The 72,089-nt window shown below is 31.5% G+C and overlaps 6 protein-coding genes and 4 long non-coding RNA genes across 13 annotated transcripts in view; 3 read left to right on the forward strand and 7 right to left on the reverse strand.

The window, feature by feature from the left end:
* Nucleotides 1-18,781: 18,781 nt before the first annotated feature.
* LOC122610746 (receptor-like protein kinase At3g21340) lies at nucleotides 18,782-20,303 on the reverse strand. The gene is made up of 5 exons (XM_043783707.1): nucleotides 20,192-20,303; nucleotides 19,901-20,119; nucleotides 19,448-19,563; nucleotides 19,101-19,361; nucleotides 18,782-19,006 (listed from the first exon to the last, which is right to left on the reverse strand). The coding sequence occupies exons 1-5, from the start codon at nucleotides 20,301-20,303 to the stop codon at nucleotides 18,782-18,784; spliced, it is 933 nt and encodes a 310-aa protein (XP_043639642.1).
* Nucleotides 20,304-20,825: 522 nt separating this feature from the next.
* LOC122609899 lies at nucleotides 20,826-21,236 on the reverse strand. Its single transcript, XR_006325415.1, has 3 exons — nucleotides 21,200-21,236; nucleotides 20,947-20,988; nucleotides 20,826-20,847 (listed from the first exon to the last, which is right to left on the reverse strand). It is a non-coding gene; the product is annotated as an uncharacterized LOC122609899 (long non-coding RNA).
* A 6,855-nt stretch (nucleotides 21,237-28,091) lies between these two features.
* Nucleotides 28,092-32,101, forward strand: LOC122578630 (peptidyl-prolyl cis-trans isomerase CYP38, chloroplastic). The gene is made up of 7 exons (XM_043750628.1): nucleotides 28,092-28,405; nucleotides 28,810-29,100; nucleotides 29,427-29,626; nucleotides 30,783-31,018; nucleotides 31,124-31,266; nucleotides 31,531-31,602; nucleotides 31,683-32,101. Exons 1-7 carry the CDS (start codon nucleotides 28,190-28,192, stop codon nucleotides 31,908-31,910), a joined length of 1,386 nt encoding a protein of 461 aa, XP_043606563.1. The 5' UTR covers nucleotides 28,092-28,189; the 3' UTR covers nucleotides 31,911-32,101.
* A 7,744-nt stretch (nucleotides 32,102-39,845) lies between these two features.
* On the reverse strand, nucleotides 39,846-41,079 carry LOC122580498. 3 transcript variants are annotated; one of them, XR_006320802.1, is made up of 5 exons: nucleotides 40,971-41,079; nucleotides 40,495-40,569; nucleotides 40,271-40,357; nucleotides 40,103-40,149; nucleotides 39,846-40,032 (listed from the first exon to the last, which is right to left on the reverse strand). It is a non-coding gene; the product is annotated as an uncharacterized LOC122580498 (long non-coding RNA). The 3 variants fall into 3 exon arrangements; XR_006320804.1 differs by having other exon boundaries at nucleotides 40,470-40,569; XR_006320803.1 differs by having other exon boundaries at nucleotides 40,132-40,357.
* A 268-nt stretch (nucleotides 41,080-41,347) lies between these two features.
* LOC122580499 lies at nucleotides 41,348-42,737 on the reverse strand. The gene is made up of 5 exons (XR_006320805.1): nucleotides 42,560-42,737; nucleotides 42,333-42,422; nucleotides 41,802-41,919; nucleotides 41,539-41,716; nucleotides 41,348-41,459 (listed from the first exon to the last, which is right to left on the reverse strand). It is a non-coding gene; the product is annotated as an uncharacterized LOC122580499 (long non-coding RNA).
* Nucleotides 42,738-42,839: 102 nt separating this feature from the next.
* Nucleotides 42,840-43,250, reverse strand: LOC122609897. Its single transcript, XR_006325414.1, has 3 exons — nucleotides 43,225-43,250; nucleotides 43,066-43,129; nucleotides 42,840-42,909 (listed from the first exon to the last, which is right to left on the reverse strand). It is a non-coding gene; the product is annotated as an uncharacterized LOC122609897 (long non-coding RNA).
* A 5,870-nt stretch (nucleotides 43,251-49,120) lies between these two features.
* On the forward strand, nucleotides 49,121-50,780 carry LOC122579420 (photosystem I assembly factor PSA3, chloroplastic). Its single transcript, XM_043751594.1, has 3 exons — nucleotides 49,121-49,577; nucleotides 49,667-49,831; nucleotides 50,299-50,780. Exons 1-3 carry the CDS (start codon nucleotides 49,200-49,202, stop codon nucleotides 50,617-50,619), a joined length of 864 nt encoding a protein of 287 aa, XP_043607529.1. The 5' UTR covers nucleotides 49,121-49,199; the 3' UTR covers nucleotides 50,620-50,780.
* On the reverse strand, nucleotides 50,716-53,459 carry LOC122579422 (protein NUCLEAR FUSION DEFECTIVE 6, mitochondrial-like). The gene is made up of 3 exons (XM_043751595.1): nucleotides 53,277-53,459; nucleotides 52,954-53,072; nucleotides 50,716-50,913 (listed from the first exon to the last, which is right to left on the reverse strand). The coding sequence occupies exons 1-3, from the start codon at nucleotides 53,408-53,410 to the stop codon at nucleotides 50,894-50,896; spliced, it is 273 nt and encodes a 90-aa protein (XP_043607530.1). The 5' UTR covers nucleotides 53,411-53,459; the 3' UTR covers nucleotides 50,716-50,893.
* A 2,024-nt stretch (nucleotides 53,460-55,483) lies between these two features.
* On the reverse strand, nucleotides 55,484-57,959 carry LOC122578504 (uncharacterized protein At4g28440-like). The gene is made up of 3 exons (XM_043750477.1): nucleotides 57,877-57,959; nucleotides 56,440-56,654; nucleotides 55,484-56,071 (listed from the first exon to the last, which is right to left on the reverse strand). The coding sequence occupies exons 2-3, from the start codon at nucleotides 56,651-56,653 to the stop codon at nucleotides 55,881-55,883; spliced, it is 405 nt and encodes a 134-aa protein (XP_043606412.1). The 5' UTR covers nucleotide 56,654; nucleotides 57,877-57,959; the 3' UTR covers nucleotides 55,484-55,880.
* A 13,045-nt stretch (nucleotides 57,960-71,004) lies between these two features.
* LOC122579259 (protein KINESIN LIGHT CHAIN-RELATED 2-like) overlaps nucleotides 71,005-72,089 on the forward strand; it is a 4,239-nt gene continuing 3,154 nt past the window's right edge. Inside the window, exon 1 of one of the 2 annotated variants that reach the window (XM_043751385.1) lies at nucleotides 71,005-71,180. The gene's annotated coding sequence lies outside the window, so the exon portion shown is untranslated. The remainder of the gene's footprint in view (nucleotides 71,181-72,089) is intronic. The other variant, XM_043751386.1, reaches the window with a different exon arrangement.

A 72,089-nucleotide genomic window follows, 5' to 3' on the forward strand; every position in this document is an offset into this window, starting at 1 on the left:
TTTTATACATGAAACGACATGCTATAGCCGGTTACACTATATTGAGCTGACGTGACAACTTAGTTGGTCATGATGTAGCAGCTTACATGTTAATTGTACGTTTTATGTTAGACATGGTTGTCCAATTTTCTTGTTTTATTTATGTGTATCACCTACAAACTTGTAAATTTTGTACATGGTTGACCAAAACCCCATGTTATAGCCGTTAAACTAATAATATGGATATTAGGTGTGCATTATACATGATTGACAAAACCTTTTTGTTATCATTTAAATTAATAATATGGATATTAGGTGTATATTATACTAATGATATGGATCCTAATAAACTAACATTTTTCACCAAATACAAACGTGGTCTCGTGTTTTTTTAAATTAAAAATCCAAAGATGAAACAGACATGGTTGGCTATTTTATCCCAATTGTGAAAGAAACAGCGGGATGAAACAGCCAAACACGTTGGTTTCATCTGATGGTTCTTGATTTAATAAAGATGAGACCACGTCTATATTTGGTGAAAAATGTTGGTTTTATTAGGATCATCAGCATAATACAGACTTAACATCCATATTAATAATGTTAATAGTAAAAAAAAAACATTTTCACCATTTCTACCTATTATAACTGGTGCTTTTGGCCAATCATGTACAGAATTTATAAGTTTGTGAGTGATACACACCAATAAAAATGTAAATTGAGCAACCATGTACACAAGAAAAAGTACATTTCATAGGTAAGTTGTCACATCATGACCAGCTAAGTTGTCACATCAGCTCAATAGAGAATAACCAGCTATAACAAGTAGTTTTGGTCAACCATATATAAAATTTACAAGTTTATGGGTAATACACATTAATATTCTAGTTTATTGGACAACCATGTAAAAAAAAAATTTACATTGATCATCAATCCCTTATGCAAAACTCAATAGCAAAAATATGTTTAATTATATAACATTAGGCTTGACCGGTGACCATCAATCTACATCCAATAACTCGATCTTCATACACTTCACCTTCTACAGAAACAAGCTTTCAAAAGAATACCACTTTCGATTAACATCTCACAATATTTTAGCTTTTTTAAAGACTAGTCGAAGTGGTCAATATTATGCTCTGTTTTTCCTATTCTTTAGTTTTTGTTAATGAAGAAAGCAAAGGAGGAGGAGAGGAACAAATCAGTCTAATTTTGAAAAGAAAAATATTGAAACAATTTACATTGTAATTTCTTTTCTTTTCTCCTCATCTCCTTTTTTTTCTACCTTTTAAAAAATCTTAAGAATGCATTTTATAAGTTTTCTCTTTCTATTCTTTTCCTTTTTTCATTAAAAAAATCTTAATAATACATAATTTCTTTTAAACGAGAAATGAAAATTATGAATAGAGAAATAAAGAATCATATTCAAATCATCCTAAATATTGAATGGTAAATTTATTCTAAAATCTATTAAATATTTTTTCAATTACTTTTTTTTTTCTTTTTACTTCTTTTCCTTATACAAAATTTCAAAAACACAAGATATTTTACTTCTTAAATGCTTTGCCTTCTATCTCAAATAAAACACAAAATTCACAAGCCCATATCACATCAAAAAAATTTACACCACCACTTTCCAATCACTAATTATACAAATTTTCATCCCAAACTTAATAAATTACAATCATTTTTATTTATATTAAGAACTGTTCGTTAGTGTAAAAAGAAAGTACTCCACTAGTCAATAATCTAGCCATTCCTACCCCTCTTCACTTTTTGATGACTAACATATAGGAAATGATATACCTTTCTAAATAATACTATTAAAAATAGTTCTAACGACAAGCTCATGACATGTCAAAAAATTAAGATATGATACTAGAGAAAATAATTAGTAGAATATATATGTCATGTTTTTGTAGTTTTAAAGAATATTTTTATATAAAAAAAAATTAGTCATTTTCCCAAACATGTATATATGAGAAATTGGATGCCACATTATAAAGAGTGCAATCATTTCACTATTTATAGATGTGAGACTCATCATCATGTTATGCAGGACATGAACCTTCCATCATCATACAAATTTAATGTCCACCTTAAAAATTCAAGGCACAAGAGGGCCACCCTATAGGTAAACCACAAGTCCACAACAAAAGAAATGATATTCGTAGTTTCGTACACATAGTTTGGTAAATGAGGCAAACATTATCTTCGTCTCTTATTTAATATAGCATAATCATAAATCATAATATCATATGGTGTCATCAACCAGTGTCTCCAATGATAAGACGTTGATTAATACACCTTTTCTCTGGGGAAAAAAATGTCACAATAGATGTTTTACATCCGATTATAGCCCATATTGTTTTGTTTCATTACATACGTGAGAAAGTACATGTGTGTTGCGTCGGTGAGATGGTGGGAGTGATAGGTCATAGAGTGTAATAAGTCATAGGAGGTGATAGACTGATAGGAGTGTGATAGCCAAATGCTTTAATCGTACGGGCTCTGCCCTTAGATTAAAAAATTCGTCGAAAAGTATATCGAATGACCTTTTTAATGAAGGGCATGAAATTTTAAAAACACCCATATAACTTTTATAATTTATCGATGTACGGTTTTTGAGATAAAAGATTTTGAATGAATTAGAGAAATAAAAGATTTATGGAGGAAAAGGAATAAAATGAGTGGTTAAGATTTGAAGAGAGATAAAAATGAATGGTTGAAGAGTTAAAAAGTTGAAAGTTTACAAGTTTACAAAAGGATATTTTGAAGGTTTTTTAAAAAAGTTTCTTCAACGACATACTTTTTTATATTATTTCACATGTGAATGAACAAAAAAAAACATGTGTTCCAATACATAATTTGAGAGTTCTCATGGTTCTTACAAAAAAAATGATTATCAAAATAAGGAATATATATATATATAGTAGAGATCCAAAGAGAAAGTTTTTAAGTAGATAAGGGAGAGAAGGTTCGTTTTTTTTTAGCTTGTTTTTTTGATTTTTTTTATTTTTTTACTTTTTTATTCTTTTTTTAATTAATTCAATCCATAGAAAAATTTTAAAAAATAAATAAAAATAAAAAATTTCTAACCCGAGTTAGTGAGTTATACATGTAAGGGTACGGTACCGGCTTCGCCCTTAAGGTTATTAATAAGGGGTAGCTGGTAGGAGTGATAGGTCATAGAGGATGATAGGTCATATGAGGTGATCTACCTAACGGGCTTCGCCCTTAGCTATTATGGCTCTACCATAAGCCAAGAGGCTTCACTTATAGCTTACGGGCTACACCCTTTGAAAAATATAAAAAAAATTTAATTTTTCAAAATTTTTATATGGAATAAGTTAATTAAAGAGAGAATGATAAAAATGAAAAAAAGGGAAAAAAGTTTGGGATTAGTTTCCGGGAATGTAAGAAACTTTGAATAAATGTCTATAGTAGGAAATAACTAAAGTTGGGTGTATTGTATGTAAGCAACTCGAAAAAATGTTTATTGTATGTAAAAATTTTGTTTCAACCAATTAAAATCTGACAAGTGGCACCTGTAGATAGTTGTCACGTATGTTTTCTTACATACAATAAACATTTTTTCAAGTTACTTACATACAATACACACAACTTTGGTTATTTCCTACTATAGACATTTGGTCAAAGATAGTTACATTTCAAGAAACTAATCCCAAAAAGTTTTTAAAAAATCAAAAACAAACCTTCTCACATTTCTCTCCTTAAGGTACATTCTCATTTGATTATATATATATATATATATATATATACACACAATGGGGAAGTACGTGAATAAATTAAGACTCTTCCACTCAAACTTACAATCGCATAAGTGGAACAACATAAACAAGTGGCACATATCAAAAAGCATGGTTGAGTAGGATATCAACTCACTTATCAAAATGGTCCACACTACTTGGCTATCAAGATATCTACTATAATTTTTTGGGTTTTTTTTTTTCCATAAAAGCATTTAAGTCTTTCTTTCTATCAAACTAATTAAAGTGATAATAAGTGTTAATCGCAGGATTTGTCCATGTGGTTTACCCATTTTCGTGGTTTGCATCTCTGTTAATATCTTTTAAACAAATCCGTTCAAACTTGTCACATTCTTTGCAAGTTACGTACATGTGGCTAATGGCGTTATTATTTGGCAATTAACTCGACGCACGTGAGTTGCACGTGAGGGGAGTTTTGTAATTTGTCACCCACACACTGCTTTGTAATTGCACGATTCGTCCCTGTGGTTTGTCAATTTTAGTGGTTTACATCCCCATTCAAGAATTTTCGTGGAGTATATCCAAAATACGCAAATTTGTTGCATATTCCATCCGTGTGGCTGATGTCGTCAATTTTTTTCCGTTAAATGGGATCACGTACCACAGGGACGAATCCTGCAATTAACACTGATAATAATATACAAGTGATTTGACTCGCTCGACGGGTGGTGTCAGTTTCTAAAATTGTCTGCTTTAATGGGCGGGCAAAAAAACAATAAACTTTTTCAAGATAACATGTATTATTTAGCTAATTCGAGATAAAACAAAAAGTTAAAACATAAGATATAAAACTTAGAAAATGTGTTTTTCTTTTTAACGACAACACTACAACCACATTATCATAATTATTTTTGCACAAAAAAGTCATTAAGAGAAAATTGATAAAAAGGAATACCGTAAAAAAATAAAAGTGTTACAAAATTCAGAAAGGTATATGTGAAACAAAAACTTTTAAAAATAGAAATGTCGTAAAAGTTCTATAAAATCAAAGATGGTAAAATTAAAAAAAAATATAATAAAATAAAAAAATACAAAGATATAAAAAAAACTAAAATTTTTATACAAGACAACAAACTGTTATAAATCCAAATACAACACATATGTCAAGTATTATAAAATAATAAAAGTTATAAAAAATCAAAATGCTAAAAAGAAGAAAACAAAACAAACAAAAACATTATTGGAAAACAAAAAGTAAAAAAAATACAAAAAAAAGTATAAAAGAAAAAATAATATATATAAAAAATCATTTAATAAAAAGCAAACCAAAAAATTTATGAAAATTTTTTTTAAACACAAAACATTTAAATCAAAACTTTATATAATATTCCAATTAAATATAAAAATAAAATTAAAACTTCAGGGTTATACAGATAAAGTTAGGACAAATCAAAATTAAAATTTAAGAATTTAAAACAAGTAAAAAAAGAAAATGTGGGGAGGTTCTAGCCTGTTTCAACTGGAGGCCTCTCCCTCTCCTTTGATAAGTAGCAAACTTTTACTGCTGATGTGTGAAAATATAGTTAAATTAAAATCTTTAAAAATACTCCGAATCGAATACCACACACAATCGGGCAGTTGACCCGTCCGTATGCATTATAGATTAAAGTAAGTAAAGGTTCGTTCCACGGAGACTACCAAGAGGTAGCGAGTTTTAAGTAGTTAAAAAGATTTTTGGTTTTTAAAGACACCACGTCATCTTGATTTTTATATTAAGAAGTTAGTTGATTGAAAGAGTTAGAAATTCCTAAGAATTTATCGAAAAGAAAATTGTCTTATATCAAATAGGATGAGAAGATCATCCACTTTCGACTCCGTGATACACTAACTTAGGTTGCATTTAAATTAAGACCCAATCCAATATGTTGACAAGATAACCTAGACTCGAACAAAGAAACTCACTTGGTGGCCGACAAGCTTATAACTCTATTCAAACCCATTAACTAACTAGTTCAATCCTAGAAAATTGGCACCACCAACGTTTAATAAGATTTACACCAAATTATTAATTTGTTTTGGTTAAGTATTAACAATCATGTCTATTTGAAATTAATGTGACACCATCAACTATTAAATCCAATTAACAAATCGTTTCCTATTATTACTATGCCGTTTACTATCACTCCATGAACTAGCACCAATTACTCATAGACAAATAATTGAAATCAAACTTATATACTTCCAACACAATCAACAAAGCATGTAAGAATCACCTACAAGCACAATAATATAGAGCAAGAATACGATTCATTAAGATCACGACATAACGTTAATAAAATCAACTTGGATTAAAAATATGCAACCATAGTCAATGTATCACTTCATCTCAGTGGATGACGAGTTATTTAGCTACTCATAATCATAAACATAGCACAAAGAGTAAAAGTATAAGAGAACATATTGTACTAATGTGTAGAAAGCAAGTAGAAGCTAAGAAAATCGATAACCGAATGCTTTGAAGCTCACGAACAACCCTTGGACCTTGATGGACGAAAAAGCTGCTGAGTATTGCCCCAAAGAACCCTAAAATCGACTAGAGGTGATTGTATATCAAATGGGAGGTTTTGGTCTTGTATTTATAGTGAAAAATCAAAAACCCTTCAGCCGACCTAATTTATGCGCCGCACAGATATGCTATGCGCCGCACAAACTCATAGTTTTCCATATTTCAGACTTTCCTTGCACGATATGCGCCGCATGACTCCTGTGTGCGCCGCACAGGCACTTTTGCCAAATTCCCTGACCAAAATTACATATTTCTGTGCGCCGCACACCACTTCTATGCGCCGCATAAGGCTCCAGAATTCACGAAACTTGTATTTTTCAACTCGTCTTCACTCGTACTCGTCCAAGAATCATCCTAATGCATCTTTTAACCTTACGAATGTTATTTCTAACCAATGTACCTGTTCTAAGCCTGCAATCACTAACAATACCATCAAAGCATCGAATATACATATAATTTACACATTATTAAGCTTAAAACGACTTATAAACGATATGGGAATATGCATATAAATGGACATATCAACTGCAACAAATCTTGAAATTTATATATTTTAAACATATTTTATATTTATATTAAAAGTGCATCTAAATACAAAAAAAGGTATCATTCATATTAATTTGCTTTAGAAAAAAAAGTATCGGCAGATTGTTTCGACTAGCTTCGGCTATTTGGCAAGTTATAGCATGTGCATCTGCTACTTTTGGCAAGTTACGTCGGCTATATATATCGGCACCTTTAGGCTGATCATTGTGAACGTTGGGAGCATGCCTTGTGACTGTTTTTTTTGTTCTTGTGCCAAAACTCTATTTACACCGGAAACCTAAAAAATAATTTGGGGGTTTTCGATTTTGAGGCTAATCCTATGGTTTTCTTGGCTTCTATTGTTAGAATTCATGCTGAAAAAACCTGTCGATACTCCTAACCTACAACACCTCCTGAGATCGGAAAACCCTTTTTGGGGTTTCTGGTGGTTGCCGGCCAGAAACGTTTACTTTTTTACGGCCAAATCGTTGTATGGATTTAGCAAGGGTATAGTTGACACATTATTGGCTCTTTGGATACTTTTAATCGTTTTTCCAGCGACTCCTATTTTGGGGTTTCTGGTCTAATCGGTTTTTTGGTGACCACTTTTATAGGTTTTTTTGTTTGATCGTGGCTGCATGTAATCCGGTGATCCCTTTTGGGGGTTTCTGGTTGTGTTGCTTCGTTTTTCTGGTGACTCTTTTTTGGGGTTTTCGGATTATACGGTTTTTTGGCGAGCCCTTTTTTTGGTTTTCCGGTTAACTGTTGCTGCTGCTTATGCGTATATATGTATATTTATCTTTTTACATTGTCGTTAATTGCATGTTTGTGATTAGCTTGGTAGTGTTAACTTAGCGGTAACGTTGTCGGGTTTTTCCTTGGTAGTGTTGCCATATTTTGTTCCATTAAAGCAATAGGTAGCCGAAAAAAGTAGTTTTAGCCGATGATGATATCGTTGAACAGTTAGGTTGCCGGTGTTATGTTAAATGGCGATAATGATGCAAAATGTTTGTAAAAATGGGACTCGGATGATCCAGGGCGTATCTTGGAAGTTGTAACATCCTAAAATTTTTAGACCAACGAAAATTAACCTTATTAATAGTTTTGACATTAAAATGATTTCCTAGTATTTTATTTTAGGATAAGGAGTTAATTTAGTTGGAACTTGAGTGGATAGCGGGTATTTTACCCACCAAAAATATTATGGGACTTGGCATATGAGGGGAATGTCAGGCAATTCATTCTTGATGATTCACAACTCAACTTCTAGCTATATTATCACCTTGTTTTCTTCTCCAAACTTGCTACCTAAATTCATCCTTCTAAATATCTTATTTGGTGTTGATTCTTCCATTATCAAACTCAAGAAATCTCCCTAATAATTATAATCTTCTTGTAATTCCAATCCAAACAAATATCTAACCTTTCAATTTAATTAAAGAATCATTCAAAAGATAATAATAACAATCAAGGGTTAATCATCTAATTTTGGAAGAAATTGTGAGTGTGGTTGTGTGTGGGTCAAAACAAGGAAGAAAAGAGAAGAGGAAAATTTGTAATTCTTCCATTCTATTTGTTATTGTTTAAAGGTATCATTTTTTATTTCTTTATCAATTTCAATTAGGGTTCTTGCAAGTAAATAAGTTGGGGTTTTGATTAAATGGGTTAATTGAATTAATTTTGTTTTAGGGTTCATGATGTATTGAATTTGGGGATTTTATTGAATTGAGTTAAATTTCTATAATACAAGTTAGGGTTCTTGTAAGTTAATCAAATTAGGGTTTTAATTGGGTTGCATGATAGATTTTGATGAATACTAGTAAGAACAGAGTTGGACAGATTCTGTCCCTGAGTTTGAAACGAGTTAAACACTCCCATGACATAATTTTCACTTGTTGAGCCCTAAAAAGAAAAGGTAGGTTATTGAGTTAGCTCAAATTTTCCGCTAGAATGGGTTAAAAATACGAAGTAGAACTCCAGATATGAGCTTTTGAATTCAGTAGCGTCATGCTGATCTTTCAGCAAAAATGATTCTGTGTCTGTTACTAAAACGGGTAAAACACATTTTTACGAGTTAATTCATGTCTTGTTCATTGAAGATAAAACGTACCTAAATGTGTTAAATTGAAGTGGCAACTGGAATGAGGTCAAAATATGTTTTGGAACTCAAGTTATAATCATTTGAAGTCGGTATGGTCAAATCTGTTTTGTCAGTAAGAACAACAACTGTTTGTGTTTTTAAAACAACCAGAAGTCACTCTTGAAGGATAATTAACATGTTGATCACTGAAGATAAAATGTACCTAAGTGTGTTAAGTAAATTTTGCCACTGGAATGAGGTCAATATATGGTGTAGAACTCAAGTTATGGTCATTTGAAGTCAGTAAGGTCAAAGTTGTTTTCAGCAACAGTGTTGGTTTTTAAAACGACCAGAAGTCATTTTTGAAAGACAATTCACATGTTGGTTACTAAAGATAAAATGTAGGTGTATGTGGCATCTAAATTTAGCCACTGGAATCGCCTAAAAAGAATAAGTAGAACTTGAGTTATGATTTTTTGAAGTCTGCTAGGTCAAATATGAAAACGATGATTTTGATACGAAAGTAACTTTTGGTCAATTGAAAATGATATAAGAGATACATGTTATGTGAACTAACCCAAGATTAATATAAGATTGTAAAAGTTGGGTTGGGCATTGAAATGCTAGTAAAGATAGTAATGTATGGCTTGATAGCCTTGTGTATGAAGTAATTGAGCTTGATGATCTTATATGTGTAAATTATGAATTATTGCTAGGTAGAAAGCAATATGATTGTTAGATGCTCATCATGGATTTGGTTGTCGCGAAGGAGGTGAGTACTCTTGCATACGGTTGTATATATATTGGATCAATTGACCACATCATGTTGAAGCCTTTTGTCCATGTGTGGTGTTGACCACATCATGTTGAAGTTTATTTATTTATCCATGTGTGGTAATTGATGCGGCATAAGCCCATGTGGGGCATTGTGATTATGAGGCCTAAGAACCTCCGGGGCCTAAGAATCCCGATAGTTGATATGATATGAGGCCTAAGAACCTCCGGGGCCTAAGAATCCCGATTGTTATGATTGTTTAGCTTATATGGATCCATATCTGTGTTGTTAGCGCAAAGGTGAGCATGCAAGAGATGGTATGACGGTACCATAGGCTACATGTGATAGTCCTTTGTATTTTTCCCTCCTTCGTATGTATAAACGTATGCAAAATTATTCACTAAGTTTTGATTACCTTTTAGTTGTTTACTTTTTTTATAGGTTATCCCGGATGTAGAAGAAAGTTAAGTAATCTAAAGATTGAAGTTAAAGTTGCTTAATGGATATGCTTGCTTTATCTAAATGCGGATAACGATATTGGTAATAGGACCCTTAATGACCCCCTCTGAACTATCGACTCTTTGTACCCTTGTTATGTCTTTTTGGGAAAATTATTATGATGTCTAGTGTTAGACCCGAGTTTTTGGGGTATTTTCAATTGGTTCGTTTTGTAGTAGTGATGTATTGATCATGATTAAATGTGTTTTGGTAAACTAATAATCCGTAAGAGGTTTAGATGATGATTTTACGAATGGGTCATGCCGAAATTTCTAACTTTTGGTGCATTGTTTTTTTTATAACTAGTTTTACTTTTGTCAAGTTTATTTCTATATTTAAAACTTGTTTGAACTAAGAAATGTCTTTTCTCCCACTGCGGCGCAGTGGGGTTTTTCTCGCGCAGGTCTGAGAATTTCCACTGCGGCGCAGTGGAGAGTGCTCAACCCCACTGCGGCGCAGTGGGGGTATAAAAAAAATTTTTCTTATTCTTCTATTAACCGAGTTGTGTCGTTTCCAGAGGGGTAAATCTTCGAGTTGGCAGCCATGGCGTCTCCGACTTCTGAAATTCCCGACCCCCAAATTCTGAGCCCAAGTATCATATTTATTAAAAACGGTCACTTTTTTATCTTTTCCGGCAACCTTTAACTTTTTCTGGCATTGGCATTTTGGCTAGTTTTGTTGCACTACACCACGTGATTTGACAAGTTTTGACTAGTTTTTGGCAAAAACACGTAGCGACTCTTGATTGGCCGAAAACTAGCCAATTTGTGGCACTACACCCTTGCCCCTAAGTTTTCAAATTATCATTGTTTTAAAATAAAACTATATTTATTTTATTTTTTATTTTCTTTATGCATTTCTTACATAATCGATGGTTCAAATTTTTGCAGCATAATAGTTAAAAGTCACCTCTCCTTTTTAACTTGTATTGATCATAGAGACTAGAGGTCGGGTATGATGTATCAATTTTTTCATCAAATAAAATGAAATATCATATAAAACAATACAAACATGATTTAGTGGTTTATGTATAAAATAGTTTGTGGCTCCACTCTGAAAATGTGTACCCTTGTCGTTAATCTATTGAAAAAACTAGATTTTTAGATCCATTTAAAATACACGAGTTTTACAATATTATATCAATATAAGAATTAGTATATGGAACAAAAAAAAATACTTATACGTTAAAATAGAAAAATATACTTAAATTGAGATATTTGAATGTAAATATTGAATGCTAATTCATATTTAAGGTTCAATGGTGTAGGCGTGTAACAGAGTTTCTTTATATTTGAGATATATCTAGATTATAATGATAATACATACATTGAATATATTCAATTGATGATGTCATTAGTTTTGTTATATATTTTATTTATATTATTATATTTTATTCAATATTCGATCTTAGTTTATTATTGTTTAAAGTTTATTTTATTATTTTAAGTAATAAATGTGAAGTCACTCGCTCGATGGTTTAACCCACAAGTGTAGAATACAACAAGTCAAGTAAGCACTAGATTGGACTAGTATAAATGCGAGAATATATATAAAGTAATACGTACTTAAGCAATATAAAGATAAGCAAGTAAAGTAAATGGTGAGACACAATGTAATTTTCAAGTGTATTTTATTTATTGATGTTAAATAAAATACAAGGTTGTTGTGGAACTAAGATATTACAAAGTAAGTATCTAAACAACCTTATGAATTACAAGTGATCTAATATTTGCTAAATAAACTCTTTTGATCGAAATACTTAAAGTTGTGAAGTATAACTGTTTAGATCGAGAGTATTTGAGCAAAGGCACCAAATTGCAAAAGTATAATTTGGACGAGGGAAGTGACTTGGTATTTATAGGCAAAAAGAATAAATATAATATTCTTTTTGCCGTACAAATATGGTTACATTCATTTAAGGAAATTACTTTAATTCCTTAAATGCGTTGATCAAAGTACAAGAATAAAGTCATTTGATAGTAACTTGTCTTCTAATTAACCAACCACCTTTACATGTGTATAAGGCTTTTAACAAAGGACAAATGGATTGTCCGGTTAAAGACATGTAAAGGCATAAAGTCAATTACTCGTAATCAGTGTTCAGACTTGTAAGGTCTCGAACACTGTCAAGGACTCCAGTCAGGAGATCTGGTAAGTCAGCCAGTGAGCTCCGCTATTTGTCAAACTTCTTTCTTCAGACTTCAGTCTTCGACTTCAGTGAGAATGTTCTTCAGTTGAGAGATCTTGACTGGAGTGAAGTCCAGTGAACAAATCTGGTGGAATCCAGATTCCTGTACAAGTAAGTTGTTTACTGGTCTTTACATAATTTTTGGACAAATCTTCAAAGGCCCCAGTAGTCACGTCTGGAGCGAGTCCAGTAAATCTGGACCTAACAATAAAAAACTGATCTATATATTAATCTTTGAGTTTTATATTAAAATACTTTTTAAAAATATGATCTTTGAAATTGTTAATTGTGACATTCTTAAAGATATTTGAATATTACAGAATCATAATATGTCCATCAAAGTTGAAGAATGTGACATTTTTAGTGATATTTAAATATTAAAATGTAAACTAATGTCAAAATTGAAAATATAAATCAACTTTAATAAATCAAGAGCTTTGATTGGTCGATAAATTAGCCATACATACCCTAAAAGATTATTCGAACAACTGTTTTTTAATATATAAAAGGACTAGATAAAGAAGATGTTATTAAGTTAATTGAATTTTTTTGTCTAATACATATATGTAAAGAAGATAATTATTAAGTTAGTTGAGTTTTTTGAAATTAATTGGGACGTATATAGGAATTTATATATTTTTGTTAACATGTTTATGTAATTAGATAAAGTCCATGTAACTATATTATTAATTATTATTATTGATTTAGAATTGAGATAGGAATGGTTTTCAGAACCGTGTATATTTAATTCGATATATTCTTATTTAGTTTAATTACTAGATTTTAGGCTCGTGTCAAATACATGAGTTTACAATTTATCAATATTAAATGTTAGTTTATTATGATTTAAAACTTAATTTATAATTTTTAGTAAAAAAAAATTGATCTATATAAAACTTTGAATTTTATAGTGAAATATTTTTTACAATATGTTCATGGAAGTTGTTTATTGTGATATATATAACGATATTTGAATATTACGAAATCAAAATATGTCCATCAAAGTTGTAAATTATGACATACTTAACGATATTTGAATATCAAAACATAATAACAGGTCACTATCATTTTATTTGATTTATTGGTACACAATGTGATATTATATTCTTATTTTGCACTTTTAAAAATTAAATTTTTATTTTTAGATGAAACATATTCTAAATATTTCACTTGAAATATGACAATGTTATATTCGTTTATGACAATTACTAAAAATATTTCAAAAAAAAGAAAAAATAGTACAATTATTTTTAAAATCTTAATATTTACATTAAGTTTTATTTATTTTTTAGTAATTAATTTTATATAATTATAAATTAAGTATTTAGTGAGGGTTCATAACTACAAATTGTGATAATTCTAAATTAAGTATTTAGTGAGGCAAAAAGTGATAATTATTGATATTTAACAAAAAAAAAATTATAAATTAATAAGATTTTTTTTCTACTATGAAGATATAATTACAGAATATTATTTGTGATTTAAAATTATTCATATTATAATTTAAGTTTGTGTTATTAACTTTTCTGGGTTGTAGTACTATTTTGCAAATATATATCGTCGGTTGTCCATAATATAAAGGGATGAAATTTAGTATTGAACACATAAATAATTATAAAAGTGAATATCGTAGGCGCATATGTTCAAATATATCTTTGTCTAATGGGATAATCAAATAATGATAACAATTATATGTTGGATATATCCTTTTCTATATTGGATTAGGATCGGGTATACATTTTTTTTAATCTTTATTAGGAATTTTAATTAATATTGATTATGACATCATTAATTTATAATTTGATGAAATTGAGCTTTTTGATTGGTCAATAAGTTATTAGGTCAGTTGTCTTTTAGTATATATAAAGATTATTTATATAAATTAACTAACATATAAAGTTATTTATGACATCATCAAATTTAAATGGAAGGCAATCAAACTCTATGATTGGTTAATAATTGGTTAGATCAGTTGTCTTTTCTCTTCTCTCTATATAACTAAGAGAGGATAAGTTTTTGATTATGTGACAATTATGAAATTATGCCATGTAGAATTTTTTCCTAGGTGTCATACTTACATTAAATTCCTAATTTTAAGCATACTTTAAAAAAATTACACTTTAGTCTAATCACCATTAAAGCACAATTTAAAAATTATACTTTAGCCTAATCATCATCATTAATTAAGTAATAATAAAAAAAGTAAAAAATAAAATAAGACGGCAAAGTGTATAAGACGGCAAAGTGTATAAAATAAAATTTCAATTTTATTTCATGTATATCTCTTAAAAGTTAATGGATGGATTTTTTTTTTCACAAAGATATACAATTTTTTATGATTTATAAATGGAAAATTCTAAATTGACAAATAAATTACAAACAAAATTATACAAACTCACTTGTTATATGAGATGCACCAATTAAATTAATTATTTTTTTTATGTTTCTCTTTCCATGTTTTATTGGTGACACCTAAGTTTGTATAGTTTTGTTTGTAATTTGTTTGTTGATGTAGTTATACTACATATTTGACGTAGTTATTACCATTTAGGTGGGGTGGTAGAGACTCTTGCCTCTTGGAGTATAGATCAAGGTTCAATCCTTGACAATGGTGTAATTTAGTAGTGTATTATGTTTGCCGTTCAAAGAAAAACATATTTGACCTATATCATATATTCATAAACTATAATTTTATTGTTTGAATCAGTCTTAATCGGACATATTTTAATATTATGAATAATAATGTAACTATCTGTAATTGTATTTTTTACTTATGTTATCAGTCAATCCCGCAAAACGTGCGGGTTTAATCTAGTAGTATATATAAAGGGTTTTCAAAACCGTGTATATTTATTTTGATATATTCTTATTTAGTTTAATTATTATTTATATTAACTAACATATAAAATTATGGAAAAATTTCATATATGCCATTAATAACTCACAAAATATCATATTTGTCTAATTAAATTTTAAAATATCATATATGTCATTCCTTATACCTTCAAATATCACATATGTCATTGTTAAGAAGTAAAAAAAATATCATTTGTGCTCAAATACATTATTAGTTATTATTTTCATCATTATTTTTGAAATTTATCATATACATGTCGTCATAAATTTATCTAACATATCTTTGAAATGTATCAAATACTTTAAATTGTCATTAAATCTTAAACTTGTATATATTTTTTTAATTCATGAGACTAATTACCATGCATTAATAAAATCATTTCTTAGTTGAGTCACTTACAAACCAAGATTGCAACACTTAGGTATATACCATGAATTGAATTGAATAACGGATTTAAGAATATCAATCAAATTAATCATGTCAGTAACATTAAATTTAATTTACGCGGTTAGGGGAAATTCATGAATTGAATTATAAAACAAAAGAAAAAACGTGTAACTGTGAATTTCAAAAAAACTTTATTGATGATTTTAAATATTTTTATGTATTAGTTTTTACTAAATTAATTTAAATTGGCATATTGGATATTTTTCAATGACATATTCGATGTATTTTAAAGTTAACAATGGAATATATGATTTTAAAATTTTATTTTGAGATATTTAATTTTATTACTTAATAATATCATATTGATATTTGATATATTGGTACGTAGAGTAAGAATGACATATATGATACTTTATAATTAAACAATGACATATTTGATATATTGATAACTTAGAAATGGTATATATGATATATATTTCAAAATTTAATTAGGCAAATATGATATTTTGTAACTTATTAATGACATATATGAAATTTTTCTTAAAATTATTTATGACATCATCAAGTTTAAATCGAAGGAAATCAAACTCTATGATTGTTAATAATTTGTTAAATCAGTTGTCTTTTAGTATATATAAAGATAATGAAATACGAACTATTAAAAATCAACACATATGGAGCGACATAAATTTCTGAAAGAAAAAAAAATCAAAGTTTCAATTCAAATTAAGCATAATCTAACCACTTATATAAGTAAAAGTTAGACAAAAAAAATTGTAGTGTTAAAAAATATACACAAACATTTGAAGGAAAACATGTGACACAACATATCGTGTAAGCTAACAAGACGTGGTTCGTTTCTATCAACATAAAACTACTTATGATTTGATTATCTTTTGTCTAAAATTTTAAGTTTTAACATTTAGTTTCTTAAAATGTTTTTCCTATTTAAATAAGTATGGGGTTATTTCTCATCTAAGCTTAGATGGGGATCCCCTCATATACAGATATTTTAATATTTGTTTGAATTTTAAATAAATACATGGCCCTCATGATTTTTATGATTGTAAAAACCAAATGTGAGGGGTTCCCGATCTAATCTTAGATGAAGGACAACCCCATACTCACTTTTCCCATATTATGTTATAGAGCAAATAAGGTTGCAACTTTTAACTTTCAATTTCAACAATGTACACATAATAATGCATGATGTACCATACATCAATGTCCCACAACTTTCAACTTTCAACTTTCAACTTCCATTTTCATATCACTTCTCAAATCTCAACCACTAATTTTTTTTTCTCCACCATAAATCATTTTATTCCTATAATTTATTCAAAATCTTTTATCTTAAAAACTGTACATTGATAAATTATAAAAATTATATGGGTGTTCTTAAAATTTCATTCTCTTTCATAAGAGATGTCATTCAATATAGTTTCGATGATTTTTTAAATTCGAGGACGGGACCCGTACGGTTAAGGCATTTGACTATTACACTCTATGACCAATCACCTCCTATTACCTATCACACTCTATGACCTATCCCCCACCATCTTACCGTCGCACCGTGCGGATACTTTCTCTCGTACACCTAAAATAACTATAATAACATTTCTCCCTCCTCAAATCTCAACCTCATTTTTTTTCACTCTCCTCCATAAACCATTTTATTCCTCTAATTCATTCAAAATCTTTTATCTCAAAAATCGTACATCGATAAATTATAAAAATTATCTATACTAAATTATAAAGCAAATAATGTTTCAACTTTCAATTTCAACAATGTACACATGATAATGTATGATGTACCATACATTAATGCCACACAACTTTCATTTCCATTTCTCTTCTAAAATCTCAACTAGTCAATTTTTGTTTCTCTTCTCCATAAATTATTTTAGTCCTATAATTCATTCAAAATCTTTTATCTAAAAAACCGTAAATCGATCAATTATAAAAATTATTTGGGTGTTCTTAAAATTTCATTCTTTTTCATTAGAGATTTCATTCGATATAGTTTCGACGACTTTTTAAATCCAAGCACGGAGCTCGTATGGCTAAGGCATTTGGCTATCACACTCTATGACCTATCACTCTCACCATCCCACCGCCGCACCGCGCGGGTACTTTATCTTGTACACCTAAAATAACTATAATAACATTTCTTCCTCTTCAAATCTCAATTTCATTTTTTCCCCTCCTCCATAAACCATTTTATTCTTTTAACTCATTCAAAATCTTTTATTTTAAAAATCGTACATCGATAAATTATAAAAGTTATATGAATGTTCTTAAAATTTCATGCTCTTTCATTAGAGAGGTCATTCGATATACTTTTGATAAATTTTTAAATCTGATGGCAGAACCTGTCAGGTAGATCACACCATCACTACCACCCCGTCATCACATCGATCAACTTCATCACCACCGCAATGCGCGGATACCTTTCTCTCTTTTTTATTTTAGGAAAATGCTAAAAGAGCTTCACTTAACGTGCATAAAAAAAGTTGTACGTTTCCATATTAAAAGCCCACTCTCTGATTTTTATGGTAAGTGTACAACTACTTAATGCAGCTTAACGAAAACCCTTAGGGCTTCGTTTAGGAAAAAAAAAAATTTAATGATCCAAGCGTGCATAATTCAACTCGCCACCACAATTATCGTTTTGTTTGTTTCTTCTTTAAAATGCCATCCCCTTTTCAAGATTCCACCAATATGTTTAGTTGCCAAAAAAAAGAACACAAAATATGTTCACAATCACAGTGTGAACTTGGCAAATCATCTGGTGAAATGTAGATTGACTTATATAGTTTTTGATGATGTTCTACTTTTTGAAAAAAAGACATTTAATTTTTATTTAAACATTTAAAAAATACTATTCTTTTAAGAGAATTCACAGAAAGCATAAAAAACTAGGCCAGTAGTTTGCAATGTATTTTTATTGATCTTTTTATGAACTCTAAATTGAATAAAGCCTATCGTAATGCCAGTGGTGTCACACTTGAAATTGGATGCTGACTTTTTTGTGTTTAAGAGATTCTAAACCTGACTAATTTTTTTCAAAATTTCAGGTGTAACCCGAAATTGGTGTGACAAGAATTGACTGTTGGCCATATGTATGGCACAAGTACTGAAAATCACAATGTATCTTGTATTTTTACATACAAGATGAGCTTGATGTTAAGTTAATGACTAGTCTTTTGCCTTATGAAGGTATGAAGCCTTGGCATTGACCGATATATTATGAGCCTCCTCCAATTTCTCAACAACTTGGTTCATGGATGGCCGTTCTTGCTTGTGCCCCGTGCACGAAAGAGCCAACATAAATGTAAGTTTAAATGCTTCTGCAGAGTATTCACCTTCAAGCTTTGGATCAGCAAATCCTACTATGCTTCCGCCTTTGGTGAGTGACCTTGCCTGCGTGTATGATTTCTTAATCTTTAGCGATGACCTTTATTTATATATAAAAAAAAGTAAAATTTAGATATAGTAACAATCTAAAGATGTTTACCATCCTTTCCAGTGGCATAGGTTTGCTTGCATTCATATTAATAACTCTCCTTCCTGAAAGAAGTTGTAAAAGTACTATTCCAAAGCTGTAAACGTCGCCTGCTGCATTGACTTGACGGTCACCTTGGTACTCTGGGTCAACATAACCAAATGTTCCTCTGACCTCTGAGCTTGCGTATGTTTCACCAATGTCAATAACCTTGGACAATCCAAAATCAGAAAGCTTGGCCTCATAGTTTGGCCCTAAGAGTATGTTTGTAGGCTGCAGATTTGTAGAAGACTTAAATATGTAGTACTTCATTTCACAGTAACATAAAGCTTTCTTGCTAAAAAGGATTACACCCAGACCTTAATATCACGATGAACAATGCAACCCTCAGAATATGTGTGGAGAAACCAAAGTCCTCGAGCACAATCTACTGCAATCTCAAGCCTTTGAGTCCATGATAACACACCATTCTTTCCTGATCACAAAATGAGCTCATTAGAAGTTAATCAAAAAAGGGTAAGGTACTGTAGGTGGATTTCTATTTCGGGTGACAATTTTCAAAAACTTTTCTATATTTTGAAAGTTAACCCGTTTCCAGCAGTCATATATATAAGCCAATCCAGAGATGGGTCAACATGGCAAAAGTTAATAACACCTCTGCTATCATGTGACATATGAGATTATGTCAAAAGAGTTTATAGCTAGTTTACCTTTACATTAAAACAAAGGAAGTTACTGAAATAGAAATCTCCCCCCAAAGTATTTTACCCTTCAATTCTGTTAACCAGCAAAAGAAATGTAAAAGGGACTACCAAAAAGCCATTCAGAGAGATTCCCGTTAGTACATAGTTCATAAATGAGGAAACATTCATCTCCATAGTCACAGTACCCTAATAATGTCACAAGATTCGGATGTCTGACAAGGGCAAGATTCCTAACTTCTCTCAGAAATGTTTCTACAAACCCATCATCGATGATATGCTTGATCGCAACATGTTGTTTATTTGACAGTACTCCCCTATACACCTTGCCTGTAACGCTTACATCGAATTACCATGTTGCAATGCTGCTAAATATATCGTGAGGGGATTCATTGTGCTTACCTGCAGTTCCTTCACCAATGTAGTTTGATTGATCTAAGTTGTTAGTAGCATAAAGGATTTCCTTAATGTGAACTTTTAGATATCGAGACTTCTTTGGTAGATCATGCTTCATGCCTGTAAACTTATAGACCACCTACTTTAAAATTTATACTTCATCAAAGCTTTACCTATGATTGGGCGGGTTGGGCAATGGTCTGGGTCAAAATGGGTTCAAGTTGAAACAATTTACTTGTAGTAAGGGCAGGGTCAAGTTGGGACGACCCATTAACAATATTATTGAATTTTATCTAGACATAAATACTGTAATTCATAATTGTAATACGGAGCAACTCTAAATCATTTTTAATATGATTTAGAAAATTGTTTGTGATCAAAACAGACTTTGGGATTTAGGGTGCCCTTCAACCTTTCTGAATTGCACCTCTTAGTTGAGTTTCTTGATATAACCCGTTTGAGATAAAACACAACACATATTGATGGGTTAAAGTACCTCCTATAATCGAAGTTACCAATATCTATCTATATGTATAACAGATCAGTAGATGTACCTTCTTCCCGTGATTCTGCATCCAATTTACGGCATCGTCTTGCCATGATATATGCGAACACAACTACCAAAGCTAAAATCCCGGATAGTAGTCCAATTACATAGTTGTCTGTTTTAACATAACATATGCTAACATTTTAGCAGAGTGGGTCTATTTGTTAAAGGAATCACCGAAACACAGAGTCTAGAGCCCCAGTTGAGAGCATACCTGATTCTTTTTTCTTTTTTTCTGCAGTATCCATGTTAACATCTGCAGAAGATAATGAAGAGGCTAAGTATCTCTACATAAAACTTGTAACAAGTTAAGACAGACCCATTGATTCTTTTTCTTGTATATATCTAATTAATTCAAACGTTGACATTCAAAATTGTGTACAAGTGTAAGACTTTCTTGTACAACCATTGTAATTTTTAAGTTCTTCATTCTTAACTTTCTTGTATCATAAATTCATAATCCATACCCTCATAGAAAACCTGCTGGCCAAGGCATTTTCGTATGTTGTTCATCCAAAAATGATCATCTATTCTACTACTCGTGAATGAAGTCAGCACCGCAAATCTACATAAATCAGCATCACCATCTCCATCTTTTATCCCTTTGATCTCATTCCAACTCTTTACGCAATTCCAACACGTTTGATTCCAGTAACCACCATTATCGCCTAATGAACGGCAGCCCGATTCAAAACTATCCATGTCATCTTTCAGCTCGGTAAGCACATCTTGAACAGATAAACCCGAGCAGCCTTTTTTACCATTTGTCAGCTTCTCATATCCACAAGTAAAAACATTTGTTACATTATCCTTTATTTTTTTCAAACAACTCGTTTGTTCATCCAAATCCAAGTAAATCTTGCCCGTTTGATTAGCATGTAACGCCAGAGCATCTAAGTACACATTAAACGGCTCTTTACAACATTTATCTCGTAGAAAATCATTCCACGTCCCTTCTGAACACGTCGAGTTTATAAATGAACTTGTAAGGTTCTTGAACTCAAGTGGACACTGATCACTTGGTAAATAATGCTGACAAACTATGTTCTTGATTGTATTATTATTAGACGAAAACAACACGAAGATGTAAGCAGCAACAATAATAACTAGTTTTCGAGATTCCATAGAAAATTATTGGCAAGATTATTTTGAAATGAGTTTGAGGAAATGAACAAATGTTTTGTGTGGTGTGACGAAAGATGTTATGTTTGTAAGTTTTGTTTATATGGAAAATAGCTAGAATGAAGAATGTTTGTTTTATTGGGTACAGCGTCAAACTATAATATATAGAGTGTTATATTTGTCGTGACATTCTTGTAGCCATCGTAGAGAAAATATAGTTAACGGCGGAATCACTTATGAAGGGATATCCTAAGTTTTTAATTTCATGTTTTGAATGGTGGTGCATCGTGTTGTTGTAATTGTACTTAGATAAGAGATTCAATACAAGATACTGTTTTAAGAGAGCCAATTTATCCAATATCTATCTTTATTAACGTAAAATAAAAGAATCTTTGGCCTTCTATGTTCACAAATATCTATACAAATGTTTCTTATGGTACTCAAATGTAAAACCTCTTTGTTGTTAAGTTACATGGAATACCGCTAAGATTTGGATACTCTATCCATATCTCTAATTTATTTATATTTTGTCCTAAATTTCAAATTAAATTGAAGAAAAACTGTGATCATATTCTTCATTAGATATCCAACTTAGTAATAATTATAACTAAAATAACTAAAAATATAATATATATATATATATTGACAATCAAATGAGAACCAACTTAAAATGAAAACAAATAAGAACACTTAAAAACTACATTTTGATGTATTAAAAGTCCATAAAACTGACATAGTGCATAACTAATTATCATTATTTAAGTGTTTAACAACACATAGATCCGTCAAAATCGAAAAAAATCACGTTTTTTGTTGGATGCATCATTTTGATAATATGCATCCAAGATGGATGCACAAAACAAAAAACGTAATTTTTTTGATTTTGAAGGATCAATGTGTTGTTAAACACTTAAATAATGATAATTAATTATGCACTATGTTAGTTTTATGGACTTTTAATGAATCAAAATGATGTTTTTAAGTGTTTTCACCATTCTTATTTTAAAAGTGTTCTCACCGGAGTGTTACCATATATATATATATATATATGAGAAATATAATTATGGTATAAACATTTAAAAAAGTACAAAAAGTATAAGGTTTTTCCTCCTTCCTTCCATCTCCGACCACCGCCGCCACCACCACCATGATCATCTTCGACCACCACCAGGATCCTCTGGCGACGTTGACCATATCCGACGAGACTTACACATGTGTAAGTACAACTTTTTTAGTATTTTAGGATTTAAAACTTTTAGACTTTTTCCTTTGCGAGACAACCACCATCACCCACCATCATCTCTGACCACCCTAACCACGGCGGTGCCGCCGGCAGCAAGGGCTTCGCCCGTACCGTAGCAAACCGTCACCATCTCTTGGATCGTCGTCCATCAAATCCATACAATTCCCATATACATCCTTGACGGTCAGCTTAGAACGGATGAAGGCCTCTGGCCGGTACCGTATCCACCAAAAAACGAATCTGATTCTCGACAGAAAGTTAACTTACACATGTGTAAGTCTCGCTGGAGATGGTCGCCATCGCCGAAGGATCATGGTGGTGGTCGGAGATGATCATGGTGGTGGTAGTGGTGGTCGGAGATGGAAAGGAAAAAAAAAAGAAGAATGAGGAAAAACCTTGTACTTTTTTAAATGTTTGTACTATAAATAACCCACCCTTATATAGCCACTATGTATTCAACAAGTCCCTATAACCAACTCTACTTAGGTGGGTTGGTCAGGGTATCTTCTAAATCCACAATGTGGGTCTCGGATGTGAGTTTTTCCCAAGGTCTCAGGTTTGAGTCTTGGGTTTCTCATCTCAAGGTATTTTACATGAGGAGGAGGTTGGAAGTCCAACACATCGCTAATAAATTGCCTCCAACACGTCTGAATCAAAACTAACTTTAGAAAAAAGAAAAAAAGAAAAGAAAAAGTCCCTATACTACACTACCATCCTTCGACTATAGTCCTAAGCAAGCAGTGCCACGAATCCACCATCCTTAGTTGCTTTAAACTTGAACATTATGGAAAGTTGGAAATTAGAATTGTGTGTTGCGCTTGCGCGTGTAAATTTTAGATGTCAATAGTGGCGGACGCACACTAGCCAGTAGGTAACCAAGGTCCAAGGGGTTACAGGCCCACTCTAGAAAAAGCCCAACAGCTTTTTACATTTTTACAATTAGGCCCAATTAAAAGTAAGTAAGCCCTTTTTCATTCTCAAATCAATTCACATCACTACATCACACATACATAGATTTTCTTTTCCTTCTAATCTAGTAATCTGTATTTTTCCTCTTCTCAATCAATCCAATTCACACAAAGACAAAGTTACATATTTGTTTCCAAGTCTCATATCTGATTTTCACGATTGTAGTACTACTATTTGTCTATTTCGGTGTTTTTTTCAGCTGTACTGCATGTTGTTGTTGGGATTCTTTTTATAGTTATTTTAGATGTTTGGACATGCTAATATCTCTTTTGATGTTTAAATAAATATTTTTTTTATATCTATTACGAGTATTAATCTAATAGAATTATAGAAGGATGTTGTTTTCCTTATTGAGCCCCAAATACGATAACAATTAATGTCCATTATATATTGACATGACACTTTTAGATATAACAGTATTAATATACGAGTAAATGACAATATTTAAATTAATATTTAAATTTTGCAAAGCTAACTTAAGATATGAAATTGGTTGATCATATATTCCAAGCGTCATAAACTTAAAATATTACTCACTTCCAAATGGATCAAAAGTAATCTATTCAAATGTGTGACATGTTCTTATTCTCTCAATAAAATGACCCAGTTAAAGGAAAGTAGATAAAATGATATTGTTGATCTTTTATCTAAAACATGTTCAAATATTTAGAAAATGACAAAATAAAAATAAAATAAACAATCCAAACGGCTAATTTAACAAAGTATCATCGTGCTAATTAGCAATATTATTAAACTTTTTTCATATTAAACTTTCCAACTTTTAAATTATCAAGTATGTCCCTACTCTAAGGGTATGTTTGGCAAAACTGGCTGTAAGCTGTTAGCTGGTAGCTAGAAGCTGTAGCTGGTAGCTAGAAGCTATAGCTGGTAGATTTTAGCTGAAGCTTTTTAGATATATTTAAGTGTTTGATAGAGTAGCTGAAGCTATTGATAAAAGATGTAAAATGACAATAGTAGACATGACTAAAATACATTTAAACCAATTTGTAAAATTTTTATAAATATATAAAACATAATGCACATCTTTTTGTACTTCATCAAAAACCACTTTATAAGAAGTCAAAAACCACGTGAGTGCTCTGCAAATTTGTTGAAGACCCATCAGTCATGAAAATGGATTTTTTTCTTCTAATATTTAAGGATTAAAAACTCATGGCAAGACTCCCAGGTGACGAACCGTGAACATACTATCTTTGTTTATACAAGTGAATCAATTTTAACATTGATTTTCCCACTCTCATTTTCTCCTTGTCTTCTCTGCAAAGAAACAGAACCCTCCACCAAATCAACGACGGTGACAAGATGTGAGGGAAGATGGCGTGAAGCTGTCATCCTTCCGGCCAAGTCAATGGCGACACCACAAGGACGGTCCTCAAAGGCTGAAACAATTGTTTATATATATATATATATACACTAAGGACGAGAGGCGGGAGAAAAAGGTTTTGGGAATGGGAAGGCAATTTCAGTAATTTGCATATTAAAAACTTGTAGCTTTTTGTTAAACGTTAGTGATACTAGCTTTCCAATTAGGAGCTTTTTCTTCCAAACTTAAAAGCTCGAAGCTCCTTTAACCAAACAAAGTTTTTTACCAAATAGGAGTTTTTTCTTAAAAGCTTAAAACTTAAAACTCCTAAAAGGTCCTAAAAGCTGGTTGTCAAACACACCCTAAGAAACATTATTATCCATTAATTCATTAAATGTCCAAAAATACCCTTACTTTTCTTATCCCCTAACAACCTAATCTAGCATTATCTCACACACACAAAAAATAAATAAAATACAACCATCACACACTCACCCTAATAATACCACCATTTAATTGACGTTTTTAAGAGATATCGTTGTAATGTGCAAGTTCCCTTCAAATTAGAACTAATATTTATAGTGAGGTTTGAAAAAGATTTTATCTTGAAAAGAAAGTGAAACCGGTGAGCCACGAATGGCATTGTTGAATCATGATTTATTCCACACAGATTCTTTCGAGAAAAAAAAAACTCTCACAGATAACATTTTATTATTATTGTTTGTTATAATGATTTTTTATCGTTTTGCAAAATGACAATTAGCCTGAATTCATGACAGCTTTCTATTATTGTGTTTGCATATGTTGTTGGAATTTAGACAGATAGCATTCACCACACTAGTATATTGCACGAAACAAAATCATACCAGCAGGTTGTTTAACAACTTGTTTACAAGGATACGTGTATATTCGAGCCTTATGCTTCCCATGAATTATTCAAACAACCAAGTGACAATGTTTTCTTTTTCTTTCGAAATACTAAGTACCAATGTAACAATATACATACTGTCGGTCTACCCCTTTCCTTGGTTTGGCAGAGGAACATACTTTGAATTAGTTTCATATGCATATCTATCATTTCCTTGAATCTTTCATATAAAGCGTTTAGTTACAAAAATACTTTTTGTTAAATGCAATCAAATCATAGTCTTTTAAAAAAAGTTTAAGCAAAAATGGAAATAATTGTTTTCTATCTTTTTTTTTCATACCTTTACAATGCTAAAACAGAAAGCACTTTTTATTGTTTTAAAAATTTTTCATTTTCTAAATTTTAAAAAGTATAGTTAAATTTGAGTCTCACTCCTCATATAATCAAAAAGGGGATAGTTTGGAAAGTCTTAGATTGTATCTTGAATGTTTATACAATTTAGTAATAGGTGTATGATAATTTGCCTTTAAGAATATATATAAAAAAAAAGAAGCATTATATGTTGATATGAAATTGTGACCTAAAATATCATTGATTTATTATACTTTTAGCTTTTTTTAAACTAATCCGTTCAAATTGTTATGTCAAACCAAACCAACTAAAACCAATCAAACCGGTTTGGTTTGTACGGTTAAATGGTTTATATTTTTTAAAAAAAATTAAATGTATAAAAGCATATACTAATAAGTAGCACTTAAGATTCTACACCATGACATAAAAAAATATTCATAAGTTTTATTAGACAAAACAAACATAACAAATTGTAAATGTTGCACACAAATATGATTAAAATTTTCATAAAAGTTGTATAGACTTGATAACAATATAAAGAGCAAGATGAAAACGTAAATAGAAAACTAATAGAGTAATACCTAGAATACAAAGATGATGAAAGGAACAGACAATTTTAATAAACTATAAATTAATATATATATATATATATATAAACATACCATTGTTATAAATAAATGGTCCGGTTTGGTTTTACCGGATTGTACAATTTCTAAAACTAAAACCAAACGACGGTTCAAAATTTTGATTTTAAACTGACCAATTTAACCATTTACCTCGGTTCAAATGGCTTAATCGGTTTCAACCAAACCATGCACATCCCTAATTACCATGCAATTTTTTGAGAGCAATAATTGTTAGTTTTGGCAAGTGCAAAACCTGAAACTTTCGTTTGTAGTGATAATTGAAGTTTATTTTAACATCAAATCATAATACAATGTAAACAAATTATAATTTATAACAAAATCTTATACCTAAAGTCCTAAACTGTTTGTTTGTAGTCTGGGTTAGTCACATGAGAAAATTTCAAGTATCGATATCGTGTTAAACCCCAAATGAGGTTGAGATCGGTATTAGTTTTTCAGGGTTTTTGGATTAGGATTGAGACATGTGCTGGTCTCATATCCATCCCTAACCACGTGTGAAAATGTGTGAATTGATGAACAATAGTGAAATACAAAAAAGTTATGGGTGAATATGTTTAAGTTTTTATTGCATTTAACCACAAGGTAAATCTCACTCTAGGGGGGAAAAAAAAGAGTCAAAAACTCACCATCCTCTAACAAGCAGGTGGCGGAAGAATCTCAAAATTAATTTACTCATGTGATGAGAGAGATTGGGTACTAGAACATGATGATATCTATTATCTACTAGTACTTTTTTTTTTTTTTTTTTTTCTTATCTAAACTCTGAGGCTGATTACGGTTCCTTGTTTCTCCTTGAAATTCTTATCTCTATCACACTCTTATCTATCCACACCACACCACACCACACCAAACAAACAAAAACTCTCTCACCTTCTTCTTCTTTCTTCTTAAACATTTTTTCTTTTAATTGAGAATATATAGAATCGAAGTTAAATGGCATCAGCTATTTTTTCATGTTCATCCCTTTACACCACTAGTTACAACAAAACATCATCATCGTCAACATCATTAATGTTTGGTCATGGTCGTCGTCGTTTATCACATTCTCCAAACAATGCTCTTCGGTTCACCACGCCACCTGTTTGCTCTTCTTCTAATAATAATAATAATAAACATCATCATTTTTCATCACACAATCCACAACAACAGGTATGTTTGTTGTATCTGATTTATTTGTTACGTTTTACTTATTATTATTATTATTATATACTCCACTATTTGTTTCCGGTACTACTAATTAAGTTGCCATTTGATATCTGCAAATATACATACACTTACAATATTTATGGAAACTCTGTCTAATGTCATATACATACCATGGATGATTTTGACATTATATATAAATGTGACATTTTTATTGCTAACAAAATAACCCAAATGTCACACAAGGATACCTTTTTACGAAAAAAAAACACAAACGAACTTTTAAAACAAAGCGGAAGAGAAAGTGCATTGGAAGGTGTTCCTTCGCGTAAATGTTTAGATTTTGTTTTGATGAGGGATAGCTTTTATCGATTATCAATGTAACTTTTGTTTTATTTTCTAATGAGCAGAAAGATAGGTTTTCTGGGATAAAAGAATGGGTGATATCTGTTGCTTTGGCGGCTGCCTTAACAACTGGGGCACCAACAATGGGATTCCCTAGTAATGCCAATGCAGTTGCTCCTGCATTGCCAGATTTGGCAGTGCTGATATCCGGACCTCCGATTAAGGACCCAGGAGCGTTATTGAGATATGCTTTGCCTATTGATAATAAAGCTATCAGGGAAGTGCAGAAGCCTCTTGAAGACATTACGGAGAGTCTCAAGAATTCTGGAACAAAAGCTCTTGATTCAGTCGAAAGGGTGAGCATATCAATATTCTTGTTTCTTCTTTTGCATTTGGTAGCAATGAGGACGTGTGGTTTAGAGTGACCACTGTGGTCTTCAATAAACAGAATTGGATAGTAATTTCAACAAAGTAATCAAATTTAGGGACAGTTGGGCAATGCTACATATTCTTAAAAAGTCCGTTCCTTGCCTTCTTTTTTTGTTCCTTAAAGTTAAAATACTAGAATCTGATTTGTCAAAATAATTGAAATACTTTCTGGATATCCTAACGCTCGTAAATAAGTCTTTTATAAATGATTTGGTAAATTTCTGATAAGATTGGTATTTCATTCTAATTGTAGAATTTGAAACAAGCTTCAAGAGCTCTTAAGCAGGGGAAGAGCATGATCATAGCAGGAGTAGCTGAATCAAAGAAAGACCATGCGATCGAATTGCTTGGTAAGCTAGAATTTGGAATGGAAGAGCTTCAGAAAATCGCAGAGGATAAAAAACGAGAGGCTGTAGCACCTAAACAAAAGGAGCTTTTGCAGTACGTTGGAGGGTGAGTGTCAATACTTTTCTGCTCTTATTTCCTCTGATGTAGACCATTAACATGCATGAAACATGATCATCATTGGGTATTATTATGCCTTATACTGCTTTGAATGAGCACTGAGTAACTACCAGAATAGGGGTACTTATAGGTCCAAGCTAGACTTGAGGCTTTAGGAAGTAGGAAATTTGTATCTGATGGTCTAGTATTGCTAGAAATTGACTGACTCGTCATGCATGCTTAAATTACTGTTGTAAAACTCACCGAGTCGAGCCGAGTACTCCCCGAGTGCTCATTACAAGGGAGGGCGCCGAGTCGATCCCAGTCGGCCGATTACTCCGAGTACTCCCCGCCTTGTCTGCTTTGACCCCTGAGTACTCCCCATATAGGCCCGAGTACTCTCAACTCCCTAGTCAACCGACCTGGGAGCGTTTAGCGACTTCTGCAACCTTTGTTAAAAAAGTGTCACCAACCTAGAGTTGGTATACTGGGTCAGCTTGATAACATGTCAACATGGGTAATTTTTGGTACATGTCCTAAAAGGTTGAGCTGGATTTACCTACTAATTCTTCTAGTTGTATAAAAAGGATGTTGTTTATAGAATATTCTATTTATTCTACACTTGTACTAACTTCCAACCCATTTGTCTCTTTAACTATATTTTACTCTGGCCTAGCTTAAAAATTTTATTATTTCGACCATGTTAGAGATAAAATATAACCCAGAATAGATCAACCTATGTTAAGCAAATGAATCAAATGATTCACTATCTCTACTACATGGTGACTTTAAAAGTGTGATTGTTTCAAGAAGTTTTTATCTAGACCACTATTGGGTAGACAAAGGATGAAACCGCCTTGCGACACCTTCTCTTTTTGAGGCAAATATATCAATGCATTCCCGAATTGTCCAATAAGTACGTGATACTTCCTTAGATTTGGCCCAAATATTCACATATGGTTAAAAAGAAACAACAGAAGCCAAGAAGGAAAAAAGAAATTTCTTTTATATTTTTAACCCAGATAGATATTCCTTGGGTAGACAAACAAGAAGACTGCCTTGTGACTGTCTTTCTCAACATAGGACTAGGGAAAGCCCTGTCTCATAAAGTAGGTATCTCATTTATACCCTTGTCATTGACTGCAGGGGCATTGCATTTATGCAGTGTTGAAGAGGATATGGTTGATGCATTCCCATATGACATTCCAGAAGAGTATCAAAAAATGCCTCTTTTGAAGGGGAGAGCGACTGTGGATATGAAAGTCAAAGTCAAAGACAATCCTAACCTTGAGGAATGTGTATTCAGAATTGTTCTTGACGGTTACAATGCCCCAGTAACTGCCGGAAATTTTATAGATTTGGTGGAAAGGCATTTCTATGATGGCATGGAAATCCAAAGAGGCAGGACTATTTCTTTAAATCTTAAACCTCAATTAAACATTTCATAGTTTGTTTTGAAGATGTCTGTTCTAACAACTTAATGGTTGTGTTTTGTATTTCATACAGCCGATGGCTTTGTTGTTCAAACTGGAGATCCTGAAGGGCCTGCTGAGGGTTTTATTGACCCAAGTACAGAGAAAACGCGTACGATACCTTTGGAAATCATGGTGGAAGGTGAAAAAGCACCTGTGTATGGAGTAACCTTGGAAGTAAGTTTCAGTTTTACGATGGTTCCTTTCCATCATCTTTCTTCATATCCATTGTTATTCTGCATCTCTCTAGCATATAATTATAACTCTAGGGTAGCAAACTAGACGGGTCAGGCTGGCTGGGTAACGGGGAAAAACTGGTTTGTAGTGTTTAGATCTTTTTCTGTTCAAAACGGGTAGCAAACTGGACCTGTTAGAGATAAGATGCAGTTATAGTTAATTTTCTTTTACACATTGAATTGATAGCGTATGCATATCATGCAGGACATTGGTCTGTACAAGGCTCAAACTAAGCTCCCTTTTAATGCATTTGGAACCATGGCCATGGCAAGAGAGGTAAAGATACTAACGTACCAACTCTTGTAATCTCATACAATGAACAATCATTTACTCATCAGCGCTATACGCTCTTACAGGAATTTGAAAACAACTCAGGCTCAAGCCAGGTATTTTGGCTCTTGAAAGAGAGTGAATTAACTCCAAGCAATGCCAACATTTTGGATGGACGCTATGCAGTCTTTGGATATGTGACCCAAAATGAGGACTTTTTGGCCGATTTGAAGGTTGGTGATGTTATAGACTCGATCCAAGTAGTTGATGGGCTGGATAATCTTGTTAATCCAAGCTACAAGATTGCAGGCTAATTCATCAGTTTTCATTTCTTCCCGAGAATTGGTTCGACAACTATGAGTGTAATGGATTATATTATGAGGGTATGAGGAAATATTGTAAGGCATTACATCACAGTAGTAATATTTATGCTGTTTTTTAAAGTTATGTATCGCAGCATCCCTGTACAATGATTGTTGAGATATTTAACATATTTTTTGTATTACAAGTGTGTTCTTCACTGTCTGGAAATGGACCATTGATGTAACTTAAACCGGCAAACGGAAAAGCAGCAACATAATTGGTCACAGCTGCAAATGTATTGGGGGTCTGGGGCATTGTTATACTCAATTGTTTATGCTCATTTCATACTTTGTCAAAGGTATCCAATCATCATAATTAATAATATTTTTTGGATACAAATTATTCATTATTTTGTTTTTTGTATCCATCTCATTTCCAAAGGAATAGAAGTAATTTTTATCCTAAGTTCTAAGCAAGTTGACAATATAGAATTTAAAGTATACGTATAACTCTTCAATAACGTTTGGGTGAACCTTAATCATTGTTAGATATCCAATTTGATCATATAAGTTTTACTTAACAATTGGTAATTTGGCATATCCAAGTTGCAATTACGAAATATATTATACAGTGTAAAATGAAAACTAATTGTGCTGTCATTTATGATTTCCAAAAAACTATTTTATACAAATTAAATTTTTTCGGTTGGTCACCAAATCTAATAATTAGATTATAAAGCCCTAGGAACATAGAACATTGATCCAATTTTCTTGCTTGATATACTATCCAAGGTATTATTATCAATTTTAGTGATACATCTTTGGACGTCAATTTTCACAAGCATTTTCATTTTAGCACGGCAAAAAACCGTACCTAATAGAAAGGCAGCTATGACCAATTATGGAACCATGTTAGCTGCAAATTTATTCAACTTGGTTTAAAAATATATATAAACAAGAGACCCCTATATTTGTTCTCATTTCACTAGGATGAAACCAAATAACAAAAAACATACAGTGAAAGTGCGATCAAGACCCACTCATCTACTAAAACATAATACTCATACATAGCCAATAATTATGGTAGGAACATACAGCGAAGAAAAATTGATAAGCCCCATGGAACCACAAGAAGAAAATTGTGGTCGAGAATAGGGCCCAGAAGGCAGCAATACAACAGTAGCGAAAACTATGTGAGGTGTTTATGATCAAACCTGACATGTGCAATTAAGACCTATAAATGAACACTAACAAAAACCATATATGCCGAGGATGGAAACCATGAACCCAGATTTATAACACAGAATTCAAATATAGTAGTAGAGGTTAGTCACTGCCTTGCTAGGCGAATTCAGCAAGTATAATGTGTCTAGAAATCAGCCTCCCATGCTCCGCCTTCCTATCAGGAACTGTCTAGAAAACCATAAGCCTAATAAGGACACGTCTAACAAACAAGAACATAGAACTCTGGAATACCTCGTAGCAATAACCATCCGAGAGAAAGTGAATCCAACAAAAAGTGGAAACATTATCCAAAGATATATCCACTATGTCACCAAGATGGTAAGGTAAAAATTATAAAATGAAGCCAATGAAAGCAAGACACAGAAAGTTTGTAATGAAAGAATAAGGACAACCTATTTCAGAATGTACAACCTGCCAGAAAAACGAGAAAAGAAAAATCTTACCTGTGACTGAGATAAAATCCATGTACGAAAAGACCACGTATAAACCACAGAAGTACCGGGTGGTTATATCATCATTGCAGTTTAGTTGCCAAGCAAACACTATAGAGTATAGACGCAAAGCAAATTCAAAACACAGTGCCTGTTGACTCGAAAGTCGAAAGATCCAAGTGACTTGTTACAACATAAACATTATATTGTGATAATAAGAGCTTGCAAAGAAGATCTTTAACCTCAAATAAAGCCATTCAGGGTACTGTATTACATTAAATGTAAAGGTGGTGGTAAGGAAGGTCGGCAAATAAACAAGGAGAACCATAAAAAATTATGTTATCAATTACAGAAGATTTCTAGTACGATTCAACAAAAATAATAAGCATCGTCCTTGTCCAAGTCATAGCCAACGTGTCATCAAAAGAAAAACTAGTACAGCAAGATACATGGATTTTCAATTAAAGACAACTAATCATAACGAGAACCCTAATTTTGATGAAGCTGTCTTATCATAATATCTAAATATGAAACATGACAAGCAACAAGATTTGTATGCCTCTAAAAGTATAAAACAAACCAAAAACACGGCAATATCCATAGACCTATAGAAGAGCCATGCTTAAACAAGCAAACAACAGCAAACGTTAAGTCATCCGTCGTACTGTCTAAACCTCTGAACAATAAACCAGCCATAATAGACATTACACTAGGTTAGATAAGACATCAAGTAATAGGGAATAGTGATGGGACAAAGTAGGATTTTCGTTCGCATGGCAGCAAGGACAATATTGCTCAACAACCTATCAACAAAACAAGGAACATAACCCTTCCTCATGCCCACCTTTTAACAGAAACTAGTTGTAATATCATACTATAACAGAAACAAAAAGCATGTAACTATTTATGATCGAATCGTAATATACAATAAGGACCTACAAATAAAAAAGAAACATACCAGCCTCAAAAAATAAACCAAGAAATCAAAATGATAATTCGCCAAGCTGGAATTTAGCGAGCAAGCCAATCTCCACCACTTGGAGAGTGCCACAAGAATATCCGATCTAGCAAGTACCCAAGCTCCCTTGATCCGCCCCCTAAAAAGACCAATATAATAACCATAAACCTAGCAAAGGCCTACAAATTGTTATATACAATCATGACCTGCAAATGAGAACCTATATACTAACCATGAACCTAGCAGAGGCCTACAAATTGTTATATACAATCATGACCTGCAAATGAGAACCAATATAATAACCCAAATTTAGCAACAAGCTAGTCACCCCCCACTCGGAGAGTGCCGCAAGAACATCCTATCTAGAAAGTACTCGAGCAGTTGAACTCCCTTGGTCTGCCCAATAACCATTAACCTAAGAGAGGCCTACGAACGCAATGATATCTTACAAAAAAGAACACTGAAGTACTAGAATACCTCACAATGATGACATCTATCTATCTAATAACAACATATCAGTTAGGCCCCCCAACTTCTAAGGATACACAGAGAGAGAACACACAATCATTGGTTTTAATAGTGATCAACATCAGGTATAAAAAACCGGTCATGAGCTATTTTGGCAACAATTTCTGATGATAATGTATCAAACATAAACATTGATTTACAATTAGCCATAATGCATAGTGTTATAAAGTGATATGATCCCACCACATCAACTAAGTATGGGATTGGTTGGCGATTTATAAGCCTAGGTGTCTCCTGCTCCTTTGAGCTACCTTTTGGGAGTGAGTGCTACACCTATGGCATGATACGAGCCTATTATGGGATGGGTTCGTATCAATTGGTATCAGAGCAAGCCATACCTTTCGAGGTTCCAACACTCGGATTGGTGGCCTATGGAGTGGGGGCTTGGACCCAAGGAAAAGGGTGTCAACCGTGACCAACATAGCCGTGACCAACGAGGAAGTTAGCTCTTCAAAGGGTGGGGTATTGATATGATCCCACATCGGCCAAGTATGGAATTGGTTGGTGGGTAATAAGCCTAGGTGTCCCCTCCTCCTTTGAGCTAGCTTTTGGGAGTGAGTTCTACACCTATGGCATGATACGAGCCTATTATGGGATGGGTCCGTATCATAAAGCTGCCTGTAAAATGATCTAGTCAAAATATTGCAATATATTAAATATAATAACTATAATTGGTTATCATGAACTTCTTGGATAACAACTTGTTATCCAATAACCTAATCAAGCTCTAACAAATAGCTGCAAATCGCTATTTCTAATATATAAAGATAAATAAAGCAAGTAGAACAAAGATGCCGTAGAAAAACCCTGAAATACACGTGACAGGAATTGATGGCCAGTGATCCTTCTTAACCAACAAAAACCTGTATTGTAGTGATATGATAGATTACAAAAAACAGTAGCTAAAGAGAGTAACTATTAGTAAAATCTTACTCCACCCTATGAGAATGACCTCTGGTTTCATATGATTATAAAGAACAAGCCATAAATTAAGATGTAAGCAACCCTCATGAAACTTTTTACCAATGATTAGTCAGATGACATTCCAATTGTTGTATGATATATGACCCCTCGCTTATATTAAAGTGACCCAATGCCCTTCCGTCTCTCAATAACCATCAAAACCTAAAAGCACACAAGATATGATCTAATTGCTCTTGCTTGTAATCCAATAAAATGAATATAATGAGAGAAAATGGCTATCGAGTAAATCTTACTACAATCTGTGAAAAAGGGCAAGGACCCCCGGCCCTGGTATGAGTTGCTAGTAATAAACTGCTTAGCATATATGCAATGATGTCAGAATGTACCTTACTACCTAACAAAAAATATTATGAGTTAACCATGGTAAAGCAAGAATCCAACCACATGCCCGATTCAACCACATACCCTTCCTAGGAGATTATGGAATAAATGGTTGGCATTCCATAACCAGCAAAACGCAACAAACATATAAGAGTTAATAATCCAACCGATTGTCATTACAATAAAATAAACAAATTGGATGAATAACAACAAAAAAAGACATTAAACTAAATCTTCCTTGGCTGTAAGAAAATGTGCTTTTCTCAAAATAAGGCAAGAAATGGATTGGCCCTTCAGATGATATTGACTTTCAAACCTAAAATCTAACCTTCATTAAACACTACTAGATTATAGTCATATCTAGAGACAAAATGAACTTATTACTTGACGAATATACCACATGAGAAAGCAACCAGAACAATTCATCATGGACTCATTGCATAATAATAATACCAAACCCTTTACCTTTTTCTGAAGCAAATAAGACACTCATCTCATTGGTAGGAATTGCGTGAAAGAAGCCATAAATATCATGACAACCAACAGCCCTACAAAATGATATAAAAAATTATCGAAATGTAACGGTAAGTAAAGAGAGCAACAGTCGGCTAAATCTTACTCATCAGTCTCATCGCATGTAAAAGAAAATCATGAACCACTTTCACCCAATCTACCATATACACAAGCACCTTCTCATGACAACAATAAAATAGTGATGCATAAAAAACAATCAATAACCAGCAGTTGTCCAACTGATTTCTTGAACATGGACAACCTTGACCCAACCACTCTGCCATTTTAGTTCAAATGCAATGCCTGCTACAAGAATAGCCGAGATATACATGATCAACCCTAAGTTCTCTTTACTTTGAAAATTGATATCTAGTAAGGAGTTCCGAAAGCAGGGAAAATCAAATGCGAATGCAATGCCCGCTACAAAAATAGACGAAATACACATGATCAACCCTCAAGTACAAGCTTCAAAGTACAAGAAGTTAAAACATGTGTTCAGGTGTGCTGATTTGGGATACAAAAGCAAATTGAAATATTTAATAACATATGTAACCCCATTATTAAAAAAGCCAAAAACACAAAGTAGAAGAAGTAAAAGCTAGCAAAATTCGTGCCATGACCACCACCTAGATATAAATGATCAAACCTCAAGTACAAGCCTCAAAGTACAAGAGAAGCTGAAACATGTGATCTGATGTAATAGTAAAGTTGATAACATAAAAGCAATCGAAACATTTAAGAACATATGTAACCCCATAATTAAAAACATCAAAAACACATAAAGTTGGAGAAATTAAAAGCTAAAGCAATTGCCGCTAAAACAACCTAAATACACACAATTAAACACTCGTACAAGCCTCAAAGTACCAGAGCATTTAAAATGGGCGATTAGGTGTTATAGTATTTGGAAAATACAAAAGCAATTAAAATTTCAACATAAGTAACCCCATTACTTACAAAGTAGGGGACTTCAAAAGCTAAAGCAATCCCTGCTACACCAACAACCTAGATACACACAATCATACTCTCACATACAAGCCTCAGGGTACAAGAGAAGTTGAAATGAGTGATTAACTGTTGTCATAGGTGGGAAATAGAAAAGCAGATGAAAACTAGAACATATGTAACCCCGTCAAAAACCACAAAAAGAAGAGAACTCAAAAGCTAAAGCAATCCCCACTACAACAGCATAAATACACATTATCAAACCCTCAATTACAAGCCTCAAAGTACAAGAGAAGCTGAAACATGTGGTCGGGTGTCATAGTAGAATTGATAATTAAAAGCAATTGAATATTTTAGAAACATATGTAACCCCATTATTAAAAACATCAAAACCACATAAAGTTGGAGAAGTCAAAAGCTAAAGCAATCCTCGTTACACAAAACACTAAAATACACATGATCAAACCCTTAAGTACAAAAAAAAGTTAAAACGGGTGATTATGTGTTATTTTAATTGGGATATACAACAGTAATTGAATATTTGACATGTAACCCCATTATTAAAACGTCAAAACCAGGAAAACTAAGGGACTTTAAAGATAAAGCATTATCCCCCAAAAACAACCTAAATACACACAATCAATCACAGTACAAGCCTCAAAGTACAAGAGCATTTAAAAAAGGTGATTAGGTGTTATAGTAGTTAAAAAATACATAAGCATTTGAAAATTTTAACATATGTAACCCCATAAAAACCACAAAAAGAAGGGAACTCGAAAGCTAAAGCAATCCCCACTACAACAGTCTAAATACACATTATCAAACCCTCAAGTACAAGCCTCAAATTACAAGAGAAGCTGAAACATGTGATCAGGTGTGATAGTAGAGTTGATAATACAATAGCAATTGAAAATTTTAAAAACATATGTAACCCTGTTATTAAAAACATCAAAACCACAAAGTTGGGGAAGTCAAACAACCTAGATACACACGATCATACTCTCGTGTGCAAGCCTCAAAGCACAAGGGATGTTGAAATGAGTAATTAAATGTTCTAATAGTTAGGAAATAAAAAAAGCAGATGAAAATTGGAACATATGTAACCCCGTCAAAACTAAGGGGATTCGAAAGCTAAAGCAATTTCCACTACAACAGCCTAGATGTATACTATCAAACCCTCGAGTACAAGCCTAAAAGTACAAGAGCATTTAAAAGCGTGTTTAGGTGTTCTTGCAGTTGGGAAATACAAAAGCAATTGAAAAGGTTAAAACATACGTAACCTCATTAAGTGAAATATCATCAAAAAATTTATGGGTAATGATAAGCAAATACTTTGTAGTTTGTACATACCATGATTATGCTAAAAACATAGTATATCACTAAAATACATAGCATTCCAAACTAACACAAGTAAACAGAAAGTCCCCATTTATCCTTGCTTAAAACCTAGATACACACGATCAACCTTAAAGTACTATTTTTCCAACTGAGAGATTGATAATCAAATTCTAATTAAGATTCATGAATACCCAATTGTAAAAATTAAGTCAAAACATTATCTGTTCAAAGCCTCTTAACAATAAGACATCCATTTGATTAGGATAAACCAGTATTAGATGAAGTACAAGGGGCGAAGGTTGACGAGAAGTTGTACACATTCTACAGGTTATGCCAACACTAGATGTGGATTCCCACTCGGATGGACCATGCTTTACAACATAAACCAAAACAAAGAGCATAAACCTTTCACAGGCCACCTTCTACAGAACAAAGAGGACACCGACCACGAGAAGAGATCGCGAACATAAATGAATAATTCACAAAATCACTAATCAGCAACAAAAATTTCTTGCACAATGATCTAGTCCTACGTTTAGAACACTTTTATTAACCGTTAATCGGTTATCAAGAATTACTTAGACATGGACAAACAGATTTCCTAATGAAAATACATCAGATATTTTGCAAATTGATGTTCACAGATATAGAAGACAACTTTATTGAGCTGAAAAAAGATATCGATTTAGATCAGAAAATTTACCCGTTTGATTGAATCCAAAGTACAGTACCAAGGCAAGTGGGAGGAAGAGGATCAGACACAATCATCCAATTGCCCAAAATTACAGCAAATAGCGAATTGATTGACTTACAGCAAAAATCGATAATCAAAATAAGGAATCCCAAGTTCTTGTCTCCTTGATCCTAAACCCTAATCCATCAAAATAAACACGAGAATAAGTTATAAAAAGAGAAAGAAGACGTGAGAATTGAAGAACAACCTGCAAAGACGCGAGAATTGGAGAAGAACCTGCAAGAACCAATCGTTCTGCAATAGCAAATACTGTCACGGTCAAAAATTAATTTTAAGGTCCTATACCACCACCACTCCACCAGTAATAAGTCCTGATTAACTTAAAGATGAGAAATCTCAAGTAGAGACCACATACACAGCTTGACTAAGATGCCTTCTGCTAGCACAAGTAGTACTTCATGGCTAACCAAAATAGCGCCACTAAAGAAGCACCCTATAAAATCTGCAAGAAAGAACAATATGCGCATATAAATAACATGATAAAAAGCTGTTCAAAAAATAAAAAATAACACTATAATAAAATGCACACAAAGAATGAAAGAATAACAAAGTACCCATATACATTTAATATAAAAAGACCTTAATCTTGATGGATGAAAGAAGAATGCAATGTATGTTGATAAATCCCCTAATTCCTTGCTTTGAGCCTTAAACCTGCCATAACAAATATACATTGACAAATATCAAAACACAAAATACAAAAGTGAATACGTCATATGAAGAAAAGAAAAAAACTCTAATCTTGATCGAATAAGTTTTCCTTTTAATGCATCAAAATGATGTTTTTTAAGTGTTCTCACCGTTCTTATTTTAAGATTGTTCTCACCGGAGTGTTACCCATATATACATATATATATATATTTAATGTTGATGTTCCTTGGAACCCTAACTGGCGAATCAAAAGTCATCAAATTGATATCCAGCATTCAAAAAAAAGTTATCAAACAATAATTTGTAAAAAGCTTTAACCTTGATCATCTGATCAAAATTTTTCTATTATCTAATTTTATCTCTAATAAGAAAAACATGTTTTTCACACAAAAGCAAAAGAATACCTTCTCCATTACAAGTGAGGACATCTAAACATTTCCAATGGTGAAATTATAGATCTGTGCTGTAGGAGATTCACTTTGGCAAATTTTTCTAGTTCTTCAACATCATGATCAAGTTCCTGTATCAACACCATTTAGTATCACTTGTGAGTTATAATTTACTTTTGTTGGCGGCTTAGTATACAAGCCGCCATCCTTTTCACATATATACATACAATCGAAGGCATTACTAAGTAATCACCACTTCCAGTTGGTCACGGGAAAGTAAATGAGTATCAAATAGTAACAAGGTGGTATTATTCAGCATATACTACACAGTTCTATATATATAAATGATAAATCACTAAAACATAAATGAGATATTATCATAGCTTGCCTGCTCAATCAACTTCCCGCTCCAAAACTTTGAAGGATCTAATGTAACTGAAATGCAACTTCACTCGTAGCAACAACATCCACAGAGATGCCAAGATCCTCAAAAATTTAAAACACCTGAATCATGTTGATCATTACAAATTTAAAAACTCTATAGGCCCTCTGATTTGATAACAAAAATAGCATCAGATTTTACCTTAGCAAGGAATAGCTGGCATTTAAAGTTGTCTCTTGTCAGGAGTACAGTACTGCCAACCTTGCTCAGATTTAGTGATAAGGGTACTCGGAGCATTACGATTGTAACTCGTAAGAATTTTTAACCCTAACAGGTACATTACCCTCCCTTGCGGTCCTCATAGACTATGGATGTAGGACTTACGGAAAGAGAACAACAAAGCCAAATAGAATATAGATCATTCTACATGTTATTTGTCAACTATTATGCAAAATCATGGATACCTGAGTTAACTAAATACGCCAGCTCTGCTGCCTCATCGAAAGTAAATTACAGCACAGGTTCTGCACCCGAGTATATATCAGGGTCACATGTCAATACACCATCCGCATCTTTCCATACCTGTTATAAAGGAACAACTAAAATTTTAAACCTTTTACCAATTCATACGAGATACTATAGTGATCTAAATGTAAATAAACCCGCTGTCAGCATTGTTTGGAGGTGTTTTTGCTGTTTGAAGTTATAACAATGAGACAATCAGATGCTTGGAGTGTTTGGAAAAATCTGATTACTTAAAAAAATACGCATTCCAGATAGAACAACAGTAACAATAAGATAATCAGTAGTAAAAAATAAATCCAATTAAAACATTTAACATCCTATGAAATATAATAATGGTCAATTACATCATAAAAGAAAAAAAGGAGATAACTAGGGACCTACGTTTTTGACATAATCAAATATTCAATATTAACCTTACATATGAAAGTTAGCATTTGCATAATTACTCAACTTTTGAGTTCTTTACAAACCTGGATTTCCCAAAAGCCAAGTGCTTTACCAATGGCAGTGATATCACTACCACCACTACCCAATGTAGTTACAGTACAAGTTCTCCAACCCTACAAATAGATAAAGATATAAAATCAATCAAGTTCCAGAATTTTGAGTAAAAAGACTCTGGAAACGATTGTAGGATTCGTAAATAGTATAATACCTTTCAAAAAAAATCCTACAGACTCACTGACAGAAAATTTACCATTTAATATCGATTGAATCCAAAGTACAGTAACTAAGGGAAAGTAGGAGAAAGGAGATCAAGCACAATCATCCAATTGCAAGGAAGTAAGACGAATTGATTGCCATGGAGAACCTTCTCAACAAGCACAGCTAAAATTGATAACCAAAATCAGCATGAAAGGAATCCAAAGTCCTTGTCTCCTTGATCCTACAAAACCCTAAGCCATCAGAAATTAGACACAAGAGATAGCTATATTCAGAGAAAGAAGATGTGAGAACTGAAGAAGAACCTGCAAGAACCAATTGCTCTGCAATAGCAAATAGTGTCTCTGTCATTACTTGTTCTTGAGCTGATATTGATTTTCAAACCTACAATCTGACATCATTAATTACACACTACTCGATTGTAGTCATAACTAGAGACAAAATGATCTCATTCCCTGACAAATATACTTATATACCACGTGAGAAAGCAACCAGAACGATTCATCATGAACTCCTTGCATGATAATAATACCACCATACCTTTTGAAGCAAATTTGAAGATTATCTCATTTGCTAGGAATTGATTGAACTTGAAGCCACAAATCTCTTGACAACCAACAAACCATGGAAAGATCTAAGAAATTTAGAAAACGTAAACGCCAAGTAAAGAGAGCAACAATCAGCTAATTCTTACTCTACCTGAGAAATGGAAAATTATGAAACCGTGCCACCGAATCTAGTATATATACCAACACCTTGTCGTGACGTTAATTAGATAGTAATGCATAACCTGTACCCAGCCATTCTACAACCATCCAATTACAAGAAAGTCACAGGTGACGATGATCATGGAGCCTTCTCAACTAACAAACCCTACAACATGACAGCAGAAAACATATAAACATTAAGATGAACAGTCACCATTCACAAAAGTATGCTTGAGTGATCCACAATACCTCTGTTGTCCACAGTCATCAAGTCCTGTTTCAAAATTGTGTCTTCTGTCAACTTTATTTTCCGGACCATCCAAAGGATTCTAGACAGTTTATATTGCGCATATGATACACCAAACAGAGAGGCTTCGCATTCGACCTCTGCCATCCCGTCCATAGTTTTTCAAGGTACATATAGAAATAGTCCATATACCTTGCATTAAAAAGAATCAATTAAAAACCATCTGGACCAAGTGGGAACTTTATGATCAGAAAGTAATAACCAGTTAACAGTGCGTGAAATCCATATTGTGGCCTAAATTACATGTCATACTAAGAAGATAACAACTATACAGGTGTCTTAAATAGCAATACAAGCACTTTATTAAATTTTTAAATTTCGATGTAGTGTTAAAATTAAATCTAGATAATAATCTATCTATTGAAACCTGATCCCATGTTCATGTGCATACCACAAAAGATGAACCTGCCTTATAAGTTTGACTTAGTCTTCTTTTATACCCAAACCTGGATGATATCCAGTTGTAAAAATCTATTATTAATGTTGCAACACATATGATTGGCTACATATGTGTTCTAGTAGGGGATTTCAAAAGCAGTTAAAAATTGATATCCAATAGGGGGTTTCGAAAGCAGTGGAACTCAAATGCAAATGCAACGCCCGCTACAAGAATAGCCTATCTATACATGATCAAGCCTCAAGTACAAGTTCAAAGTACAAAAGAAGTTAACACATGTGTTCAGGTGTTCTGATTTGGGAATACAAAAGCAAATTGAAATATTTGAAAACATATGTAACCCCATTATTAAAATTTAAAAATATGAAAAACCCAAAGTAGAGGAAATGAAAGCTAAAGCAATTTGTGCCATGACCACCATCTAGATACAAATGATCAACACTAAGTACAAGTCTTAAAGTAGAAGAGAAGTTGAAAAATGTGATCAAGTGTGATAATAGAGTTGATAATACAAAAGCATTTGAAAATTTCATAAACCCCATTTGTTTAAAACATCAAAAACACATAAAGTTGGGAAGTCAAAAGCTTAAATAAATCCTCGGCCCAACAACCACCTAAATACACATGATCAAACCTTCAAGTACAAGCCTCAAAGCACAAAAAAAGTTAAACCAGGTGATTATCTGTTATCATAGTTGGGAAATATAGCAGTTGAAAATTTTGACATGTAACTCCAATAATATAAACGTCAAAACCAGAAAACCTGAGGGACTTCAAAAGCTAAAGCAAACCCCGCTAAAATAACACCCTAAATACACACAATCAAACACCCAAAGTACAAGCCTCAAAGTACAAGAGCATTTAAAACGGGTGATTAGGTGTTATAGTAGTTGGAAAATACAAAAGCAGTTGAAAATTTTAACATATGTAACCCCATTACTTAAAAAGTAGGAGAGTTCAAAAGCTAAAGCAATCCCGCCTAAAACAACAGCCTAAATACACACAATCAAACACCCAAAGTACAAGCCTCAAAGTACAAGAGCATTTAAAAAAGGTGATTAGGTGTTATAGTAGTTGGAATATACAAAAGCCACAGAAAATTATAACATATGTAACCCCGTCAAAACCACAAAAAGTAAGGCAATTCGAAAGCTAAAGCAATTTCCACTACAACAGCCTAAATACAAACTATCAAACCCTCAAGTACAAGCATCAAAGTACAAGAGAGCCTAACACATGTGATCAGGTGTGATAGTAGAGTTGATAATACAAAAGCAAATGAAAATTTTAAAACATATTTAACCCAATTAATAAAAAAAATAAAACCGACACGTCAAACCGAGAAAACCTAAGGGACTTCAAAAGCTAAAGCAATCCCCGCTAAAACAACAGCCTAGATACACACAATCAAACACCCAAAAGTACAAGCCTCGAACTACATGAGCATTTGGAATGGGTGATTAGGTGTTATAGTAGTTGGAAAATACAAAAGCAGTTGAACATTATAACATATGTAACCCCATTACTTAAAAAGTAGGGGAGTTCAAAAGCTAAAGCAATCCCCGCTAAAACAACAACCTAAATACACACAATCAAACACTCAAAGTACAAGCCTCAAAGTACAAGAGCATTTGAAACAGGTGATTAGGTGTTATAGTAGTGGGAAAATACAAAAGCAGTTAGAACATTATAACATATGTAACCCCATTACTTAGAAAGTAGGGGAGTTCAAAAGCTAAAGCAATCCCCGCTAAAACAACAACCTAAATACACACAATCAAACACCCAAAGTACAAGCCTCAAAGTACAAGAGCATTTGAAACAGGTGATTAGGTGTTATTGTAGTTGGAAAATACAAAAGCAGTTGAAAATTTTAACAAATGTAACCCTGTCAAAACCACCAAAAGTAAGGAAATTTGAAAGCTAATGCAATCCCCACTAGAACAGCCTAAATACACACGATCAAGCCCTCAAGTACAAGCCTCGAAGTAGAAGAGCATTTAAATTGGGTGTTTGGGTATACAAAAGCAATTGAAAAAGTTAAAACATACGTAACCCCATTAAGTAAAATATCAAAGAAAATTTGGGTAATGATAAGAAAAATACTTAATAAAAAGATAGATACACACAATTAACCTCAAAGTACTATTTTTCCAAAATAGGAGATTGATAATCAAAATCTAATTTAGGACCATGAACTCCAGGCAAAAGATCAAGTCAAAAATTACTGTTGAAAACCCCTAACCAATAAGACACCCATTTAATTAGGATAGAAACCAATATTATACGTAGTATCAGGAGACAAGGATGACGCATAGATGTATACATTCTACAGGTTATGCCAAAAATAAATTAGAATTCCCGCGCGGATGAAAACAAAGAGAATCAATGCTTTACAACCTATAACCAGAACAAAGAGCATAAAACTTTCACAAGCCACCTTCTACAGAACACACAAATTCCAGATATTGTTTAAAATTGAATAACTATACACAATCAAAACTTACAGATGAACAAGGAGGACACCGACCATGTGAAGAGACTAGGCACTTAAAACGAAGAATTCACAAAACCATTTATCAGCAACTAAAAGTTTTTGCACAATGATCTAGTCTTAAGTTTACAACACTTTTATTTACCATTAATCAGTTATCAAGAATTACTTAGACATGGACAAACAGATTTCCTAATAGAAATACATCAAATAGCTTGCAAATTGATATTCCCAGATATAGAAGATAACTTACCTGACCTGAAAAAAAGAAGTTGATTTAGATCAGAAAATTTACCCATTCGATTGAATCCAAAGTACAGTAACCAAGACAGGTATGCAATCATCCAACTGCAAGACAAGTATGCAATCATCCAACTGCACAAATACAAGAAAATAATTTTTGAATAAATAAACACTAAACTATAAAACAGAAATATATTAAGAAAAAAATCACAATAACAAATAGGTTGACTTACAGCTAAAATTGATAATCAAAACCAGGAATCCCAAGTTCTTGTCTCCTTGATCCTACAAAACCCTAAGCCATCAAATATAGACACAAACATTATTTATAATCCGAGAAAGTATACGCACGAATAGAAAAAGAACCTGCAAGAACCAATCCATCTGCAAAAGCATATAGTTTGACGGTCAAAACTTAATTTTAAGGTCCTGTACAATAAACTGCAAGAAAGAACAATACAAACATATAAATAACACTATAAAAATATGCATAAAAGAATGAAAAAATAGCAAAGTACCCCACTTTTAAATTTTAATGGGAAAAAAAAAGCCCTAATCTTGATAAGAAATAAAAAAGAATGCAATGTATGTTAAAAAAATCACCTAATTTCTTATTTTGAGCCCTAATTACAGAAATACATTGACAAAAAATCAAAACAAGAATTATTACAAAACAATACAGCCTATAAAGAAAAGAAAAAAAAAAACCTGTAATCTTGATGAAAGAAGTTTTCCTATTACTAAATATATTTTCAACGTTGATGTTCCTTGGAACCCTAACTGGCGAATCGAAACTCATGAAATTATTATCGAAAATTAATAATAGAAAGAGTGAATAATAATTTTGTAAAAAAGCTTTAACCTTGATACATAGATAGATAGATAGATAGATACAATATATGTATTGATGGCCGTCGGAAGAAAAAAAAATTAGGGTTTAGGGTTTAGATAGATAGATAGATGATGTTATGTCGACCGTTGGAGGAGCGGGTCGGGTGGTAAATTTGTTTGGAAGGGAGAAGGGGCAGTGAGAATGAATGAAAGATTTACTATTTTACAGTTAGTATATATATACAGTCGGTATATGTCGGTTTCAGATATGGCGTTGATTAAACGCGGGTAATAATATTAACGCGGGTAAGAATAAAACAAGAGCCAAACTTTTCTTTTTCTAATTTTACAAATTTTTTACCTTGTTTGATTTTTTTATCTATTAAATATTGTTTTTAACAATTTATTGTTTTTATAAGTTTGTTAAATAATAGTATTTTTAAATTTTATTCAAAATTTAAAACTAATAATTAATACTCTTTTCGCCAATTAAAAGTGACACGTTTTGAATTTGTAGAGTTTTTTTTTTATAAATTTTGATCTTAAATAATTTGATTTGTGTTATATAATACTTAATAAAATTTATATCAATAAAAACTTATTTAAAATTCTATTCATTTATATAACTTTTATCAAATACACGTGTGGTTTATGAAATTTTAAAAATAAATGAATTGTTAAATATGTAAATTTTAATGTAAAAAATATAAGTATAATCAAATTAAAAGAATATAATACTGAAACATTATACTTCATCTTTTGTAATATATTTTGGACAATATCGGTTTATATTATAAACTAACTTTTCACAATGAAATTAATTAAGATTAATGAGTCTTATTAAGTATTAAATTGTTATATATACTTAAAAGGATTATAAACACTTTTATATCAATTTTTATATTAAACTGTTTATTGTATATATATATATATACTATGTTAAAATAATTGTGTTATATCATTTAAGAATCATGTTTCATGCATAGGTAACATTTTCAATTTATATACACATCGAAAATGTAGGTTAATATCTACTTTTAATACTTTATGAAATAAAATGCATATGTAGATTTATATACACATCGAAAATGTAGGTTAGTATCTACTTTTAATACTTTATGAAATGAAAAGTTATAAATAATATGTTCAAACTTTTTAATTAATTAAATGATGAAAGTTTTAATGAAAATTTTTAAGTTGATGGCTATAAAATGTAATAGTTATAAAATAAGTATTTTATGAGGCTAAAGTTTGTAAACTATTAATGAAAAACAAAAGGTATAAATTAATTAGACTTTTTTTCTCAAATATTAATACAAATACTAATATATTAATATATTTAGATAATGACATCAATGTAAATTTTGATATTTGAGAATTGAAAAATTATAACCGATCAACAAATGGCTTTTAGAGTGAGGTGTTTCAGTGAAGCAAAAAGTCGTCACAATGTGATATAATAATTATAAAAAAAAAAAAGAGGTATGAAGCTCTAAGTTGATAATATGACATACCCCAGGAGTATGTATTGAAATCAACTGAAAATGAAAAGTGCGAGGAGGTAAAGTGTAGAAACAAGAAAAGATATCATATAGGATAAAAAGCACCAAGCCACATAACACAAATGGATGAGGCAAAAATATCAAAAAAAGCAAAACATAACAAAGATTGAAACAACATCCTCATCAGACAGACATGGTGGTTATAACCTCCATCACCACTACTAGTCTCACACACCATAACAACCACCATACACATATCTACACTCTCACTTGTAAGCCTCTAACTAACTCTCTTCTATGCAAAATTCCAACAAAATCCAGCATTTGCAGATCTTCCAATGGGGTCATGGTTGTTAAGTCTTACATGGAAGACTCCACTACTTTTTCCGGCTTCGTAAACAAGATCATCGGTGCCTTGCCTGTAGTCGGGCTCATTGCCAGAATCTTGACTGACACGGGTGGTGTTGGTGGTGATTTTATTGATTTTGCTGAGTTTAGGAGGAGAGTTGGGAAGAATTCATCGGTTAATGACTCGAGGGCTTTTATCGACTTTCAAGATCGAAGAGGACGAGTATGTGATGTTACTATGTTTACTCTTTGTTTTTCTATAGTTTTTAGTTTTTTGGTTATGTGAATTTAAATGTGTTTGTGGTGAAATAGGCAGGGGATCCTTTGTATGTGCTGTTGTGTTGCTGGTTAGCTGCAGTTGGAGCTGGATTGCTGAAATCAGAAGAAATTCTTGAAGGGGTTGCTAGGCTTCGGATTTCTAATGATATTGAATTCGAAGAAGAAACTTTCATTGCCATGATGAACGAGGCCAGAGAGGTTAGTTCTCAGGCTTCAATTTTGGGAAAATATATAGCAGTTAATCAGGACACAGTGAAATGCATCAACAAGTAATTAATGGCACAAATGAGGCTTAGTTTAGCCTGATTAGACCATTGGATAGTTGATTATGTGCCAAACCGGTTGTCAACAAATTTACCAGCTAACCCCATCAACTTATTGGCCTGGCCTGACTGCCTGACCAATCAATAACTAAAATGGTTGGGCTTGGTAGCTTTGATAGTTTAGGGCCTTTAGGCCAAAACTTGGAAGTATTGGCATAAGAAACTCAAAAAAAAAAAAAAACCCAAAGAGATCTTACAATACAAAAACCAAGTAATCTGATAGTAATTAACTACACTATTAGTAAATACAGTTCGGTTTGGTTTCAAAATTTTCAAAAAGGCGTATAATTTCTTGACGAATCAAAATAGTTGTATCCTAACAATACTGTTGTCAAACTGCAGAAACGAGCAAAACTAAATGTACCCATCCCAAACATCCCAATGGAGGGAAGAGTTGAGAAGTCTCTTGATGCTATACATGTTTGTTGTTTTGGAAGAGATCCTATAGAAGAAGAAGATGAGAGAATATTGTGTATCATGCTAAAAGTTGTTTTCCCTTCTGTTGCACAACCTGAGATAGAAAGGCTTGTGAAAGCCAAGGCTAAAAGAGTTGCAGAAGGAGGTGAAGAGGTAAGGTACCCAGAGCCTAAACCATTGTCTAAAGAAGCCGTGCAACTTCAAATGAAAGACCTCCAGTTTCTCCAACAAAACAAAGATAGTTGAAACGATAGAATATGCATAGTCAGAATTATTTTACGTACTGAAGTTGTATTAGAATCCATCTGCCGTTTTTGTTTGATGGCTTGAACACCCAGATTGTAGATTCACTAAAATGGTATCATGAATGTACAACAATCAATGTCACAAAATCTTGTAAGCAAAAATGTTGCATTACAAACTACAAAGATATGTTAAGTTCTGAGATTATTTCGAAATAGGAATAAAACAGCTTCAAGTTGCATCAGTCTCAACAGATTTGTTTGTTGCTGGGGCCATGTTATAGTGGTGTAGCAAATCCTGTCGCAAAAAAAGGGAACCGATGTTAGAATGCATCTTCTAAACACCAAATGAACACTGATACCAAAAACATAGGGTTATAAATCAAACATTATTCAGACCCACCGACTGATTATAAAATGGCTGTGATAGCCTCTACCAAGAAACAACATGATTTAATGGTTATTTAAATTGCTTAAAAATTGGTTGTGTTCATCGGGAAGAAACTGAAATCAGAAAGTTAAGATATACAAAACCAAGAAATTGAGCAAGTACACCAGTGCATTTTACCTAAAGAACCAGTTTGGTTCCAAATCAAACTGTTACCCAACCACAAAGTTAGGGTTTAGAGTTTTAAAGATAAAACTATAAATGACCGCATTTCAAGTTTGTAATTTAAAAAAATCTAGGAGCTCTGACGAATGGCCCAGTTCTAATCCTGTAACCGATTTCTAAACTATCTCAGAGTGAGATCCAGTTTTTCTTGGCCCTGAGAACAGAGGACCATATAGAATTAGCAGCTACCAGTTTAGTTCTCAATTCTCATTCCGGTACAAGTTTGGTTCTTAAGTTCTGTCAGCTCAGAATTATTTTTTCACACACCTAGCAAGAGCTTAGCACAGAGCTTATAAACCGACCCAGCCAACTTCGTTGGGTACTATCCTAGTAATTATAGCGATGCATTGTCATAGACTAAAAACATACATTATGACCCTTTACAGATACTGGGAATGGTGTGCCATGAGGACTCGATGATATTCACTAACATGATTCATACTCACTCTTAACACTTACGCTTCACCTCTAACATAAATACATAATTACACGCTTCAGCTGTCACTAACTGCAAAATAGTTGGGATTTAGTGCACCTATTCATAAAGGTTTTTTTGGTAAATGCTGGAAATTAAATAACAAAAAGAAGCTGAAAACTAGAGCCATTTTGCTTTAACGATGAGCCCACATCCATGAATTACATTTACTACTGTATTAGAACTTACACTTCACCTCTAACATAAAGCTAAACTTCAGCTGCACTCTTTGGTAGGTGGTTGGAAATTTAGTTCAGCATGCTATGAAGGGTTTTCTGATATCAAACTAGAAGTTCTAATAACATGTGAAATCTAAATACTAAAACCAAATACATGCATTAGAGGATTAACATGCGACATAAGCATGACGTTAAGAGTACCGGATGAATATAATAACACTGTATTGATGTCGTATACTATTCATTTATATCAAAATTCCGACTTTGCAAGATTAAACTTATAACTGCCATCAAAGTAACCATCAAATTATTACTTTTTCCTCTCTTGAGAATGGCTTAATACTCAACCAGAGAATGTGTAGTATATAGTACGCGTTTTTTTAAAAAAGACAACTACAAAATACACAATAGATACAAATTGTCCAACATGGGACTTGAACCTACAAGCTATAGGTTGATGGGTCATCGCACAAACCCCAAGAGCCAAACCCCAAGGCTTATGAAATGTGTTAATGCAGTGGCTTTGATGATAAGACAAGTGGTGGTTAGGCATTTGCCCCATATGCAAAGAAATGCACTTGTTAGTTGTTACCATATAGTGGTTCTATATACTCAGTTCCCATTGAATATCACGTCTTTCTGTGATAAATTTTCTACTCTATATCACTGTTTGATAAACTAATACCCGGAGCTCAGTTAGTAAAACTGCCCCCTTGGCTTAATGAAAGATTGTTCATTTGAAGTGTTGTTACAATCCCTTTAATGACTTGACTGTACAATTCGATATGTTTCATTACATTTTAACCCTATACTTATCGCTACAAAAACAGCTAAGTAAAAATAACTTAAACCAAATCATTTAAGTGTATGCTAGTCATGCGATCTACTAGTTCTCATTTCTTCACTTACAAGGGATATTGTGACACTAAAAGCAACCCGCTAGCATATTATACGATTTTATACACCTGGAGTACCATTTCATGCTCGAAAAACTTGACACGATCACTAAAGGGACTTACGAAATGGAAAAAACAAACGAGAAACCGAAAGGAAGTATAGTAAGGAGGCTACCTTCAGATAGGGAACCCCATTGGCCGACCTCAGAAGACAGCATAGACTTGAGCAAAGACGAGGCAGTGGCGGAATGTAGCGGCATCAAAGACTGCATACAACTCAGCTCTACCGGTTCCCTAGTTACATACATAACCAAAATTTTATTACAAACAATACTTGTGTGGGGTGGTGTTTTAAGCCCTATATAACATTTTCTCTAAATTTCTAGATATTGGGGTGTGTTGAAATGTTACAATGGAAGTTAGAAATCTATAAATAAAAGCAGATATTATCCAAAGAAAGGAAGAAGTTTGAAAATGGAAAAAAAAAAAAGGACAGACCTTGAAGAGAAAAGAGGTTTCCGGCGAACAGGTCCATTGAACAAGTTGGATGGTGGTTTAGTGAATGTTGAGGTTCTTCTGAATAATGATCTCACTCCTGCTGATTTCTGGAATACTTGCCTGCTGCTTGCCATAGTTAAATTGTTTGATGATGAATTGATGATTTTTTAACTTCTTATTTTGTGTTTTTTTTAATAAAAAAAAAAAAAAAAAAAAACAACCCTAATGGCTAAAGCCAAACCCAGCCTGGCCTGCTGTGAATTGATCAAACAGACGGGCGAGCTACTAGTTAGTCACTTGCTTTGTATGCTAGCCCAATGGGTTTACTCTACTGGGCTTTTTGGATCAAGGTTTGATTCAGAAAATCACAATCTTATCTATTTATAATTTAGAGAAAGTTATTTTTTTGTCTACAGGATTTTCAGTTATTTCCTTAAAGTAAATTAATTACAGAAAAAACCCTCAAGTTAGACAATATTTTCACTTTTCACTCCGTAACTAACAACCGTCTATTAAGTTCGTTAAGTGAGAGACAGATTCGTTATTTCACCATGATTCCTCTTCTTCTTCTTCCAAACTCAAACACAAACTTAGATTTTGAAAATCACGACGTCCGGAAAACGAAATGTCAACCAAATAATACATACCAAGCACACTCACATACTCAAAAACACACACATCTGAGATCGGAAACAAGGATTTTTTGATTCGGAATTGCATGGATTAGGATCGGTTTTGGCTGGATTTGAAGTGCAATTGCTTTGCTTAATTTGTCGTTCTTTTCAAATTCGAACAAGTTTTTCCGGCGAGTCTAGTTTTTCCGGCGAAGTCTAGATCGGATTTATTTTGGCTAAGGTTCGTGCGCGATTGATTTCTGAGTCGATTGCAACATGTTTCGTGTCTAGATTAAAAGAAACAAGTAATAAATCTAGATTTAAATTTTTCCGGCGTGATTTTCAAATTTCTGGCCGTTGTGATTTCAGTTGACATTTCGTTTTCTACAAAAGTTGACGAATCTAGGTTTGTGTTGAGTTTGGAAGAATAAGAATAAGGGATCATGGTGAAATGACGAATCTGTCTCTCGCTTAACGGACATAATAGACGGTTATCAGTCATGAAGTGAAAAGTGAAAAAATTGACCAACTTTAAGGTTTTTTCAGTAATTAATTCACCTAAGAGTAATAACTGAAAATCTTGTCAACTTAAGAGACCAAAAATATAACTTTCTCTATAATTTATATAAATAAAAGATTAACTAAAGAGATATATGCGCAATGCGACGACTCCAAGTTTCTATTTCTATAAATTTATAAACCTCTATATAGCATATTGACTTTTTATTTTTAGAAATTAAGCACATTTGTTAGTATTCCCATAATACTCCTTATACCCCATTTTATCATCAGACCAAAATACCCTCAGGCGTTTTTTATTCTATACACTATTAATGTATTACCCATTTTACCATTAAAAAATTTTTAGCTAACAAAAAATCAAACGTTAACCCTAAACCAACTCCATACCCCTCCCCCGTCTCTTAAAATTATATGAGTGTTTTTAAAATTTCATGCTCTTAAAATTTCATGTTCTTAAAATTATATGGCTAAGACATTTGGCTATCACACTCTATGACATATCACCTCCTATGACCTATCATCCTCACCATATCACCGCCGCAACGTGCGAATACTTTCTCTCGTATAATGAAAAACATGTTGTTCATATCTTATTAACATTTGCTGTTAAAACATATGAGTTTATAAATATATTGTAAAAACTCACTGTTAAAATGAGATTCAGATTATCTAAACTCAGTTAAATTTGAAATGACTTTATCAGCTATAAGCTTGATAATCCTTCGAGGTTAATTTATTAAAGACTTTAAAACTTCCAATTTTTCGTTTAACTTTCAATTTTGTTAGGGAATTTTAATTTAATCCAATTTCTCTTATTCTATTTAAGCATTTAACCCTGTTTTTTGGTCACTAAAGTTGCACCAAAAAGGAAAAAAAAAATCTTCCTGAACATCAAAGTTACAAGTAGTTACTCAACTTTTTTCTTTTTGAAAATTGATAAGGCGTCATTAAAGTTACAAAAAAAAAATGTATTCTATGTGCACTGGAAGCTTGAATGACATTAAGAAAACTTGAAAGCACGATTAGACTGGTAAATCAAGTAGGCAGCAGATGATTATATGCACAGAACCATACATAATTATTATCTTAGACACGTATCAGATTTCATAAACTCATAAATCAACTGTTCAGGTACTCGTCTCTGCAATCACTTTCAAGTCTTAATACTAATAGAACAACCAAACCAAACCAAACACTCGTTTTATCTCGTTCAACTCACTTACCAATCGATAAATTCCGTCAAGGTCCATCCATTATCCCAGTCCTTATCATCCGATTTTCTTCTTGTACTCCAGATTCTTCACCTAAATACCTTTTTTCAGCAATAGAAGATCATCATAACTATTGAGATATCCCACAATCTGATATAACCAATGGAACTCTATCGATCAGTGTGTGATTCAGTTCTTATGGCACCATAAATAGTAGTAGCATGAAAGATCAGCAAGCATATATTCCTTACTGTCTATCACTCATCCACAACATTGACAAGCTCATATTCAACAAGAGAAAGGTTGTTATATTCTTTCACGGTAAAATTAGCAGGCTCTGTGACCTCAACTCGACCCCACTTGTCCACTGCAAGCCTCATTGATCCCTTGAACATGTCGATTTTTGCATTTCGCAATATTACAGTGCTATCCGCTTTCATCAAGTCCACTGTAAAACATACATATAGCATACACAATAAGGACAGTTTTTACCAAAAAATATACACAATAAGGATAGTCTGCCAGTAACATACATATAACATATCAATACCTTGCTTAACCATATCCTACTAGACATAACTATCTAACAGAATCATTAACTGTGATTGTTCCCAAATCCCAACCGCAACTCAAGCCTATATCAGCTCCAAAAGAAACTCTAGAAAAATGCATTGTCAGCTGACATGGATCTTTAATATTTTCTTAAGCCAACTTTGAAGTAACTAACCCTTTTTACTGACAACTACGATATACATGAACATATAAGAAATTAAAACGCGAATTCTCCATATAATCCAATTAGTTAACGAAAATTACCTTGATTATTCCTAGCAGTGAATAGTATAGTCCCAGTCTCGTCTCCAACCAAACATTCAGCAATTCTCATTTGACGATCATCAGGACGCCCCTTCTGCAGCACCAACTTTGAACTAACCACTTTTACAACAAGGTTATGACCACTTGTTCCGGGCCTCAGGTTATCAACTTTGGTGAAAACAGGCTTCCTCTTGGGTGACTTTGTTTCAGCCATTCTTACAATACGTACAATCATCAAACAACAATTTTCTTTACTCGTAATCAAATATTAACAACATAATCTTGAATTCAAACAAAAACAAAACAACAATCCTAATTTAAGTAAATGACTTAGAAATACTTCAAAATATAGTAGTAAAAAGGTTAGATGCATGAAAATATATACAGCTTTTAGCTTTACCAAGTTTTTTTGAAGTTATATGGTTCATACTTTCATGCAACTTCTTCAAAAAACAGGACACTATTTACTTCGGTAAGATTTCTCTAGAGGTGGTACCTCCATCACATCATTACAGTCATTGCTGCCTTATCGGGTTCAAAGATCATAAGAGGTCACCGAATTCATACAAATACGAAAATTTAAGTGTTTCCGGTAGCCTTCGGATCTAATGGCATCATTCCCTCGCCAAAAAGTCATTGTGGGACCACTATGGTGGAGCAATATGGAATAAAGGTCATGAGTTCAGACTTCAGAGTTTGGCCGGGACATTCCATTTTTGCGTTGGGAGTTGGGACTCGTCTAACTTAATAGGATGATATCTAAATGAAATGTGAACATTGTCATGGGCTGATCCTTGGGGAAGAGTCGGTTGGTATCCGAAGGAAACACAGAGGGGGTCAAGGGGTTCTCTGCCGATTTAAACCTTTTGGAGCAAGAATTGAAAAGTTTGTTTGGTTACAAAAAAGTTTTTCTCAAATTAACCATCTTCAATAACTAACTTTTTCTATCTCTGTAAAACAAGAACAAGAAGTATTCCATTTCTGAAATAGAAAATAGTTATTAAAATAGTATAAAAATGAGTTTGACCAATTGTAGTTTATAAAGCTACAACAAATGAGTTTTATTCTTTCAAGTTTCAACCAAAAAAAAAACAATCTCTAGTTCGTGTTTTGAATAGGTTTGTCGATTCCAAAGTTTCCATGAAAAATTTTTCTATAAAACACGCCAATTTCAAGTTTTCTACAACTTAAGTTCGCAAATTAAAGGGGGCGGTTAAAATAAAACATTACAGATATGAATGTGTATATATATATATATATAATAACAAATAATGAGTTTCTATCGACAACGATCATTGGATCATGAAGATAAAATATGTGAAAACAATCATTCATACATACATGCACATACATAAAATTTAAATTATAGTTTGATCAATGAAATAGCAAGCATGGTCGATCGTAGAAAATAAACAAACAAAAAAGAATTGAATTTACCTTATTCCGACGATCGGCGGGGTGATGGATGGGGCGATTTGTGTCTTTTTTGTGTGTGTGTGTGTTAACAGTAAAGTTGGATTGGTTTCGTACGTGTTGTAAACTTTGCCCATTAAATTTGGATGCTTTTCCATTCGTATCCGTTGATTTTTTCCTATACACACATCCACCCTCCACGTTGATAGCCACTACATATTATAAAAAGAAAATGATCCTTCTAAAAATCTTTCTAGTTATAAATATATTTGACATGACTTATTATTTTTTTTTATTCTATCTTATTAATCCTCTTAACTAAATAGCCTAATAATCTCTTAATTATAAAAAGATGACATGTAAAAAAATCAAAAGAGAAGATTAGGAAAAAGAATTACTGAATACCACATGTCACCTCTTTAATGTATTAGGAAGATTACTAAATTATTTGGTTAAGAGGATTTATCATTTCCTTTTTAGACTATTTGGTTAGAAAAATTAATCATTCCTTTTATAAAAAATGTTGGTGAACCTCATTACTTCATTGAAAATTATTATTTATATAAAAAACAAGTTATTCATATAATAATGTGTTACATATATTTAGTCCCACTAAAAATCTATGGGTTCTTAGACCTTCTCACTGAAAAACGACGATGGGTAGATTTGCTTACTCTTAACTCCAATTTTGAATTGTTAACACATGTATATAAATTATATATATATATATATATATATATATATATATATATTGTTGGTAGATCTAAGAGAAAAAAAATAAGTCTACCTTTTAGATTTTTAATCTTAGCCATTGAAATACGTTGATAAATTAATCCTAGCCATTAAAATTATAATTTTAAATATGGTAAAGTAACTTAATTTATTTAATGTGTTTTTTAGTAATTATGGTAAGCTTATTTAATTGTAGAAAAACACAATTGTAAAAAGAAGCATTTTATATTAAGGGGATTGCTATATAATGCCCTAGGCGCATCCGATATTCCACATTAAATAACCAATAATTTCCATATATATAAAGGTTTATATATTAAATGAAATTGATTTTCTTCTTTGTACCCAATTTGTCCTTTCCTGATTCAATACTACACCTCTTAATTAGTACAGTATATCCGTTTAATTATGTGTGGACTTTTTATATCCATAATATTATACCAGTTCTTAAGTTATACGAGTACAATTTTGCTTATTTTTTAAGTGATTGTCCGAATCACATTTTATAGTGTTATATTGAAAAAAACTACACTGTCTTTTGATTTGTCCATATAGTGCTTTTGGGTTTTGTGTGTTTTTGATGAGATATTGACTAAAAAAAATTGTTAGGGGTGGTTATTTCTAATTCATTCGATACATTTAAAAGATTATTTTCAATTGAACAACTAATAATAATGAAGAAACACACAATAACTTTATTAAAAATTAACATTTAAACAAACCGTTTTACAATTTTTGTAGATAAAATAGGATTGAACTTTTCATCTTCTATCATATATGGTTTGCTCATCCTTATCAAAAACAATGTTATTTTCATAAAAAATTAGATTTTCCTCAGGTGGAATTTCATTTAAATCAAAAAGAACTTTTTCACTCATATTTTGCAATGAAACGAAAAACACAGACATAAAAGATAAAACTTGTAGTTTTGAAACTGCCATGATACATACATTATACATTCACTTTTTATAGACTAACAAAATTAGAGATTTGGAACTTTGGAAGGGGAAAAAATTATGATGTGTATAAAATCACCAAAATTAAATAGTAAACATTTCTTGCATGATACTCGTATTGAACTTGAATATACTACTTCTAAAGATTAAACGTCTAAAAATCATGATTTACCAAAATGATAATCACAAATCAACAAGAATGATATCCGATCACAATATATAAAAAAATATGTTCTATTCTAACTTATCTACCTACAACATAAAACACTACATAAAATTCGATTCTCACATCAGTTAAAAATTAAGCAAAATTGTAAAACTCAAAAACTAGTATAACATGAATATAGAAACGGTCCACACATAAATGGACGTATATACAATACTAATTAAGATGTCCATATATTGAATCATAAATAAAAGGGTAAACTTGGTATAATGAGGAAAATCAATTTCATTTAATATAAAGTCCTTATATATATATGGAAATTATGGCTTATTTAATGTGAAATATCGAATGTCCTTGGCGCATCATATAGCAATCCCCTATATTAAACTTTAAAATTAGTTAAGAATGAGAATTTAAAAAACAATTTTTTTGAAGTTTGAAATAACGACATGTTTAAAATTTTGAATTATATTATTTTAACATCAAACATTTAGCCATTTAATTCGGTAAACATTTTCTAAAATATTCAATAGCGTTACTTTCTTAAATTTGAATTTTAAGTCATAAAATATAACTATTATTTTAGTTGACATTTTAATGCTTACAATTAAGAAATTTAGCCTCTTTTATTTATAGCAAAACTGATATATTAGTTTATTATTATATGGGTGATGACAACCGACATTGTAAAGTGTAAACTGTCGGTTTAAATTATGATTGTTATTTGTTGATATAAAATTTGAAAAAGAAGAATGTTAGAAAAAAAATATTGTATCAGGTTGAGGGTGACGTCGACAGTCCACTTCATCAATCTTCGAATTTAAATTTTTCAATGCATGGGTTTAGGCTAGCGTTTTCGGATTAGCGGGTTGAAATACTCAACTCGAACCTGAGTATATATGAAAATCAACTTGGAAATCTCAAACAAACCGTTCAACCTGTCAAACTGAACCAAACCACAAACCCCCAAAAAATCGGGTGGGTGGGTTGATTTCTGGTCACACAAGTTGGTGGGTTGATGATCTGAGGTTATGGGTTGACGAATTGATTTCAAATCAAATAAGTTGTAAGATGTCAGATCAAGTGAGTTGGTGGGTCAACCTAATAAAAAATATTATAAAAATTTTAATATTTTTTAGATGACAGGTTGACCTTTTAACCTAAAAAGTCAACCTGACCCAAACCCAAAAAAATCAAGTAGGCGGGTTACCAGGTCGAGAATTCACAGCCTTAGCCCAGTTTTCCGAGTTGGTTTCAAGTCAAATTTCGGATAAGGTCGAGTATATACAATCTTAATATATAATAACCCGACTCTATATATGTTATATCAATAATTATACAAGTTAAGACTTTATTTTAACATTATGCTTGATTTTCATAAAAAATTTTAATTTTTAAGTAAAAGACTTTTTGTTTACTTGATAACCTGGTCACCGATCGGGTATTGATCTAGTTGTGTTTATGGTTTACCTGTAAAATATTTAATATAATATATATGGAAATGTACAATACTTTTATGCACGTTAAGTGAAACCCTAAGGGTTTTGTTTAGCATTTTCTTATATATATATATATAGTTTCTTTATTTTGATAACCAGTTTTTTTTTTGTAAGAACCATGATAACTCTTAAATAATATATTTATTTACATGTTGTAGAAAAAACTTTTTTAAAAAACTTTCAAAATAGTCTTTTGTGAACTTGTAAATGAAATTGCTCACGTTTTCGTTCACATGTTAACAAATGGGTATTGTAAGGTTTTGAAAAAAACTTTTTTCTACAACATGTATTTTTATAACGTTTCACATGTGAATGAAAAAAAAACATGTGATCCAATATATAATTTAAGAAGTCTCAAGAGTCTTACAAAAAAATGAGTTCTCAAAATAAGGCTCCCATATATATATATATATATATAATTATATATACACCTAAGCTTAGGTGTGAAAACCCTCACATACTAATATTTTATTATTTATTATTTAATGAATATATGTATGGGCCCCATGATTTTTATGGTTTAAAAAATTAATATGTGAATATCCGGCATCTAAGCTTAAGTATCTAACAACCTTATATTCCATCCCCTATATATTAAGGGAGAGGATTCCCTCAAGTTTTGCTAACATTACTAGTCATGTTAGCCAAATCTTGACCCTTGGATTAAAATCAAAGATCAAGATTCAAAGATGATCTTTGAATCTTGACCCTTGAATTTAATTTAAGTGTCAAAATTTTCCCAACTTGTCTCAAGTTGGAGAAATAACTTGAGGGAATTCCCCTCTCGTGTATATATAACTTAGTTAATTACAAAAATAGTATAAAGTAGGTTTTTGCCTCGTGCGTTGCACGAATTAACACAAATTTATAACAAATAATTCAATAAAAAAATAACTTTCATTGAGGAATGAATATAATTTTTGTGAAATTCAAAACATAAAGTATTAAACATTATTACAAAAAAAAAAAAATATATATCAAGGGTGGGCGCCTGTGCGGAGTGCTTCCCCACTTCTCATCTCTTTTTTCATTATTTCTTATCCTATCCCCACAAGCAAGGATTGTTTCACCATTCTTTTTCCATCTCTTCCCACCTAAAAGAAGACAAGAAAAAATCAAACAAATAAGGTGAGAGGGTGAGGAAGAATCGTCAACACCAGCACCACTTTGCTACCACCCCGTAAGTACTATAAATTACATGTTTTATATATATTTTTAAATAATTTTAACCATCTCACTTTTTTATATAGTAATGTTGTTTTGAAGATCACATTTTTCTATGTGTTTACATACTCTCTGATAACTTATTTTAGAGAAATCTTGAATTAAACAGTACGACCATTATAGAGAAAATAATAAAAAGAGCATCAACAACTATTATCTTTATTATCAACATATAATAACATATTTTGCTAAAAAAATGTTGGAATGAAAGAGGCGAGATATAATCAGGGATTGCGAGTGGACTCTCTATGTAGACCTGGTTAAGAAAACATCTTCATCGAATTTGCTCACTCATTATTGACACTTATAATATCAATGAATTTTTTTTATAAATAACTCATCTTGATACACGTGGGTTAAAGATATATATAAAACTAAACATAAACTCATATAATATAATTAAGTAATATATATATATATATATATATCTTAATTAATAATTGTTCACGTATTGTACAATTATAAAAGAGATAAGAACATAATCATTTATTCATTATAAACTTAATAAAAAAAGTAAAGTATGTGAACGTATTTATGTATAAACTTAGGTACATAACAATCTTACATTCACTAGTCTCATATAATTATAATTAATATTATTGTAATGATCAATTGTTATTAACAATTATACATATAACTAACGAAGTAATACCAAATTAAAGTTGAGTACTCGCACTTTATTTTTATTTTTTATGTTTCGAGCAGTATGAAGCTTATCTTTTTGCAATAGATTTGTATTGGAAAGTAAAAGTTGAACATAAATTAGAAATTTTATATCCTTAAAAGATATTTTTAAAAAAAGAATCATGGTTATTTTTTAGTAGTAATTAGACAAAATCTTTAAATATAAAAACTTTTATAAATTTGGAATATGTCATTAAGATATATATGTCATAATATATATTATTAATATTCAATATTTTTGGTAAGAAACTATAACTATATATATCTTTTATATGTAAATAATATATTTAATAAATTTTGTGAGATTTTAGACTGTATTATAATTATGTGTTGCAAAAATAAACAAAGATCTTATTAGATCAAGTGGTTTATGATTCACATTAAAAGTTAGAGGTTATGGGTTTTAATCTCATTTATGACTTTTTAATTGCCTATTTATTTGATAAAAGCAAATGCCTATGTGGCTGCTGACTGAATGATGATTTGTCAAATTCTGATAGATGGTCAACGTATGATCGCCACGTAGGAAAAAGATGATGTGGCGACACCAGAGACATGCCATGTATACGCTTTGAGATAGAGAATTATATATATATAGAGATATGCAAATGTTGATGACATCGACAATATCACATTTTGCTTGGTAAGGCGAAACATTAAATAATCATACAATCACAATAAAATTTAAAAAATGAACTTTCAATATGATAAATCCAAATTTTAATGCACATTAAGTGCGGTCTTAAAAACTACATTTAGTATTATCATCTGGTATATAATAATTAAACAATTAATTAACTTTGGGTTTAAAATATATATATATATGTATATATATATTTTTAATGTAAGAATTAATTGATCATTGTAGTTTTTGTTTCAATTATAACGTCTCGTACAGTTTCATACTAGATTTTAGGTCCGTGTCTAATACACAGACTTACGACATTATCAATATTAGATGTGAATTTATTATAGTTTAAAATTTAATATATTACTTTAAGTAATAAAAACTCGATTTATATATCAACACTTTGAGTTTTATATTGAAATATTTTTAAAATATATTCATCGAAGTTGTTTACTGAGACATTCTTAGCGATATTTGAATATTACAAAATATAATATGTCCATTAAAGTTGTAAATTGTGACATGCTTGGCGATATTTAAACGTTAAAAAATCATAATTATATTTTTATATGCTTAATTTTTTCTTATGTATCACAATTACTAAAAAAAGTTCAATAAAAAATAATAGTACAATTACTCCTAAAATCTTAATATGTTTATAATAAATTCTATTTATCTTTAATAAATTAATATTATATTTATATAATAGAACATATTATTTGATATATATTAGTTATTATTCTATTAGATATATATCAGTTATTATTCTATTGGATAATTGTTAGCTATTATTTATCGAATATATATTAGCTATTATTATTTTTTATTCTATCAAAATGATTGGGTAAAAAGTGTAAAGTTGTGATGGAAAACAAAAATGTGTAAATTAAAGTCAAAATTGAAAACAAAAGTGAACTTTAATAAATTGAGAGTTGTGATTAACCAATAAACTATTAAAGCAATTGTATTTTAGTATAATAAAAGAAATATGGTTATCAATTTCTTCCATAAAACTATAGAAGATATAAAATGCCAAAAACTGGTTTACACGTGATTATTAATTCCGTTAGTAGAAACTAGAAAGAGTCTTAAGTATGAAGTAGGTTGTCTCCTCAATCATTTACCCACCTATGATTTTGTATGTTTCCCCTTAATCTAATTAAACATTGACCAACATTTGATTCCAATAAGCACACACTTTTAGAAAAACACAAACAGTAATTTTAGATAATAACTTTAGAAAAATGATAAATCTTCCTAATCAATCTTCCTAATATATCCACTTGTTTAACACATAGAATCCACTAATTATCTTTCCTAATTTCACCCTTTGATTTTTCACATGTCACAATCCTATTAATTAGGAGGATTTTTAGGCTAATAATTTAGGATGATTGATTATTACCCTATCTCGTTATTAGTTGAAAGATTCCTATTTGCCATGTACTAAATGTTGCTTTTGCAAATGAAAATAACTCTACTGGTAGATGCATCTCTAGTTTTTCCCGGGTTTTGGGCTCGACTTTTAGGAGTGATAAGTCTGTGGGGTTTTTCTCTGAGTCACCTATAACGGCTTATAGTGTACATCTCGTAATCTAGAGTACGTGCAGGGCTTCACCGTTATATAGTGAGGTGTTTCCTGATGTCGAGTACCGACTAACTGTTTAAAAAAACGTTGCTTTCTTATGAGTTGGAATAAGTGACAATTTTATCGTTACTTTTTTCGTGACATTGAAAGTTTACATTTTTCCAGCTTTAAATTTAAATAATTTTGTTTATATTAGATAATGATGAAAGTTAGATGGGTTGATTTGTTTATTAGAAATGTTTTCATTGGGTATGACTTTCATCAAGTTTATATAACATAAAAATATATATCTAAAGTCAATAGTTTGTAAATAAAGAATTTAAAAATTCAAACTAAGACACTTCTAATATAACGGGTCATAGTATTCTTTAATTGTATCAACTTTGTCTAAATTTAATCATATTAATCAACATGCATAATTAGTTGGAACAACATAGCACTTGACAAATAAATTTTGAGAAAATTTCAGCTTAGCGACTAAATATTTGCAACTTGCATACTACATAACATAATTGTGTACGATCTCAATTTAAATTTATATAAGACAATGCACAGGTCCATGTGTGTTTCCCTTCTTAAAATTATTCATATGTTATGTTTTTTAATATATGCCTAATAAGTCGATGCTGTCACATAATAGATAAAGTTAAGATAAAGAAATATTAGTAGAAATAATATTACAATATCAAATTTTTGAACATGTTATTAAGCTTACCAAATTAATCATTAATTTCTTGTACTTTCTCTACCTAAAAAGACATGGCCTTCCTAATTGTATATCATTATAAGTTGTTGATTTTACTTCATCAAATAAATATACAGTAAATATTAAAGATAATTTCAAATACCCTTTAAAAAAGTTGGTGAAAAAAAAGACAAAATATCTTGTTTTTTCCAATTATTTATGTGTCTTATTGGACGAACTAATGATTGGAGGTTGGATGATTTACCATTTTTGTTTTATACTCGTATAAGTTTAATCTTTCTTTTGTTTGTCGTTTGTATGTTTTTCATTAATTAATTGATAAAAAGTTTGGGTCAACCAATCAAAGACCAAACCATCTTGACTTCTTTAGAATATTTGGGGCGCATACAGAAGCTAGAAAGAAGCAGAGCCTGGGCCGGGCCGGGCCTGGGAGTGGGAGGGGTTACACCATCAGAATATGCGGTTGTTGTGATTGTTTTCTAGCATTATCTATTTTACTATACAAAAACAATAAACTTAATAGATGCATTTTAGTTATTTTTGGTGCTTTTTCAAAGCATGGTTTGGTACATTAAGACGATTGTCGTCAATCAAGAAAGCAGACAATTCCTAAAGTAGGTTTGAGAAAAAGATAATTATATTATATGCGTTATCAAAACAAATGCTTGACCTTCTTATATTTTTACTAAATAACAACATAATTTAATCTACATACCTTTCTAAGGAGCAAGGGTGCAACACCACAAATTGATATTTTAACAAGTTTTGGCTTAAAACATATACAATAGGAAGCTGGCACTTGTGCATGTTAAATGCTTTGCCAATTCTTATCAATCCTTGCCAATTTACATGGTGTAGTGCCAAATTTTGTTAATTTTTTGTCACTTTGAAAGTTACTAAATAAACCATAAACTTTTATTAAACTTAAAAAAAATACAATACAAGTAAATGAAACATTTGTAAAAGTATAGATTGGATACATTTATTTAACACATAAAACATACAAATACATTTAAATAAAGAAAAAGATCACTAAACATCAATGTCTATGTCAAAGCTAGCCATGTGCTCCGTAATATGGGAAAATTAGCTAAATACGTAGTCATATTTGTAGGCGTATGTCTAACTTTAGACACCTACATAATTTTTTTTTTTACCTATTTGGACATACTTAATATGGTTAGTAAGAATTAAGAAACAATAGTAGCCATTTAAAACATGACAAATGTCACATGTTATACTGGCTTTTAAATCTATTGTAAAAAAGTTTTTGTTTTAAGTATTTGAAAAATAATTCAATAATATCATTAGCTAAATTTCATAAAATTAATAATCCACCATTTAGTAACATTTTAGCAAAAATGTTGCTGCTAGTATCGGTTTATCGGACCATATTTTCTTTTGATAACATTTTACAATACTTATTAATTATTCTAGTCTATTGAAATTATTGTTTATCTATATTATATGCTACATAAATTATTTTGGGTGAATAGTTGATATATTAGGCTTTGCATAATCTGATGACCAAAACTTTTTGTGTAAAGTATGCTAAATGTGTAGTGAACCTTTAGGTGAAATAATGAAAGTATGTATTTGAAAGAATGTAGGTATTAATGCATGTATTGAATTAGTGCAAAAATGTTACAAATTGTGGAGTGGTGAAGGGTTTATATAGACCTAGCAATTACATTTAGCACCCTTGTTAATTTCAATACAAGCCCTCAATTAATTATCAAAACAACCCTCCAACTACACTTAATCAAATACAAAGACAATACAAATAGGAAATACAACACAAAACTAGCACTAATTATTACAAAAGCTAACATTTTGTTATATGACCATTCAATATTTTAAATATTAGCATAGTTAACTTTATTATTTTTATTTATTATCTATCTATATTATTTTTAAGTATGTCTATTTATCTATCCCATCAATGCTTATCTAAATATAAATATATCTAATTATCTTTCCGATTAATGCTTTATATATAGTAATTAGTATATCTAGAACAACAAAAGAGGGAGCATGTAATGTTTTTCTCTAAGGAGGAATAAAAATAGAAGATTTTTGACCCAAGCTTAATCGCCATATACCGATAATACAAACTTTTCTTAATAAGAGTAGTACAATAACCTAGTGATATACACGGTTAAAAAAATGTTTTTTATTTATTTTTCATCTCGTTCTTAAATTATAAACTTTAAGTCTATATGATTTATCAATATCTCTTAAAATATAAATTCAAAACTACAAGATAAATCAAAGCTAATATAATATATAGGGCTCACCAAACGACACTTACTTTTTTTTATTTTTTATTTTTATTGATTATTGTTATTTCTTACTAACAATATAAGATGGCAAGAAAGTTATGACCAAATTAATAGGTAATTTTATTTGTAGGTGTCTAAATTTGGACAAACACCCTCAAATATGCCTATCTAAGTAATTTTTTCCCGTAATATCACGATGTAGTGCGCACGTGCACTTTTGAATGTGCGAGAACCTTCTAATACCCGTCGCATTCACTGCATCCCGAAACCATGGGAATCTTGCAGTGATATCTTCGACCATTTTTATATTTATATCACTCTAACTCACACTAAATAAATAATATTTATATCTATTATTATTATTATTATACTCAGAATCATATGATAACGGATTATAGAGAGTAACTTTTAATTTTGTATTCTAGTTTTGCATTTCTTTTCCCTTCTATTAAATAGATAGCCTTTGTCAAGATCAAATTTAATTATAACTAGAAATAAACACCCGCGCGTTGTCGCGGAGCTTTTATAGTAACGTCGTGGACAATGATTCATTAAGCTTAAACACATTGCCGCAGATTATATTACACACCTTGCGGCGAGACTCAAGTAGATTATCTTTTCAGATGACAATGTTTTGGTACAAATTTGATAAAGTCACCAACAAACATTTATTTGACATTGTAACAATAAAGCATTTTATTGATAGGATAAAATGTAAAAGATAAAAACTTTAGGGGGTTAAATGGTAAAGACGTAAAAGTTGATGGACTAAACTGTAAAAGGAAAAAACTTTGGGGGTTAAAAAGTTAAGAGAAAACTTTAGGGAGTTAAAATGTAAAGTAGTAAAAGGTGATGGGCTTAAATTTGAGGGTTAAAAAGTAAAGAGAAAACTTTAAGGAGTTAAAATGTGAAGTAGTAAAAGGTGATGGACTTAAATGTAAAAGGTAAAATCTTTAGGGGTTTAAAAGGTAAAAAGTTCAAAGTTGCATGTATGTATAGTTATACCATATGCATATAAATTTGTTTTAGTATATATATAAATGTTAAATAGGTATAGATTGATTTTATCAACATCAAATAAAAAGGACATAACATCGGCAAAGACAAAAACAAAAATCACCAAGTTCGCATTTTAATGTATTGAAGTGGACAAGACGTCAAGACGGACGCTTGACTGATAGTCTGATCCATAGCAAACCGTATGCAACTTGACTTTAATATTATATTGGTATATTAGTATGGGGTTAGTTATTATAAAATAAGTATTAAGGTAAAACAAATATGACAAGATCTTGATCCTTAGATCATGATAAAATTGATGCACGGAGATTCACATATATATTGATGTACGATGATTTTCATGATGCACGGTGATTTCTAGTAAAGGAAAATTTATTGTTTTACATGTTTTACTTTAATACTTGTTTTATTTTACCTAAAACCATATTAGTATTAGTACTAGTATATTTATCTGTATCTATACTATTGATTAATCACTATCCTTCATCTCTTTTTTTCTTTAAACTTTATATCTTTAAGAAACCAAAAATACATTTCTCCTTTATTCAATAATTTAAAAATCTCCATCTAATATATACCTATAATACCCTTAACGAAATAATTTAAGAAATGAATTTCCCAACACTTAAAATAACTACAATACTATCTTCAACATCAATTACTTTTATATTTATCACTATCGTCGTCCCCTCCCCACTGCCGCCCCCACCACCGTCACCTCCGCCATCACTACCCTCACCGCCGCCGCATTGCATGGGCATAAGTCTAGTTTATGACTTATGACTCTATACAATATTATATATAATGGTTATAAATACAAATTTTACTGTGTTATTCATAAACTTTAAGACTATTCCCGAAAGATCTTTTTTGATTATCATTCTTTTTAATATTAAAAATGTGACAATGTAAGTAACACAAAAAGATAGAAAAACCTAGTGATGCTGGATACCATAAGATTAATATACTAATGATGAGTCTATAATTTGGTCTCAAAGATGTCACAACTCACAAGGCCTCAAAATCATCTCGGAGCCATTTGCATAAATCATTGTATGTATTTGGTGACATACAAGTTGATGTGTGCTCTAAAATTGAGATAGTTAAAAAAAAGTATCCATGTAATATGGCAAATAGTATCCATTGAACACTATTCTTTTTTCAAATATCAGTCATTTTTCAAAAACTTAATTTGTCAAATGTGAAATAAATAAATATGGCTTGATGGGAAAGCGTAAGCTAATTAATTGAAAAGAAAGAAAGAATGGACAATCAAAAATGACATATCAAGTAACAAAGATGTGGAAAGGAACAGAGAGGGGAGGGGGGCGGTCTTGGTGGGAGATAATAAGTCCTCTTCTTTTGCTTTCAATACAATTACATTCCACCACCCCCTCTTCTCCACCACCATTTTCCATTTTTCCTTTTTTTCATTACACACATTTATTCATATTAACATATTATTATTATTATTATCATTTCTATTAAAACTAGCTAACACATAACACACAGCACCTTCCTTAATCTATACATTAATACATAGAATATATCCGCACCATTTTTAATACCTTTTGATTCCATATTTTGCCATTATCTTCTACTTCTTCATCAACCACCTTTTCTATCTTCTTTACTTGTTACATTTATATATACATCTATCTATCTATTTATAAACACCTACAACACCTAAAAGAAGTCATACACACACACATCTTTCAATATATCATCTCCTCCTTCTTCTTCTTCTGTTCCCGGTTGGTTTCTAAATCATAGCCAAAAATTAATTATAAGCAATCACTTGTTTCTCACGTTGCATTTATATATATATATATCCGACCAGCAGGTACGTACTGATCAATTCCCGCAATATAGTTAATTTTACATTATTTCGGCTCATGAAATATCTCGACATTTGTATATATATCAAGTGTTTTTTTGGGTTTATGATATCACCTTCTTCTTAATTTTTACATAATGAAATAAGTTTCATTCATTTAATACTACAAAGTTGAAAGTTATCAAAATCACTAATATCCATGTACGGATTTAGGATGGGCATCTGTTCCCAACCCAAGTACGATACAATATAAATTTTTTTTTTATTTTAAAGATATATTTATTGTAACTTAATTTGCCCCGCCCATAAAAAAAATTACTCCCTCCGTCCCATTTTAATTGTCCTATTTTGACTGGTCAAGTCTTATCCTTCCGACTTTGACCGTAAATATTTTTGTTTGTGTTATATATTAGTTGATGAAAATTATATTAATGAAAAGTACATTTATAAACTCAATCATATCATATATGTTGTATCAAGTGTTATATAACACAAACAAATATATTCACGGTCAAAGTTGAAAGAGTAAGACTCAAAAAGTCAAAATAGGACATTTAATATGGGATGGAGGGAGTAAGAAATAACTATAAATAGTAAGACTAACATTCTAAATTTGCCCCTCGTAATAACTTTTTTACTTCGTCTCTGCTTAATTTCTGTAAGATATTTCCAAAATTGGTAGGTTTGCTGCATGACTTTTTTTTTTTACTGTAAATTACTGAAGTTTTTATAATCACATGATTTTAGAGTAACGGTCGTGATGTATTTTGTTATGACCCAATAAATTTTGACTACACTATAATATTGCTAGTATATTTAACCTTATCGCATGCATTGAATATTGCGTTTTGGTCAACGCAATAAAAGTAAATTGTATGTTTTGGGATTCTTAACTTTTGTATTCTTTTATTACAA

The sequence above is a fragment of the Erigeron canadensis genome, chromosome 8 (genome assembly GCF_010389155.1).
Source record: "Erigeron canadensis isolate Cc75 chromosome 8, C_canadensis_v1, whole genome shotgun sequence".
Lineage (NCBI taxonomy): Eukaryota > Viridiplantae > Streptophyta > Magnoliopsida > Asterales > Asteraceae > Erigeron > Erigeron canadensis.

What these genes read in the sequence shown, in the direction of transcription:
- LOC122610746 (XM_043783707.1), bottom strand. Translation starts at nt 20,303, where the DNA reads ATGAAGCATGATCTACCAAAGAAGTCTCGATATCTAAAAGTTCACATT. An exon ending in CATTGGTGAAGGAACTGCAG is followed by an intron (nt 20,120 to 20,191) that starts GTAAGCACAATG and finishes TAAGCGTTACAG; the next exon opens with GCAAGGTGTATAGGGGAGTA. An exon ending in CTATGCCACTGGAAAGGATG is followed by an intron (nt 19,007 to 19,100) that starts GTAAACATCTTT and finishes TCATACACGCAG; the next exon opens with GCAAGGTCACTCACCAAAGG.
- LOC122578630 (XM_043750628.1), top strand. Translation starts at nt 28,190, where the DNA reads ATGGCATCAGCTATTTTTTCATGTTCATCCCTTTACACCACTAGTTAC. An exon ending in CTTTTGCAGTACGTTGGAGG is followed by an intron (nt 29,627 to 30,782) that starts GTGAGTGTCAAT and finishes GCATTTATGCAG; the next exon opens with TGTTGAAGAGGATATGGTTG. An exon ending in TGGCATGGAAATCCAAAGAG is followed by an intron (nt 31,019 to 31,123) that starts GCAGGACTATTT and finishes TATTTCATACAG; the next exon opens with CCGATGGCTTTGTTGTTCAA.
- LOC122579420 (XM_043751594.1), top strand. Translation starts at nt 49,200, where the DNA reads ATGGTGGTTATAACCTCCATCACCACTACTAGTCTCACACACCATAAC. An exon ending in TTCAAGATCGAAGAGGACGA is followed by an intron (nt 49,578 to 49,666) that starts GTATGTGATGTT and finishes GTGGTGAAATAG; the next exon opens with GCAGGGGATCCTTTGTATGT. An exon ending in TGATGAACGAGGCCAGAGAG is followed by an intron (nt 49,832 to 50,298) that starts GTTAGTTCTCAG and finishes GTCAAACTGCAG; the next exon opens with AAACGAGCAAAACTAAATGT.
- LOC122579422 (XM_043751595.1), bottom strand. Translation starts at nt 53,410, where the DNA reads ATGGCAAGCAGCAGGCAAGTATTCCAGAAATCAGCAGGAGTGAGATCA. An exon ending in AAACCTCTTTTCTCTTCAAG is followed by an intron (nt 53,073 to 53,276) that starts GTCTGTCCTTTT and finishes GTATGTAACTAG; the next exon opens with GGAACCGGTAGAGCTGAGTT. An exon ending in ATGGGGTTCCCTATCTGAAG is followed by an intron (nt 50,914 to 52,953) that starts GTAGCCTCCTTA and finishes TTTTTGCGACAG; the next exon opens with GATTTGCTACACCACTATAA.
- LOC122578504 (XM_043750477.1), bottom strand. Translation starts at nt 56,653, where the DNA reads ATGGCTGAAACAAAGTCACCCAAGAGGAAGCCTGTTTTCACCAAAGTT. An exon ending in CACTGCTAGGAATAATCAAG is followed by an intron (nt 56,072 to 56,439) that starts GTAATTTTCGTT and finishes TATGTTTTACAG; the next exon opens with TGGACTTGATGAAAGCGGAT.